Raw genomic sequence first — 72,089 nt, 5'->3', positions numbered from 1 at the left:
CGTGTCTGCAAACACGTTTTGTTCCCTGGGGATCTGGCAGATGGAGTGTTTCTTAAAAGATTGAAGTATCTCTCGCGTTTGTGTCACATAAGCTGCCATATTTTCCCCTTTTGTTTGGTATTCTCCTGAGATTTGTCTAACAACCAATTAGGAGTCGCTATAGATCTCCAGGCTTGCGGCCCCTACTTCCTGGGCTAAGTGTAGTCCGGCCAACATGGCCTCGTGCTCGGCCTCGTTGTTCGATGCCTTGAACTAGAATCGCAGGGCACTTTGTAACTGGTATCCGTGTGGTGACACTAGGATGATTCTGGCTCCTGCTCCATTTTCGTTCGAGGCTCCGTCTACGAAAACCTTTCACAAGGGTACCATGGGATTGATGGGATCGTTGGGATCGTCCTCTTCAGTGATCCCAGTGCATTCCACGATGAAGTCGGCCAGGGCCTGCCCCTTGATTGATATTCTGGGGACATACGCAATGTCAAACTGACTCAATTCCATGGCCCACTTCAAGAGCCTTCCCGATGATTCAGGTTTTTGCAACACTTGTCGTAAGGGATGGTTGGTCAGTACTCTTATGGCATGGGCTTGAAAGTAAGGCCTAAGCTTCTGGGATGCAATTAGTAGGCAAAATGTCAATTTTTTCGATCAGTGGGTATCGTGATTCCGCACCTAATAACCTTTTGCTTACGTAATAGACCAGGAGTTGTGCCTTCCTTTCTTCCCGTACTAGCGTAGCACTGATGGCGTGTTCAATCACGGCCAAATAGAGGTACAACGACTCTCCATCCACCGGCTTCGCTAATATTGGCAATTGGGCCAGATGCTCTTTTAATCTTTGGAAAGCCTCTTCGCATTCTGCCGACCATTCGAACCTTTGGCTTCCTCGAAGGACGTTGAAGAACGGTATGCACTTGTCTGTGGCCTTTGAGACAAAACGGCTCAAGGCGGCTATTCGCCCTGTTAGGCTCTGAACATCTTTGTGCTTCCGTAGTGAGGGCATGTCAATCAATGCTCTGATTTTGTCTGGGTTGGCCTCTATTCCTCGGTAGCTTACTATGAAGCCCAGGAACTTCCCGGATGCCATGCCAAAGGTGCACTTTTTGGGGTTCAACTTCATCCCATACTTTTGAATGATTGCGAAGGCTTCGGCCAGATCATCAGCGTGTCCTTCGAAGGTCTTGGAATTGACCAACATGTCGTCGATATAGACCTCCATGTTCCTTCCTAGCTGGGCTTCGAACATTCTGTTGACGAGCCGCTGATACGTGGCTCCAGTGTTTTTAAGTCTGAAAGGCATGATGATGTAGCAGTACACCCCTTTGTTGGTCAGGAAGCTAGTATGTTCCTAGTCCGCAACATGCATAGAGATCTGGTTGTAGCCTGATTAGGCATCCATGAAGCTCAAGATTTCGTAGCCAAATGTTGTGTCCACCATCTGGTCGATCCGGGGTAGCGGGAAACAATCTTTAGGGCAAGCTCTGTTGAGGTCCGTGAAATCGATGCAAGTTCTCCAAGTCCCATTTGGATTAGGCACCAGCACCGGATTGGCTAGCCATACGGGACATAAAGCTTCTCGGATGAAGTTGATCGAATATAACTTTTCAACTTCTAGTTTTAGGGCCTCTACCCTTTCCGTCCCCAGAGGTCTCCGTTTTTACCGGACCGAGGTCGCGCCCTTGTCGATATTCAAGGTGTGGCATATGATATTGTGGTCGATTCCGGCCATATCTGAATGAGACCAGGCCAGGACATCCTGGTTCTCTTTCACCCGGGCGACGATGACGGCCCGGACCTCCGCATTCAAGTTTTTCTTAACTTAGATTACCTTGGTCGGGTCGGAGTCGCTGATGCACACCTCTTCAATCTCTTCCACAGGCTCCAACGCACATTCTGCCCCTACCCACAGATCCAGTTCGTCTTCTTCTCAAACCCTCTGTCTTGCTGGGGGAAGAGTAGGGACTGGATCGACGTTTTCCTCAAGAGGTTCTTCGCGGACCATATAAATAGGTCGGGTAGATACGTGGTAACACTTCTGGGTGCTCTTCTGGTCTCCCTGGACTATTCCTACCCCTCCGTTGTCGCAGGGAAACTTCATGCACAGGTGGCAGATGGAAGTTATAGCACCTAAATCGACTAGTGCGGGCCGACCAAAGATGATGTTGTACGTAGTGGGGCAGTCCACCACTATGAATGTACAAAATTTGAACGAGCCTTGGATCTCGTTCCCCAACATTACAGGTAGCTGGATCTTTCCCATTCGAAGTATCGAATCTCCATTGAACCCGTAGATCTGGGTTGGGCATAAGGCCAGATCTGCCTCCATCAAGCCAATCGTGATGAAGGCTGGCTTGAACAAAATGTTGATGGAGCTTCTGTCGTCCACCAATACTCGGGACACCATCTTGTTAGCTATTTGGGCATCAATGACTAGAGGATCATCATGCGGGAAGTGGATGCTTCAGGCATCGTCTTCCATGAAGGTGATGGGGAGGTTCATCAACTTTGGGCGTCGGGCCGGTGCTTGGACCAAGGCGCATACCTCTTGGTCGTGGTCAAGCTCACTAAGGTAGCGCTTTAGATCATTCCAAGATGGTGCCCCCAGATGTGGCTCGCCCGAGATGGTGGCTACATGACCATCTACTCGCGGGGGCGCGGTTCCAGAAGGATAGGGCATCCCGAGTTTGGGTGCCTGCACAATTGGGGCCCCCTGAGGGACCTGTGCTCCCGAGCCCGTCGTGTAACCTCCCTGAGGAGGCTGGTACGCTCCAGGCGCACCCGGGATCGTGGACTATCTGGGAACTGCCCGCACGGGCATCCTGACCCATTGGTGGAGATGTCCCAGCTTGATCAAATTCTCGATTTCGTCCTTCAGCTGCCGACACTCTTCGGTCGTGTGGCCCACTTCCTTATGGTATGTGCACCTCTTGCTAGTGTCCCTCAAATTATTTCCCCCTTTGAACATGGGGGTGGGTTTCTGGTAATGAACCGTCCTCTTCGTGGCCAGGTATATATTTTCCCTGGTATCCACTAAATTGGTGTACTCTGAATACTGGGGCTCGTAGCCCCTCTTTCCCTTCTTAGAGGGCTCGGACCAGTTTTGTACCTTCCTCGGGAGGAGTTTACACTTGCCTCAGTCCCCCCCATCTGGGATGGCTGGGCCCTGCCAGGAGCAGCGCTGTATCCAACTGGTGCCATCCCATACCCGGACAATGAGGTGGGCTGGGCCGGGGCATACCCGAAAGACGCAGGGCCATAAACTATCGGGGCTGCTAAAGTCATTCCGGGAGCACCTGTCGATCCTGGCGCTATCGGGGGTGTTATATACCTAGGGATCGAATATTGTATTCCGTACCCCGAAAAGGTTTGGGCACTTGGCTGGGGAGCTATCTGCCATCTGAATGCCTGGATTCGGGCTTCCTCCCAGTTGATAAAGCCTTACGCCCTCCTTATTAATTCTTCGAGGGTGGCCGCCTTATTGCGCTGCATGTCATCCCAGAGGGGGGACCCAGCGCGGATCCCGGATTGTAGGGCCACCAAGCACTGTCCATCGTCCACCTTGGTTTTGGAGGCTTCCTCCGTGAAGCGCTAGATATAAGCCCTCAGAGTCTCCGTAGAGAGCTGTTTGATGTTAGCGAGGGCGCTGATTTGCATATCCATCCTCATGGTAGCCACAAACTGTTTGCGGAATGCCGACTGTAGTCCGGAATAGGACTAAATGGATCCCGGCTTGAGCCTCTTCCAACATTTCTCTGTGGATCCATCTAAAGTAATTGAAAAGCAGAGGCACTTGCCATTTTCGCAGACATGAGCTACGGTCATTAACTGATTGTAGCACGATAGATGGTCTCTGGGATCGATGTTCCCGGTATAGGCGGGCAAATTCGGCATCTTGAACCCTTTGGGGAGCACCACATCTAGGATGTGTTTGGCGTAGGGTTCCTTTTCCTCTCTTCGGAATCAGAACCTCCTCCCTGCTGCTTACGGACCAGGCGATCTGTGACCTTTTTTAAGGTGGTAGTTGTTCCATGAACTGTCTGGCCGTACTATCATCTAGGGAAACCCTCACACTCCTCCTGTCGTTGAGATTGTTTCTCAGATCACCCCCTCGGGGTAGATCTTTTCCTTGCGGGCCCTCTCCTTTCGAGCGTTCAGCCCGTCGCGCAGGTCTACCTGAGACGTGTCATCCCCTGAGCTAAGGGCGTTTGGCTCGTCGGCATGCTAGCGTCCTTGGGGATTTTTATTCACGGAGGCACTTGGGTGGAAAAGTTGTTCTCGTTCAATCTTCCTAGGGACAGCTCGGGGCTGGGTACCCTGTGGGTGCGTCCCTTGCGGATTGATCGGGTGATCCCATCCTGGGACGGGATGCACCTGCTCTCTCCTAGGGAGCAGCCGGGGGGTTGGCCCCTGTTTTCTGAACGGGAGGAGTTTTCCTCTGGGGGTTTGCTTTTCCCTCGGGGTCGGCCACTTTGGCCTTCCCTTTCTCTTGAGCTGGGTTAGGTGGGTCGTGTTCGGGTTCTTTTCCCGGAGGAGGGATCAGCCTCACATTTTCGGGCACGTTAGTCCTAGCCTGCGGGGCAGACGATCGTGTTCCTAGAGGTGGAACAACTGGAGGACTAACCGCCAACCCTTGGGCGGCAATGAAAGCTTGCAGGGCCAGGAGGGATTCTTGCATCTGGCGAGTGGCTTCTTTTTGTTCAACTATCCTGGCCTCTTGGTCCAGGACTTGTTGCCTTAGTTTTGTCACCTCTGGGTCCTCCTGGTTGGGGTCTACTTCTTCTGGGATCGTCGGATCCTCAGCTTCATGATCATGGTATTCCTCCTCATTTCCCTCCTTTTCCTCATAATCCTCCCCATCTTCATAATTTTGTGACTCGTCAGGCTGGGGCATCTGATAAGGTGTATCCTCAAGTTGATTCTGAGGAAGAGGTTGACTGGGCAGTGGCTCTCCATTGCCTTGTTCTTGGTGAGTAGGGTCGAAAGTGGTGTGCCTTGTGTTCACCATTGTTGTAGATATCCGATGTCTTTTTTTCAAAAAGCTTTTCTCAAACTCTCAATGAAAGCACCAAAATGTTTACCGAGTTTTTCGGAAACTAGAATTATAAAAGATAAGAGAGCTTAAAAAGTAAAGAATAAAGATTATCACACAAGAAATTTTTCGTGGTTGGGGCGTTAAAGAGCCTTAGTCCACGATTCAATTGTATTAGAGCTTTTAGGAGCTTAAGTAATGAATTCTCTATGAATTTGAGCAGAGCGTATGCTTATCAGAGAAAAATCCGATCCCTTTCCCAGAGCACCACTGTTCATATTTATAGGCAAGTGAGTGCACTGGGTTTGGGCCGGACTAATCCGGGCCCAATAAGAGTATAAACATTATTTGCTCTCTGATGGAGGCTTAATACAAAGGATTTTAATATATAAAATGCATTAATCAAGGCCCATTGGGCCAGCCCAAGCGTAACCACACTATAAGACTAACGACAGAATGCTGCGTCAATTTGGGTCACGAGGGCTTCGAGGGAGATTCGAGGGATAGGATATGTCAGGTTAGATATGGGGACACTGTAATGCCCTGGTTATTCTAGGACCGTTACTGTGAACTTTGAACCGTGCTTAACTCGCTAATCGAGTTATTTGGTTATAAACGTGCTTCTAGGTGTTATTAATAGGTTAAGGTGGAAAAACAATAAAAAGGAAATGATATATCTTATTTAAAACATAAAACTGTTAATGGGCCCATCAAAACATTTGCAAGTTATTTACAATCCAAAATGGTCATTACAGTTTAAATTTACAACCCGCCGGCCTAAGCGGCAAAATTAGGGTTAACCCCTAGTCCCTCTAAGAAACTTCTTGGTCGTGGTGGTCAAGCGGCCACATATGTACACATCACCACCTAAGCTCTCCACTCAAGGCTGGGTGAGCTTTTCTTTCCCTTTACCTGCACCACATAGCACCCATGAGCCAAAGCCCAGCAAGAAAACTTACTACTGCATATAAATATTATCAAATGATTATCATTATAATCATACAGAGCTTATAGCCATGAACAAATGAGTGAATATCACTTTGTGGTTACGTTAACCATGAAGGAGTGTATAGCTCTAATCAGTTGAGTGATTTAACACTTGAGGTTCTGGTAAACCATAATGAGTGACTGATGAGCAAGTCACTACGGGGCTCGGCACCCACAGCCATGTGACTAAACAGTCACTGGGGCTCTCTGGGCCTGGCTCTAAGTGACTAGCCTTTGGCAAGACAACCGCTTTTAGTTTTCATCAAACTTGAGGTCGGTCCGGCATTAATGCTCATTTGAGTCATTCAATGCAAATTTCAATTAGATCTAATCTTTATTGGCTTGCGTTAAACACGCTAAGACCATTCTTGACTCATTGGTCAATACCATGTGACCAGTGCTCAGTACTACTGTCAAACTTGACTAATGAGTCACAACTTCACAGTTAACACTGACACCATTGCCAATTCTGACTATTTAGTTAGTGCCATGCACAATTAAGCAAGATTTGCTAAGCATTCGATATGCAATCAATGTCCACATTTAAACACTCAACATGCCTCATGAATAACCATGCATGTCACATATGGGGTGCAGTTTTTCTTACCTCTGGTTCGAGCGAGAATTAGTAAAAGAACGACCCTTGAGAACGATCAGCCTTTTAGTTCCTTGGTGGTCACCTAGTCATAACCAATTATGGAATTCCATCAATAAAATGAGTAATAAAAGGTTCTAGGACCAAAACCTAGCCTCTGGGACATCGAATCCTACTAAACCAGGTAGTAGGAACCTTCCCGAGGCCTAAGGTTTGAGTTCCCATGATCAAAACACTACTTCGCCCACAAAAACCCTCAAGCGTCACGGCCCCATACCTCTGAGCCGCGGCCCCTAGCCTCAGGTACCTGCACCAAGCGCCGCGGCCCTCCTTCTCCAGCGTCGCAGCCGCCAGGCCCTTTAGCTCCACCACCCACCTGCACCAAGCTCGGGCCACGACCCCACCTGGAAACTCAGCCATAACCCCGATTTTCCACTTCTAAATCCTTCCAAAAACCTACCCAAACATCTCCAAATCAAAAAATCAAAGTTCTCAAACATCCCAATGATCCAAAATCATCAAATCTCGAGGTTCAAACAAACTAAAATCTAATCAACACACAAAATCCAAATCAGAGCTTAGAAACTCTAAAACTCAAAACTTAAAGCTTAGATTACCTTTGATCAAGTTTTTTCTCACTAAATCATTCGGTCAAGAAGCTTCTAATCTTTCCTAGGATCGCTATGCCTCGATCCTCGCTCGATTCCGACTTCTAAAACCCAAGTTTCCTTCAAAATTGCAACGAACGGTCAAAAGGATAACGGGGGCCAGAGAAAATGTGTTTTAAACATAGTTTTCCTTCTGACAGGTTACTTCAAGCTTAATTAGTCTCAAGTAAATCCTAATGCTCAAGGTCCCAAAAATTCCCCCGGGAATAAAATAGTCAAAACTCCCAGAATTTTCTCCTGATCTCACTAACTCCCAAGATATCATCAAATGATCATTCTTATTATCCAATATCCCAATAATTGACCCCGTTATGACAAAACTGCTAACTTGCATCCTAAGATCATCTCATGCCGAATAGCTCGAACATATCCACATAATAATGGGATCTTATCCATAAATCACAAACATGCACCAAAATATACAAATATGCCCTCAACGGGCCAAATTACCAAAATGCCCTTATGATAAAATGTGGACCCACATGCATGCATCTAACATCATATTATAATATAATTCACATAAACATGCATATAATCATTTAATGACGTAATAAATCAATTATGGCCCTCCCGGCCTACTAATCGAACCATTAAACCGCATTAGGGATTTCAGGGCATTACAGACACAACTTCACATTTCTTGGGGTGATGTCAGTATCAGGGACACCTTATCATGCCCAACCTGGTCACCCGGTCTAGGTTCGTTTACTAAGATCCCTCTTCATTTACCAGGGTCATGGTTTGTTTACCAGGATCCGGGTTCATCCATCGCCGTCCCAATCTAATTTTGGATTTGGGAGCCATGACCTCTTCATTGCATCCCAGGAAACACCTGAGGAAGGGTGTGGGAATATGCAACATGCCAACGTGATGGTCCTGGCTTCTATTCTGGGATGCCCTTTGGGTTGTACCGAACTTCAGGCCGCCAAAGCTCATTCTGTCTGCATCTATTGGGCCTGATCTAGGCCTTAAGTCCCTTTAGGGTGGCCCATGGATTCAGAATGTGGATCCGTACACTTGGGGAGAAACAGGGATAACAACATTATATTATAAAATAATATAACATTCCCTCACTAGATTAAATAGTTATCTATTGTAACACTTATTTAATCAATCAACATTATATTTTAAAATATAACATATCCCCCACTTGATTAAACTCTCTCTTATAGAAGCCATTGCATTGGTGCATAAAATAAAGTGTTTTTCAACTTGTACTTTACTATAGTGTAATTATCACAAAATTTGTTGAAAATTTGGTTGCACTAGGCATTGAACCATCATTTCATGATAACAAATCGGTGATAACACACACCTTTTCCATGTTCACTTAAGACCTCTATGTCTCACTTTGCACCGTTAATGGTCATGTGCATCTTCCATTCGTAGACGTTCTTGAGAATACTCCCAATTCTCATGAGAGGCGGCACCACCCCTAGGTCCATATAGGTAGAACTCTTACAGTATTTTGTTACTAGAAATACTTGTCTTCACAAGACTAAATTCTATTAAAAAAACCTCTCTGTTTTAAACCTTAATTTGGTAACTCGCAAGTACTCAACATCTCAGATGGGTCTTGTTTTGAGTACAACTAATATTCACTTAATTGACTTGTTATTACCTATTGAACCTAACACTAGTTAAATAACTAGTGTTAAGATAGGTTACCATCAATCGTGAATCTCTTTAGGGAGTTTAAGTCCCATCCCTCGAGATGATGTAGCCACTAAATCTCTCGTTAGTGGATTAGTCAAAGGATCGACCAGGTTTTCACTTGTTCTCACATAGGATATTGAGATGACTCCTCTTTGAATCAATTCTCTTACATATCCATGTCTTAGACTAATGTGTGTAGACTTCCCATTATACACTCTATTGTATGCTCTAGCCAATGTTGCTTGGCTATCACAATGTATCGATACAGTGAATACATTCTCTTTGATTAGGGGTATCTCTATCAATAGATCCCTTAACCATTTGGCCTCTTTGTCGGTAGCAGCTAGAGCTATAAACTCTGCTTCCATAGTGGAATGATATATACAGGTTTGTTTCTTGGAACCCCAAGAAATTTCACCTCCACCAAGTGTAAATACCCAACCAGTTGTGGACAATTTATCCCCAAGATTGGATATCCAGCTTGCATCAGTATATCCTTCTAAGATTGAAGGAAATTTGGAGTAGTGAAGACTTAGTCATTTGGTTTTCTTGAGATAACCTAGGACTCTCCCAATAGCCTTCCAGTGATCCACACTTGGATTACTTGTAAACCTACTAAGTTTACTTACCGCAAATGCTATACCAGGTCTAGTACATTGGGCAGCGTACATAAGACTCCCTATAGCACTAGCGTACTCCAATTGAGCCACTGCTTTTCCTTCATTCTTTTATAGTTTTACACCATGATCGAATGGAGTATTGGCATCTTTAACCTTGAGATAGTTAAAAATTTTCAATACTTTATCAACATAGTGGGCTTGCCCTAACGCAAAACCCCCACTATGTTTCTTCACTTTAATACCAAGTATGGTGTCGACTTCTCCAAGATCTTTCATCTTGAAGGTTGATGTTAGAAACCTCTTCGTTTCTTCTATCCATCTCATGCTATCACTTAGAATAAGCATGTCACCCACATATAAAAAAACAATGATCACATAACCCTTACAAGTTTTGGAATACAAACACTTATCTCCATTGTTATGCCTAAACCCATTAGAAATGATGGCTTGATCAAATTTCTCATGCCATTGCTTAGGAACTTGTTTCAATCCATATAAGGATTTTACAAGTCTACATAATTTATGTTCATATCTTGGTAGGACAAACCCTTCAGGTTGCTCCATATAGACCTTCTCATTGAGGTCACCATTAAGGAATGTCGTTTTGACATCCATTTGATGAACATACAAGTTGTGTACAGAAGCCAAAGCGAAAAAAATTCTTATAGAAGTTGTTCTTGCAACAGGCGCATAGGTATCGAAATAATTGATACCCTCTTTTTGCCTAAACTCTTTAGCTACTAATTTAGCTTTAAAGGTTTGGATAGTGTCATCGGTGTGGTATTTTCTCCTAAATAACCACTTACACCCAATTGGTTTAGACCCCGGTGGGAGGTCTACCAATTCCCAAGTGTTGTTGGAAAGAATGGAATCCATCTCATTATTGATGGCTTCTTTCCAAAACGCATTATCTCTTGATTGCATGGCTTCTCTATAAGTCTTAGGATCATCATCAACAAGAAGTACAATAGGAATTTTCCTAATGACTTCCTCTCTATTTCCTTCTACCATGTAGAAATAAATTCGTTGATAATCTATCTCATCCAATCATAGACTTTTCTCCTTTCTAACCATTTAACTTCTTCTAAGTTCAATGGGTTGCTCTACATTCCTTTGAGATTTCTCCACTTGAGAATCATTTTTGGATGTAGATGTTTGAGAATTGTTCTCATATAACAAATTCTCCTTTAAAGATGTTGAAGCTTGAGAATTGTTGTCACATAACATGTTCTCAAAGAATTCAACTTCTCTAGATTCAATCACATTAGATTCTAAGTCTAATAGCCTATAAGCTTTACTATTGTTGGCATAACCATCAAAAGCACACTTTATGGCTCTTGAACATAACTTTGTTCTATTAGATTCGTTTTTCTTGCAATATGCAAGACACCCCCACACTTTGAAGTGCCCTATGTTGGGTTTTCTTCCTTTCCATAACTCATATGGATATATCTTATTTTTCTTCATCGGTATTCGATTAAGAATGTGACAAGAGATTAATAACGCTTCACCCCATAAGTTGAAGTTCAACTTATAAAACACCAACATAGAATGTATCATCTCTAGATAAGTCCTATTTTTCCTTTCGGCAACACCATTGTGTTGTGGTGTATAAGGTGCGGTGCACTCATGAATTATACCATTTTCTTCACAAAATGTATTGAATTCATTAGAGAAGTACTCTCCTCCTCTATCACTTCTTAGCACCGTAATTTTTTTTATTGAGTTGATTTTCAACTTCTAATTTATATACTTTAAAAGCATCAGAAGTTTCATCTTTATGCTTTAAAAGAAACACATAAGCATATCTACTAAAATCATCTATAAAAGTAAGAAAATACATTTAACCACCTCTAGTTAAAACACCATTCAATTCACAAAGATCACTATGGATTAAATCTAGTAAATTAGATGATCTTTCTACACTAGGAAATAGTTTCTTAATCATTTTTTCCTTAACACATGTTTCACATTTACCAAAGTTTTAATAATCATACCACATTTTAATACTCTTTTCATGGTTGAAAAACCTTTGTGAGATAGTTTAAGATGCCATAAAAATAAAGAATCATACTTAACTATATAGGCGGAATTAACATGCATTTTGAATCTCATAACTATATTGTAAGTATATGACAAATATCATACAATAATTTACATATCCACACATTGATATATTCTACTGATTCACAAATCAATATATAGGCATGTGAAAAACTACCTAATTATCATGCATTATAAATTCTCAAAACATAATTTCATATCAATATATGTACTACTATTTCACATATAGCATACATAAGATTAACAATCCCTAGATTATGTAGAACTTGTCAAAAGTTCACTTCTATGGATTACACATTAACTTTCACAAATAGATGTGTCAACTATGTTACAATGTATCTCATATTGTATTAACATGTTAACATTTATACAATTATTCATATATCAACATTTGAAAACATGCTAATACATGAAATAAAATTTCATCACTATTATATAAAATAGTATATACATTTACACTTACCTTGTCTTACCACCTAGTTCAATTGGATCCATCAAACCTATCCAACCTCACTAGGTCTTGGTTCATGATTTTGATAGTCTCACCTTCCATTGAAACAAACAAGGGTTAAGCTTTTGAATGCTAGGAAAATATATGTTGTATCAATGGAAATGGTAAAAACTATTGCAACTCTAGACAAAATAATACAAATAAACAAAGATTGATTAAATAATGTTACAACTCTATGACTGAAAAATACAAATAAATAAGAGAAGAATTAGAAGAAGAGAATGGTGAAATACAACTCTAAACAAAAAGATACAAATAAGTAAAAGTATTTGAAACAAAAGACATAAAAGATTACAACTCTTAAACAAGAAATACAAGTAAATAAGACAAGAAGAATAAGAAGAAAAGCAATAGTAGAAAATGTAAGAACAAGAACAAAAAACTAGAAACTCTCACTCACACAACCAAAGTGAAGAGTATTGGGGATCACCAACTTGAACAAGGTTTGAAACCTTTGTCCAAAAGCTTATTTCCTCCTAACTCAAGCACTAAGAAAACTCTCACAATTTTTTGGAAATAGCTATCTGGAATTATCAAGTCTCCACATATTTTCCAGCCAAGTGATCTAATGGATAGAAAAATTGTGCCTTACAAGTGAGCAATAGGCTCCTATTTATAGAGTTTAGAGACACCTTTTGAATTTCAAATTCCACCAATCCCCACGGCTGTTACCAATGATTAATTGGATGTTTATGGAATTAAAAAGGAGATTTGTGAGTTATTTGTGTTTTTGGAGCAGTTAAAAAAAGTTGGAAAAAACTGAAAATTTGGTCAGCTAGATACTCTGGCCGCGGCCACTGGTCTATGTTCCCCAAGCCGCGGCCACCAACATTCATGGCCGTGACCACTGGCCAATTTCAGCACACAAAATTGTGCTATTTTTCCAACCGGTTCCAATCTACTCCCAATTGATTTTGTAACCCTCAAACACATTATTGGGGTTAAAATCATATCTCTGACAGTCATTTCACTTATAGCTTTAAGAAATTCAACTTAAAATTGTGTAACTACAAATCTACACAATAATGGGCAATATTTGGAAGTTACAAATTTGTACCTGAATTTGTAACACCAAATATGTTACATATCCAACATATTTGGATATTCACATATATCTAAATATTGTAACTCTCTTTTATAAGTTACAATATGTGACATTCTTTGTCACATTTATTTAATCTATAACATTATATTATAAAATAATATAACATTACTGTTGACCCTGATTTTAGCCAACTGACACGGAGTCAAATTTGCTTGATGTGGACAAACACGTTGGAAAGAGAGTGATGACGAAATAATAAAGAACACAAAAGTTTATAGTGGTTCGGCCCCAGAATCTGGTAATAACCTACGTCCACTTGAATTGTTATTGATATAGGATTCAAAGGAGTGATCAAAGAACTAGGGTTCAATGAGTTTCACCAACCTCTGAAGAACAAGACAGTATATCAAATAAGATAACTCTAATCTCTAGTGATCAAAAAGCAAAAAAGAAGAAGAACATCCTTTTCCTTTGAGCCCTCCTTCTCTATTTATAGGCTCAAGGAGGATTTACATTAATTTGTTACAGATATTATTTTCTAAACAATCGGATACTTAGGAAATCATAGGAGATAATTTCGGATACTATCTTAACTGCCTAGGATCTTTTCCGTGTATAGCATGCGTACGACCAGGCTGGTCGTATGAAGAGATCGAACGTCGTGACAGTAGATGTCTTCCTGGTCGATGGTCGAGCACAAGTTCTGTCAGATGTTAGTCACGTGTACTAAATATTTGCCATGTCATCCATGCTTATTTTTTGGATAACAATTACATTATATTATAAAAAATATATAACAATCTTGCCATTCACATTTCCATCTTCTTCCCTTTGAATTTTTGAAAATTCATCATATATTTCCCCTTTATATTTAAAAAATTCAGCTTGTAGTGTGAACATGAAATCCTCATTAATTTTGTACAATTTTATCCAATCTTTCATGCATTAATCCATACAAATCACTATGATTTCACCACACTTCTCTTTGACACACACCACATGCCCAAGTCTTCTCATGCTCACACATATAATAAATAAAATAAACACAACTAAATAAATAAACACAATAAATAATTAAATTAAAATGTGTGTCCGGATATTACAAAAACTTATGCTTCCCACATATCAAGATGATTACCTTGAAAAGTAAGTCGCAATGGTACCACTCTTGAGCCCAAACGACCAGCAGTGTGGCTGATTTTTTTTTTTTTTAAGTTTTAGAGAAGAAGGAGAAAAGACATCGTGAAGATAAGGGTGATAGAGGGAAATATAACAAATATAACTTTTTTTTTTAATCTGGTATATGCATTTTGGTATTTTTGTAAATAAAAAAAAATATTGTGATTTCTGTAACTAAAATGGAAAAAATGATGTGGAATGTAAATTTTCCAAATTATTTTGAATATATACATCACATGCAACTGGTTCGATTGTGGTGTCGTTTGTGTAATGGTATAGCTTATCATTTTCAGTACACCCTTAAATTATCTAAGCTTTATTTTAATTGTGTTTCTAGCGTATGAATTGATGTTTTCGAAACCTAAACTTTATGTAAACTTGTTATTTTAGAATATATAAGATTTTTGTCACCCGAACTATTACCATTTTAAAGTCATACCCCCGAATTTTTCGTATTGTTACAAATTCACCTCGAACTATTACCACTACTAAGAAAAAAGTGACGTGATATACTGAGGAATTGACACATAACTTTTTCACACAATCTAAAGTATATTGTAGAGTTGTGCCTCCAAACTATAACTACTATCAAAACATGCCCCCGAATTTTAGACATAGGGCGCAATTTAGTAATAGTAATAGTTTGATAAACAACTTCAAAATTTTTGGAGTGAATTGCAATTACCCATTTTTCATCACACATTTTTCTCACTAATGGATAAATGTTGAATTAATATTATTTAAGTGAATTGCAATTACATTAGAATAGAATGGGCTTTGAAACTTATAAAATGAATGCCAAATAATTAATGAATTGAATGGACGGTTCCATTCCTTTGTCCATTAAAGTGGACCAAACATAATAGCGTTAGGGAACAAGCACCAATTTTGCCGGAGAATTCGGCTTGAAATGACAGCTTCCCACATTCCTTGCTACCAAATAATTGGTAATTTTTTACTTTACAGTTGTTTTTTCTAACCCAAAATAAGAAAGCAAAGCGATTTGTTCAAAAAGAGTAATAAAATTAAAGTTGTTGGTGTATATAGCCACATAAATGATCCATTCAACTCAAATCCACGTCACGGGGCTGAGTGTTCATAACACAACAAATTAATAATTGTAATTCAGTACAAGACTATTACTTCTCTTCATATAATATATATATATATATATACACACACACACACACACACACACACACACACACACACACACACACACACACGCATGTGGCACGTGTTTAGCGCCAATGCAGACACGTTTCTAAATTCATCAAAAACGACAACACCCGTCTCACTCGAATAATTTGACATCCATATTTGAATATGATTTTTTTTTTGTTTTGAAATTTGACTTTTAACGCATTAAGTGGTACTCTATAACAAAATGATACCAAGTTAAAAAAAATATCACATTTTTATTATAGTATTCTCTGGATTCCCAAAAATACCCCTATCATAAATTTTCTTCTCTTTTTCTCTTATTGTCTTCTCCCTCTCTATCTCTCAAGCTGTCGTGCACAAAAAAAAATAAGGTATAATTTATACAAATTTTTTAGATTAGATTTCAGAGGTAAGTTGTGAATCATTTCAAGGCAAGAACTTTGCTTTGGATTTCGAATAAAAATCGTATGAGTAAGTATATATTTGTTATATGTAGTGAGGAAACTTGTTTATTAACATTGTTTTTACTATTTCGAACAGATATGTGTATGCCTTCATGTTTTATTGTAAATTTTCACTGTCGGAATGGATTTTCGTTCCCTTCTTAGTTTGTTTTATGGGTTTTTTGTTTGCCTCGATAGGACTCGATGGTCCTCGATGGACCTCGATAAAACCCTCATATGTTTATATTATTTGTCTAACTCGATATGCCCCGATGGTCCTCGATGGACCTCGATAAAACCCTTAAACATTAGGGAAAATGACTACCTCGATAAGACTCGATGGTCCTCGATGGACCTCGGGGGGGAAATGGCTACCTTGATGGTCCTCGAAGGACCTCGATAAAAACCTCAAACTTTAGGAACAATGGGTACCTCGATGAGACTCGATGGTCCTCGATGGACCTCGATAGAGGCATAGAACTTAATTTATGTAGTGTATGCCTCGATGGGACTCAATGTGACTTGATGGGCCTCAATGGGTTGACCTCGATAGTTTGATAGTTTGACCTCGATATGAATCGATTTTTTGCTGTTTGATGTTATAGTTTTAATTTTTGACCTGCTTTTTTTTTATACGGATTCGTTTGTTTTCATATTTGTTGCATTCAATGGTGTTTGGGAATTGGAAAATAAGAATTGGATTTTCAAGGATGCTGACAATCAAGTTCTACCTTTGGAGAATGGTGTGATGTATAAGAAATTGCTTGACATTCTTTACAATGAACTTGAAGTGGATAAATGTGTGCATGACTTGAAAATTGAGGTCACGTACACATACCTATCACAATCCCTCAAACCTACTGTTATAAAAAATGATAGGCATGTGCGTGCATTCATTGTGTTAGCATCAAAATCTGTAGAGAAGTTGATTCCTCTATGTGTGACAATGGTTAAGAAGGGAGGTATAAGAAATGCATCGGCTTCTCTCAGCGTTAATAAAGAAGTTCGATTTGAAGAGAACATTTCTCCCCCATGTCATGGTTTCAAAGGAGCTCAAAGTGGGGTTGGAACATTTGTTCCCGAGACAAATTCAGATGTTATAGTCCATGATGATATCCCTGTTAGAGATCTGCCATATTTGCATGACACAGCGGAGTACGATCCCTATGGCTATGATCTTTATGTCAACGACGATCCTGTTGCTGATGCAACAGATCTTGGTGGGCCAGATATTAGGGTAGATTTGCCAACACAGAGTTTAGATGTTATGCTAGCTAAGGAGCACAGAATAGAAGATCAGCAAACACCTGGGACTAGCAGTAGTCGTCCAGGTCCAAGTAGAACCGATGATAGTTTTAGATGGAGTTCTCTATTGGACTTAAGTGAAGATCGTAGAACATGGAGTGCTCCCATGTTCACCAAAGAGGATATGGAGGCCTTACATCAACATCATTCCTCAACTAGCAAAGCTTCAGGAGAATTGCACCTTGGCAAGTTCTTTCAGAACAAACTTGAATTGAAAACCAAAGCATCCATATTTGCGATGAAGAATAATTTTGAGTTTATGGTGAAGAAATCTGGGACTGATGTGTAGTACATTACCTGCAAGGATCCTGATTGTGGTTGAAGATTGAGGGGTAAGAAAAAAATGTGATCTAAAATGTTGAAGATTATTGTATACAACGAAGTACACGCTTGCTCACAAGAAATTCAAGATAAGGACCACCGTCAAGCATCACCATGGGTTGTTGGACACCTAATCAAGAGGAAATTTTCTACCGATGGTACTCGGTACATGGCAAACAACATAAGGGAGGACAGGAAACACCATTTTGGGGTCGAAATGAGCTATGAGAAGGCGTGGAGATGCAGAGAAAAGGCTCTTATGTATGTCAGAGGAACACTTGAGGAATCATACTCCAAGTTACCTGGATACCTGTGTTAGTTGGAGCATAAGAACCCAGGTACAATTACTAATTTTGTAGCAAAAGATAGTCGTTTCTTGTATTGTTTCTTTTCCCTCGGTGTTTCTAGGCGTGGTTTCCAATACTGTCGTCCTGTAATTTGAGTGGATGGCACATTCTTGAAGAATAAGTATGGTGGCCACATGCTCTGTGCTGTTGCGTTGGATGCAAACAACCAATTATTTCCAATTGCGTTTGCATTGGTGGATAGTAAGAACTATAACTCTTGGACTTATTTCATGAGAAAATTGAAGGAAGTCATAGGGGACGTTGAGAACCTTGATTTTGTATCGGACATGAATAAAAGCATTAACCATGCTTTGGAGCTTGTGTTCCCAGATGCCTATCACGGTGCATGTTACCATCACATCTGTATGAATGTGGTGGCAAAATTCAAAACTGACCATTGTCAAGACATCATGAGGTGTGCAGCGTACGCGTTTCGAAGAACGGAATTTCACAAGTTCTTTGACAAGATTAAAGTAATTGATCTGCCCATTGCTCAATATCTTGAGGGAATTGGTTTTGAAAGGTAGAGTGTCGCTTATTTTCCTGGTAACCGATACAATATCATGACGAGTAACTACGCAGAAAGCTTTAACAATAAAACCAAGGAGGCAAGGAGCTTTCTAGTCGCCACTTTTCTTGAATTCATAAGATGCACTCTTCAATCTTGGTTTGCAGATAGACATGAAAGAGCTGCAAAAGCAACAACTGTGTTATCACTTGAGATGGAAAAGGATTTGAAGCAAATAGGTGATAAAAAAAATTTCCTGGATGTCCAAGTCCTTGGTCATCATGGATTTCTTGTGGTCGATGGTAATGGTGATGGTGAGGTGAACTTGGCCACAAAATCATGCTCTTGTTGCATGTTTCAAACCATTGGGATACCCTGTGTACATGCTTTTATTGCAGCCAAAAAAAGAAGCATAAACATTTATTCATTGTGTTCCCCTTACTGTAGAATCGAGGCATTGAGGGACACTTATAAAGAAACTATTTACCCTGTTGGGAACGAGGATGAATGGGTAATCCCTGATCACATCAGAGATACAGTTGTCGACGTCCCCGTTGAGAAAACCCCTGTAGGAAGGCCCAGGAAGTAGAAAGTGGGTAGGCGAAAGACAAACCGCTATGCTTCACGCAGGGAAAAGATCGTCAAGCCACGTAAGTGTAGCAAATGTGGTGGTAGTGGGCACAATAGGAAGTCATGTAAGGCTAGGCTTTAAAAATTTGTGTTATGTAATTATTCAATTGATTTTGCTACATTTATTATATTCAGTACTTCTTCTAATACTTTGTTGGTTTTGATCTAAATATATACATTTATTATTATGACTCTATTGAGGCCTATCGAGGCAGATTTGGTTAGTATTATTTTTTAGCTAGTGAGGCTTATCGAGGTAGTTCGTTTGACCTATCGAGGCCTATCAAGGAAAATTTGGTTAGTATTATTATTATGACATTATTGAGGCCTATCGAGGCTTATTTTTGGTTATATTTAGTATTTTTTTATTTAATAACTTTTTCAAAAAATAATGTTTGATAAAAAACAATATACAAAACTAACTATATGCTATACTATACAAAATGTGTATCAAGAAAATGTAAAGAGCATCACAGGACAAATTCTGATAGAATAGGTCCACACACCACTTGGTCCTAAAATGCTGGATGTTCTCATCGATAATGGTATTGAGTGGTAGCCTGGAAACCAAATGCTCGATATGTTTGATGGCAAACATACCACAATCCCCACTGCATATAATCAATTTTGTGTCAATAGAAGATAAAAATAACTTTAATATTCAGATTTCAAAATACACTAATTAAATAGGGGAATACCTTGTCTTAGTCTGAGGACACTCCTCAGGAGGAATACGAAAATATGAAAAAGGCTTTGCGTTCTGCTCAGGATATCTATGGAGGTCGTCAAACAGGCTAGAACACCACAACAATGAAGGCAACAATAAGCACCAAGGCTTGATTACTTCCTCCAACAGATTCGGACTAAGCACTCTATGGTTGGAATCATAAATGTTGATGCACCATGTTGGAATGGAGACTTCAATGGCGATCCAATGTGCGGCTTTCTCGACGTGCAAGGAAAAATATACTTCACTCATATTTTGTCAGGATACGAGGAATTGATTATCATCGCCCTTCAACCTTTTCAGCACATCATCCTCCCATGTATACTTAGTATCGGTCTCTCTGAAATGATTCCAACGACCTAGGCACACTTGGGGGAAGGTGGTGTTCATGATCGCAGCATCCTACCGAAATGCAACATGATAAAAGTGGCATTGGCGGTGTAGCACGTGCAAAGCGGCATCAATATGCTGAAAAAAAATGAAAATTCGTTAGTACAATCAATATATTTTAAGATTGAATTGAAAACATAAATGTAATTTACATACCGAATCCAAAAGCCAAGTCTGGATTGTGTGCAACTGCAAGAACCATGCCACACCGTGCGTCCAAGTATGGACATTCCGATCTCTCTTGTTGTCGATCTTCCCGATGATCCACTTATGGAAGCTCTTCTCCTGCTGCGGGGCACACTTCCTCAAAGGTTCAGCAACTAGCCCCTGTTTATCTACTCTCATCCTCTTCGTTGGGTCGGTGAAGTCATCAAAACACTTGGGCCTGCATTTCTTCCTAACAACTTCAAGGCTAGCTGCCTCTTCAAGTTGCAGTACTCGTACACTGGGACTGTCGGCATCACTAGCAACTACAGATGTCTGGGCCTGTGGAGTGGAGGGTGGATCACTGGGCTCGTAGTCCTCAGGCAAGATATTAGACTCTGTATCTGATTTTACGTGGGTGGACCTAAGACCATTGAAAGCAGCTACGCCAACTGAGCCATGATCGTAGTCTGATTCTGAAGTAAGGTTGCCTAGCCTTCCTCAACCCTCTTGAGCCTCTGCATCAATTGCTCATAATCAGGCTGAGCAACCTGACTAGAGGAAGGTGCACAGGCCTGTGAAGTTCCCTTCTCAACCCTCGGGACATCCTCGTAAAAAATGGAGGCTTCCTTTGCAACCTCTGCCAGCTTGTCTGCCTCTTTCTCAGGCACTACTTCCTCTGCTGCAGTCCTAGCCTCCCCCACAGTTGATTCCAACTCAGGGAATAACCTGGAATCAACTTCTGGGAGGCTATTGTAGTAGACTACCTCACCGGGACGTGGCTTCAGCATGGAAAATACCACTAACTGCATGGTTGAATAACATGTGTTAGAAAAACTTTAATAAAATAAATCGTTAATAAATTAATTTGTGACATTTAACAAGATAAAATGGAACTTACTCAATGGTTTGCGAATATAGGAACCAACTGAGCTGTCGAAATAGTGATATCGGTCTTCGTAGCCCAGCTAAGCATCCTCGGAATCTGGTTCCCACTGTTCTCACCAAACTTACTCACGAGAGCTGGCATGACCTCAAAAGCCCAGTAAAGAAGTGTAGGTGCATAGCCATTGAAACTATACTTTGCCCCCTTCTATTTTTTGCTCAAATCCTCTTTCTTCTTTGCCTCGTAATGCTTCAATTGCTTTTGTATGTCCTTGTGAACTCCTCTAATAACCTTCTTGAAGGACAACTTCCCCCACGGATACTTGAAAAAGTAGTCAATAACCTCAACCATCTTCAGGGAATCACCCCATATCGTCATTGTCTTCTCTGGGGCATTCAGTACCCCCTCTATCAAATAGCACAAACCTAGCTTAAATGCATCTTCTGGGTTTGTCGAGGCCTTCAAAGCATCTTCCAACTGGCCGAAACTAACCTTCGAATCACCATTAAAGTATTCATGGATGATCCGATCACTTGAAAGATGCTCTCTCAACTCGTCCGGGGATGGGGTGTTCCCAAAATTCAGCCCGGTGACTAGGGCAAACTCTGCAATCCCAAATTTGCAAAGAATGTTGCCCAAGTAGAAGTGGCCCTCTTCAACCTTCTTGCTTTCCACCTTCTGCAACATAAGTTGATGTAACCCCAGAAAACTAAACGACTTAGCCTTGAAGAACTGTCCCAACGGGCATGCCTATGCCCGTTCAATTAGCCCGTGCCTCTTAAATTGCTCTATAAGGGTTTCCAAGTAAGCACTACCCCTATAGGTGACACGACCAGGAAAATGATTCTCCAATGGCACAATCAATTCAGGCATCTGAAAAAAAAAATGTTAAAGAATGTTAAAAATGTAAAACAATTTGGTAACTATCGAGTCCTATCGAGGCCTTTCGAGACAGGTGCTAAAATCATTCATATGCCTAATATCATCGAGTCTCATCGAGGCCTATCGAGGCATGTGCTAAAATCAAGCCATATGCCTAATATCATCTGGTTACTATCGAGTCCTATCGAGGCATATCGAGACAGGTGCTAAAATCAGCCATATGCCTAATATCATCGAGTCCTATCGAGGCTAAATCAGCCATATGCCACTATCATCAAGTCCTATCGAGGTAGATGCTAAAATTAACCATAAGTCTAATATTATCGAGTCTTATCGAGGTATATGCTAAAAATCATCTATATGCCTAAAATATGATCGAGTTCTATTGAGTCCCATTGAGGCCTATCGAGGCACAATCAAATCCAGAGCCTAACATATACTATCGAGTCCTATCGATTTCTATTGAGGTGCATAAAAAATCTAAAAAAAAACAAAGATTTTTTCATTCCCTAGTCTCGATCTATCCTATGAACAAAAAATTAACAAATAAAGTAGACACAGACAATTTATTGCATAATGAACAAGTAAATCTCTCACATTTTTCTATTTTGGGGTTGTTTCGTTGATCTCTTGGGTTTTCTCGCCTACCCACCTACTCCGGTCGAGATTTCTTGCCACTGATGTGCGGTCGTGGTCGTGGAAGACAATGCCCATAGATTCGACAGTGAATGCGAAAGGAGAGTGAGAGATTTTGAGGATTTTGATTTTGGGACCGAGAGAGTGAGGGAGAGAATAGAGAGCGTCCGAGAGAGTATAGAGAGAAGGGTATTTTTGGAACTAAGGAAAATACTATGATCAAATGGACATGTATATAGTGGAATTGTATTTTTATTATGATACCCTATTTAATGCATTAAAAATCAAATTTCCTTTCTTTTTTTTAATAAATCTTTGAATATGACTTTAAATAGTCTTTTAATTGTTATTTTTTCCCGTTGTTTCATGTCGGAACTTATTATTTCACTACTTGGATGTTTTGTGAGAGTTCCATTGCTATGGTGCATCTTAAGCTCTCCAATACTCTTATTAGTTATGACATATCATTATATTTAGTATCGAATTTTATATAATTTAATTTAAAAAAAACATCAAATTTAAAAATTTTAAGTTACAATCATTAAGTCTCAAAAGAGTCAAGGACAACAACTAAAAAAAAACACAACATCAAGACATTCAATTTAATAAAATATCTTGTACTCAGCCAATAATAATATATTAAAATTATTATAAATATTCTTTAACATCTCTTCTGCATAAAAAATGTATTAATAACGAATTTTTTTTGTTTTGACAGTTTGTTTTGTTAATTTTAACGAAATATTCTAAATATTTAACGGAATATACTTTTAAAACTAATTAAAAATAGATATTTATTAATTATATTAATATAAATTCAAATATTATAAAATATCATCATTATATTAACATTTAATATAAGATTATATATAATAATTATATTAATATAAATTCAAATTCAAATATTATAAAATAGATATTTAATAATTATATTAATATAAATTTAAATGTTATAAAATATTATTATGATAATAATATATAATCTTAATTTTTTACTAATTATATTAATATGAATTCAAATATTATAAAATATTATTATTATAAGCCATATTGGTGGCGATAATATCCAAAAAATTTTAAAAGTTACACTTTAATAGCAAAATCTTTTTTTTTTGCGGTAATAATACATAAATCTACAATTTTGGTGTAACAGTTAGTACTCATCGTTAACTGTCCGTTAAGTATCCACATGACACATTTTTATACTCTTGAATTTAGGTATTCTAGTGTAACTTTATACATGATTTGAGTATTATCGCCGCCAATATCCCTAAATTCTTTAAATACTATAAAAACCATTTAAAATTAAAAAAAAAAGATTATTAGAAACTAATTAATAAAACTAAAATTTGCAAATTCGAAACAACACAAATTAAAATTGAAACTCAAAATCATCTCAAAATCTATATCATTAAGGGTTTATATATTTTTAGACCCTGTGTTTTGCTTCATTACCTGTTTGGACCCTGTGTTTTGACAAATTATTTTTTGGACTCTGTGTTTTGTAAAATAGTTCAAATAGGCCCCTAAATCTGATTTTGATGAACAAAAAATTGAGTATAACAACACAGTTCTTAGGCAGAATGACTGTATTTTTATTCTGAATTGTTAGTTTGATGAATTATTTGTGATTTTAGTTTAAAAAACTTTGATGAAAATCGGCTTTAGGGGTCTATTTGAACTATTTTAGAAAACACAGGGTCCAAAAAGTAATTTATCAAAACACAGGGTCCACACAGGTAATGAGACAAAACACATGGTCTAAAAAGGTATAAACCCTATCATTAATTAGTATTTAAAAATCTTATAGATTTTTTAAAATGTAAAATGATTTTTATAATATTTAAAGAATTTTAAATAATTTAGTCTAAAATCATCCCAAAATCCATATATTTCACGTGGATACTTAACAGGCAGTTAACGGTTGTTATCCCCAAAATTTGAAAACGATGACGTGGCAATAAAAGTGACAAGTGGCAAGAAATGGTCGGATCAAAGGTTTTAGATTAATCTGGTGATATTACTGACATGGAAATTGTTTATTTGGTTTGGAAATGATTTGTTTGACCTGATAGAATTTCTGTCCGACCGGTAAAGATTTTTGGCCGACCAGTTGAGTGTTTGGCCGACCAGTGAAGAGTTTGGCCGATCGGTGGAGTGCATGGCCGACCAGTCTTTCTTCAAGGAGTGAAGTTGACCGACTAAACAGATCATCGTTATGCAAATGAAATTCTAGTAACGACTTCGGCTAGAATTAGTCGTACCTACGCGGGAATATCTCAGATTATCCCAAAGAAGTCGCATATTGTTGTATTTTAACTTTTGTTATTAATTAAATATTGTGAGAATAGCAGAAATATCTCGATTATGAGGGATTTCGGTTTGTACGATCCTGGGCCTATAAATACAGAGCTCATGGCATCATTGAGGGATTCGAATTCTGATTTTCCTAAGAGAGTATTTGTATTCTGAGAGAAATATTGTATTCTTTTCATTTATACTGAAGAAACTCAATTGACACAGATTCATCTGATATTGAGTGTAGATCCATAAATCATAACTCTAAGTGGATTAGGCTATTACCAACATATTGTGGCTGAACCACTATAAAAATCATCAAGGTCGTTTTTTTCTCTTGAAGGTTTATTGTAGTTTTGACGTCTACTCGTCATTGGCCAAAATCGTGGTCAACAACGGTGAATACTAACGGTTGCACCAAAATTGTAGATTTATGTATTATAGCCAAAAAAATTGGGTATTAAATTGTAACTTTTGAAAATATTTTGGTATTATCGCAACCAATTATACTAATAAATATATTCTATGTCGATACTTAATGGGCATTTAACGGTGAGTACTAACGGTTGCACAAAAATTATAGATTTATATGTATTATTACCGCAAAAAAAAATTAGCATCAAAGTGTAACTTTTGAAATTTTTTTAGCATTATCGCTGTCAATATATCTTATTATAATAATATTTAATACAAGACATTAAAAAAAATTATATGATTAAAAATGTTATCATATGTATATATAAAATCATAAACAATATTTTTTGTTTAATTTTTCATTTAATATGTTTATGTCATTCTTGTATATATAATATTGTTTATTTATTTAAAATTTATATGATAATGATAATGATAAAAAAATTAATAAATATAATTAATTGATTCTATAAATCAAACTAAGCAAATGTAGACCTGCATTGCACGATGTTTGTATCTAGTATATATGTATATATATGTAATTGAATTGAATTAGTTGTTAAATTAAATTTTACAATATAATCTCTGTTATTGGATCCAATCTAATTGTGATTGAATATCTATTTTTTTTTTTTGTAATTAGATTGATTTAATTTGGTTGGGTGTAATTAGATTAGTTTGGATATTTTTCACTACTAATTTTAATGATGTATTTTGAAGAATATAGTTGAAAAATGATTACTGGTGTGCTTTTATGATATGCATTACTAAGATAGGCCAAATCAAAAGTAACTTTCAAAAAAGAAAAAAAAAAAAAAGAGAAAGAAATACTTTCAGATTTTTCATTAAATTTTTGCTCTGTACATGAACTTCATTTTGGATTTTGCATATTTTACCGTTGTTTATTGGATAATATAGATTTTTTTAGAATAGAGTGTGTTTCTATTTTTTAAATGAAACTATTATTATTATTATTATTATTATTATTATAGAGTTTCAGATGTTACTGGACAAATGAAAGGGTAAAATTATTGTGAAATTGTGTTTATAAACAGAAAAATGATAAAGAAAAGAAAAAAAAAAAGTTTATACCATTTTGAGGCTATGTATTTTACGTTATTACATGACCTTTTGTTTTAAAAAAATAAATAAATTTAGATTTTGTATTTTGTAAAATGTTTAAAAATAATTATCTGAAGTAGTTAATATATTTTGAAATATAATCTTATAAATACTGATATTTGATACATGTACTCACACTCTGTAAATTGATGAGTCCGTAAATAAAGGGTGAGTGCAAAAATATTGTGACAAAATTTAAATTCAATAAACCATTTTTAATTATTTTACAAAACACAAACTAAGGCCTAGGTTTCTTCACATAATGAAAAGTTAAAGATTGACTTTCTGTTTTTTTTTTAATTTAATAATGCATTGGCATCATGCTCGTATGAATGTTGACAGAAAAATGGTTTAGTTGGCCGCCGAATATTCCAATCTGATACTCCAAATTTTTCTTAATTTGATAGTTATTTTTTTATTGTATTAAATCAACGTATATATTCAAACATGTATCACATGTTTATGTTTTTTCGAAACTCTATTTTTTTTTAAAAATAAATGTTATGCATTTAATTTTTGTCCAAAAAAAAAATTGTACATTTAATATTCAAAAAGTGAACTAATTATTTCAGTTATGATTATTTTGTTTTCTGTCAATCTCTATTGTTCCTTTATTCATTTTCTCTTTCGTCTTCTTATTCTTCAAGATAGTGTTAAAAAAGACTGTTGGATAGCAACTTGAGCTTCATCTTTGTGCAGTTTGTGGATGAGTTAGTCTTCTTATTTTGTATTATTTTTTCTTATTAGATTTTTTTATTATTCGTTTTCCTCTTTTAGTTGATTTTTGTTTTCTCTATTGAAGAAATTTGAGTTTGCATTTTTGTTGATTTCATATAATTTCTCATTTGTTTCCCTACTTTTTTTTTCCTTTTTGTCTGGTTTGCTTGCTAAAATATTTAAGAAGAGTAATGATATGTGCATTCAAAATATACACTAAAATATTATATATAGTGATGTGTTACTGTTTTTTAAAACAGTAGGTTCCAATTTTAATAAATGTGATTGGCTAGGTTAAACTGTCACATTATTATGTGTAAAATAAAGCTCTTATGATTCTAAAATATAGTAAATATCAAGTATATACTTATTTTAAAAGTTGAAAAAAAATTGAATTTGGATTTTTTTTAATGAGATTATTTTGTAGAAGAGAAATGCTAAGTAATACTCTTTTTCTATTTCTCTTTCATACTTTATTATGCTACTAATTGACAAATGATATTATTTAAATATTTTATACATTAAATTTTTTAATAAACAATCAAATAAAAAAGATTATTTTATTCAAAAGTTTCCTTAGCATTTCTATTTCTCTTGAATAAAAATGCTAATAAAACTCTCTTTCTTCACTCTTACACTTTGCCATAAATAAAATTGTTCAAATATTTTATACCTTAAAATAATAAATGTAAATAACAAATTTAAAATGTTTAAAATTATAAATTTAAAATAATTAGTTTTAAATGAAAATATTAATTTACCCGTGTGTGTTTTTATTATTGCCAAAAGAACATTCCTAATTCATCCCAAGTGGAGTTGTTTCACAATCCACATGGTTATTTATTATTGGTTTTAGAGTCTATACAAGTAAAAAAAATATTAAATTTACTGAACAATTTAAAAAAAAAAAAATACCAATCATTGTGCTACTGTGCTACTTAGCAGTTTTTTTAAGAGCAACTTTAATAGTGGCTACCCTAATGGTGGCTTAACATGTCCAAATCATTCCAAACTATAATTTTTTATTTTCTCTCTCATTCACATCACTTTTGGCAACTTTTTTCATAAAAATGCTCCAATGCTAAGCCACTCAAAAAGTTGTCAACTATGGCCCCACATATTATTATTTTGTAATTATAAATATTATCACACAAATTTTTTAAATCCATATATTAATATAAATAAATATTATATCAAATTTAAATTAGAAGAAATTTAAAGGAGCTTATAAAATGACATAATCATAATTAATCAATCTAACATAATTAAAAAAATGCTAATTAAAATGATTTCCAAATTTTGACCATATGTGCTCTACCAAGTCCGCTGAAGATTGCGATGAATGTTTCTATCACGAATTTCAGCATTTCTTTGAAGCATTGTCGGGAAGTCAGAAATAGGTCCATGCAATACTTCAACCATTAGGGTGTCGGCGGGGCCGTCATCATAATTAAAATCAAACAAATTCTCATATGCATCTCTTTCATCCTCGACAATAATGTTGTGCAATATGATGCATGCATACATAATATCTTTGAGAACATCTCTTTGCCAAAAACGTGTTGGTCCTCGTACAATAGCAAAACGAGATTGAAGTACTCCGAATGCTCGCTCAACATCTTTGCGTACCGCTTCTTGGCATCGGGCAAATAATTTTCTTTTCTCTCCTTGAGGCAGTGGGATAGTTTTAACAAATGTACCCCACTCTGGATAGATACCATCTGCTAGATAATACCCCTTGTTGTATTGTGTGCCATTTATCGTAAACTCAACTCTCACAGCTTGCCCTTGTAAGATATCAGTGAATATTGGGGATTGATTTAACACGTTGAGATCATTATTGGATCCTGGAACACCAAAAAATGCATGCCATATCAAAAGATCTTGTGATGCAACTGCTTCGAGCATGATTGTTGGTCTGCCGTGATCACCTCGCGTGAATTGACATTTCCATGCAACTGGGCAATTTTTCCATTCCCAGTGCATACAATCAATGCTTCCCAACATGCCTGGAAAACCACGCACCTCCCCCATTTGAAGTAAGCGACGAATGTCCCCAGCATTGGGCCGTCTTAAATATTCGATCCCAAAAATATCATTCACTCCTCGAACGAAATTGACTAGACATTCAATAGCGGTAGTTTCACCAATTCAAACATACTCATCAACATAATCGGCAGGCGCTCCATATGCCAACATTCACATAGCAGCGGTGCACTTCTGTAATGGCGAAAGCCCCCTTCTACCGACTGCATCAAACCTCGTATGGAAATACTCTGAATGATTTTCTAGAGCTTGCACTATGCGTAGGAATACATGTCTACGCATTCTAAATCTTCTTCGAAATTGATATTCTGTATACACCGGTTCATCAGAAAAGTAGTCATCGAACAAACGTTGGTGTCCTTCTACATGACCTCTATCAATGTGGGCTCTCTTTCTTCCTTGTCTTGTTGAGCTACCCCCATCCATGAGTGCTTTGAAATATTGATCATCCTGATCGTCAGTACACTCTACAATTATGATATCCTCTAGACTCATATTGTCGTATGGATTCGGAGAGTTTGGCGAATCCATTGTTGAACTTAGAGTATATGATATTTGGGAATGAAAGATGAATGAAAGAGTAAAATGAAGGATTGAATGGAGAGTTGAGTAAAAGGAATATTGAAATTTGGTATTTATAGACATGGTAGCCGTTGAAATATAGCGGTTAAAATGTAGCCGTTAAAATATAGCCGTTAAAATGTAGCCGTTAAAATATAGCCGTTGATTAAAATACAGCCGTTAAAATATAGCTGTTGAAATGTAGCCGTTAAAATATAGCCGTTGAAATATAGCCGTTAAAATATAGCTGTTGAAATATAGCCGTTAAAATATAGTCGTTGAAATGTAGCCGTTGAAATATAACCGTTAAAATATAGCCGTTATCATAAAGGATAATTTATTTAAATAAAATAAAATACATAATAATGCGGTTGATAAAAATACATAATAATTACAACTTCAGGATATTATTCTTAATATAAGTACACAAGTTTTCATGATCTTTCTTTTGTTCATGAGTCATATGTGACGTGTCCATGATGAGATAATCCATGTATTTTTCCATCCTATTATCTTCTGCCTCTTCCTCCTTTATCGTCCCCTCTTTCTCCTTTATCGCCACCAATTTCTCCAATGCAGATGCTTTCTGTTCACTAATCTCTATAAATCTAGCATGTGTGTCTTTTTTTTCCTTCCCTTTTCTCTTTGCTGCCTTTTGGCCAGTAGGGCGCACTTCACGTACTTCATCATCACTGATGTCTGCATTGGAAGAAGAAGTAAATGCCCCTGTATCTGACACCTTTGTTCTCTTACCACCTTTTGGTTGGTACATTGTATTCCATTTCGGCTCATCCTTTAGCAATCTCCAACAGTCCACAAGCAGAAAATTTGAGTTGTTATTTTCAGATTTGTACAATTGATGTGCATTCTCAAGAATTTTCTCATCAGACCAACCACTGTGATGTGCTTGTTGTACTCGTTTATAACACCCATTGAAACGCGCAACCTTTTGATTCATCTTGTTCCAATGATCTTTGCATTGCCTTCCAGTTCTTGCTTGCTCGCTTTTTTGGTTGGTGTTGTAGTATTCTGCAATCCGAGCCCAGAAATGTGTAGAAGTTTGGTCATTCCCCACAATGGCATCCTTAGATGTATGAAGCCATCCACTTATCAGAAGTATAATGGCTTCCTTGCTCCATTTGACTTTACATTTATGCCTTGATTCATCTTCATTGTGTAGAACTACATTTTCCAACCCTTCAACACTATGTTCAGGTTGGGTTTCAGAGACAGATGTCGATGATGTTCCACGATTCAAATCAATACTAGATTTTTCCATACTTGGCCTATAATTTCTTGAAACCATTTCGGGTTGGTGTAGGGAAGGCATATGAAATGCATATGGTAGTAAATTTGTTGGTGTGAAGAATGGAGCTTGTTGGGGTGTCTCAATAGAGCCAAAATTTTGGTAAGGGTAAGAGGACATGGGATAATTTTGAGAATTTGGAAAACTTTGGTTAAATTGATAATATTGAAAATTTGGATTTTGAGGATTAGTAGAAGGAGTATTTTGAAAATTTTGATTGAAATGAGAATATTGAAAATTTGGATTTTGGGGATTGGTATGTGGAGAAAATGATGAATTTTGAAAATTTAGATTTTGAGAGTTGGTATTTGGAGAATTTGGAAAATTTTGAGAATTTTGGGAATCCATTGGTAAAAAAATAAATTTTGAGATATTGATAATTTGGAAGAAAAATGTATGAAATGGTGTGAAAATTGAATGAAATAGATGAGTATTTATAGAAGAATTTTTTTTAATATATTACCATTTTTTACACCAACGGTAATATTTTCCTATATATAATATATATATGTATAATTAAAAAAAATAAAATAAAAATAAAGATAGCACCGTTGCCTCTGTGAGGCAACGACTTCTTCAAAATTGATAAGCCACTTTCCACTCCAATGGTAAGCCATCAACATATTTAGTAGCCTGTCAGAGAACTATTTAGGAGACCACGAGCATTGGAGATGGTCTAATTGACCAAATTTAAAGGCCACGTACTCTGGGGATAGAAATTCTATTGTGCCACTCAGCATTTTTCTTAATTGAACTTTTAATTGAGAATAAATTTTAATAGGACAGATGTTAATGTTATGTTAAATTAAAATTAAAATTTTTAATTGAGTCTATTATTATTCTTGAGGAGAGATTGTTGATATTAATTGGGGAGAGAGAATGAGAAGGTTGCCTTGGGGACAACACATTAGCTCGGTTGATAAATTTAGTGACAGAGGCACTAAAACCAATGTGAGGCTGAAGCCCACCTCAAATTTTTAGTTATTAAAATTTTTAATTAAATATTTTAATATAATCAAAGAAAATAACATAAAGGTCCTTACTAAATCTCTAAATTTATTCAAAGCTACACTTCTTATCAAATTCTAACTCCGACACGAATACATTGGATGCTTGTACTAGTTAAATTTAGAAAAAATGCACACTATTTTAGGGCTCAAATTATGGCCACCATGTTGCTAATAGACTGGACACCATAGCGTGGACCAATTTTTAACATTTACTTAGGATGGATTATTATTCCCATTCTCATCTCTTTTCTTTTCTAAATAGTCAATAATGACACGAGAGAGTGCAAACAAAAGTATAGAGTGGGATTTCCATATCACTTTTCTTTTTTGACTCGAATGGACTATTCTAGATCTACGCTGTTGTTTTTTTCTTATTAGAGAAATCTAGTGCTATTAGTTGACACTATTAATTCAACTGTTGCAATTATATATATACATATAAAAATTGGGCTATATATAGATTCCTGAATAATTAGTTGGCATATAAAACAAATATAATGTTGACAATTAAGTGCTACAAATATGGTAATAGTACGTGGCTGGTAGGTGGCTAGCTCTGGCCACCCCAAAGTATAGGCCCCTCGTACTCCTAGAAGTAAATTTTGTTAGGTACATAATTATTATTTTGTAGCATTCACATGGCTACACATAAGGTGCATAATTGTGTGCACAATTGAGTCTTTTCTCTTATGAAACCATATAAATAAACAAGTCTCTCTCTGTCTATTTTCATCTGTAATAAAAAGATGGCTGAGAATAGAGAAGTGCTGCTGAAGCAGGATGAGAGGGTTTACTATGATGAGAAGTGCCCAGGTTGCAAGATTGATAAACTCAAACAATCCAATCCAAATATTCCTTTCAAGCATTTGTTCTATGTTTTCATTGTTGCCCTTGTTGCAGGTACTACTACTACTACTACTATGCTACCTTTACTTATTTGTCTGTACATAGAAGTGAGTTTTTTGGTTTCTCTTATATATTAAAGTTGAAGAGCCAATCATTGAAGCAAAAAAGGTGATGTTGGATCAGTTTTCACATTATTCAATTCATTAACACTAAGTTTGATAAGTGTGTCTTTCTTTTGATTATCTACACTTGTGTAACTGAGTAGGCTGGTTATAATAAAATTTTGTATCTTTGATTCTTTTTTCTTTTCTTGGTTAAATTTTGCAGACTTGCCGATTGCAACTCTTTTCCCTTTCATGTATTTCATGGTGAGTATGTGTTTTGGTAAATCCAATAAATTATACAAGTGCTTAATTCTTATTTTTTAACCATATAACTCATGCTTCATCTGACTCATACGGTTTATATTAAAAACTTTCTGCAGGTAAGGGATTTTCATATTGCAAAAAGGGAAGAGGATATCGGTTACTATGCTGGTGCTATTGGTGAGCTTGTGTTATGACTATTGTGACTTTATTTATTTTTAAAAAACTATCCAAGATTATACTTCTTATGGTTATTTTTTTCTTACTTTATTAAAAAACGATCCAAGATTATAGTTCTTATGGTATCTTTCATCTCTTGTAGGAGCTTCATTTATGTGTGGAAGATTTTTGACTTCTTTATTTTGGGGAGTTATAGCTGATCGATATGGTCGTAAACCTGTGATTATCTTTGGCACAATTGCTGTGTTAGTACTAATTCTCATTTATCAAGTTTGTACATATATATTCAAGATATAGTTTCTCACTTTGTGCTCTTATATTTATTTATGTCAATGATGATTATCTCAGGTTAATCTTCAACACACTTTTTGGACTTAGTACAAGCTTCTGGATGGCAGTTTCTATGAGATTTCTCCAAGGATGTTTGTGTGGTAATCTTGGTGCTGTGAAGGTATAAAACCCATCTAACTTTGCATAAAACATATTCTTTGATGACATTGATGGATCATTTTTGCACAAATGCACTTAGATAGGCTACTTATGTTAAATTTCTTTTCTTTTCATTTCTAGGCATATGCTTCAGAAATTTGCCGGAAAGAATATCAAGCTTTGGGAATGTCAATAGTAAGAACCTTTGTTCTCTTGTTTTTAAATTTCTCCCTCACCACATTTGGTATGGGATATAAAAAGAAGAGTAAATTTCTCAGATTAGCACAGCTTGGGGAATTGCACTAGTCATTGGTCCAGCTCTTGGAGGTTTCCTTGCACAGGTATACTTGTTGTCACACTTATGTAACATATCATGTGATTATTATTATTTTTAACGAGTTTGTTTGTACAAATATGTAGCCAGCAGAGAAGTTCCCAGATGTGTTTTCTAAGGAATCTCTGTTTGGGAGGTAATTATAATAATTTCTGAATTTTGATCTGATTTTATTACTTTTGTTCATGTATCTAATTTGTAGCTTAAAAAAATGATTTGATAGGTTCCCCTACTTCTTACCCTGCTTGTTCATATCAATTATTGCACTGGTGATAACTATTCTGTGCTTCTGGCTTCCGGTATGTTCATGTGTCTACTTTACTATCTTTATCATTAATTATTCCACTTCAGACATCTTATAAATACTGGTATGAAATTTAAGGGGCAATATAAACAGAAGACTCAGTTCAATTTTTCAATGATCTTATTCTTGGTTCAAGGCTAAAAGAATCACAAAGAAACTTTAAAGATCAGAAAATCCATAACTGTAGCTAATTAAGAATAATTTTCTTCTTATATTTCAACATTTGTAGTTATGAAACATATCCTTACATTTGTGACGATTTCGTAGAAATATTCAATAGCACACTGCAAACAGAAAAGTGAATTTGTTTGGATTATTTTGGTAAAGAACCCATATCATAATCGTAATTACAATGAAAGGGTCTAAAGATTACTTGTTGAATGTCATATTGGATCTTTTAGCTCCAAATATAAGTGCATTAGGTGTTGTTTAATCTGTATAGTAAAAAAACTAAGTACAGCACAGAAAAAGGAATCTTCCTAGAGGAATGTCGATAAGGCAAAAATTAGGAGTAATGAGTTGGAGAATTCTCCTAATCTTTGTCATAGATGGAGTTTCTCAAGTTTTAAGCTGCTTTGGTAACTCTGACTTGTACAATTGGACTTGTGATTTTTTTTTCTACAGTGAAAGTTACAATACTATTCTTAACATGATATCTTTCGTGTTTACCATGTTCAAACTTTATTGACAGACATAAAGGCTAACAACTTGCATGTGGTTTCAGGAAACACTTCACTTTCATAGTAAAAACGATGAAGAGGAGAATGAGAAACTTTGTGACCGATTAGAGGCGAGCAAGTATGGATCCGATCCAAATTCAAATTCGCAAGAGTGTGAACAAGACTGCCAAACTCCTCAGCAAAGTCTTTACAAGAACTGGCCCCTAATGTCATCTATTATTGTATATTGTGTTTTCCAACTTCATGACATGGCTTATGCAGAGGTAAAAGAAAATTTTCTTCCTTCACTTCAATGAACATTTTATTTCTACTTTGTTTTGGAGCATTTCTATGAACTTTCTTTATTGGTTATAGATTTTTCCATTATGGGCTGTTAGTCCTAAGAAGCTTGGGGGATTAAGCTACTCAAGTTCTGAAGTTGGTGAAGCTCTTTCAATTTCAGGTACATGACTAGAAAATATATACACTCAACACTTACATAACTGTTGTTAGTATGCTTATCTGATTTTCTTTCATCATGTTCTAGGCATGGGTATGCTTCTATTTCAGTTATTTGTGTACCCTCCATTGGAGAGAAGGATTGGCTTATTACAGCTGACTCGAATCGGAGCGGTATGTCTTTAGCATTTTTCATCTCTTTTAACAATTAACATATCAAACACACTTGTGTTTAGTTATGAAATTTATTTTAATGTCTTAAGCATCACTTAGAATCTTTCTGCTTGAAACTTATTTTTTTGTTTGATTTCTTGTGAAGGTTGTTACAATAGCATTGCTATCAACTTACCCTTTTATGGCCAACCTATCTGGTCTCACTCTCACTCTATTGATTGATTATGCATCTGTGATGAAGAACATAGTGTCTGTAAGTGTACATATCCATGGCTACAAATATGAATGGGATGAGATCTTTAAGGTCTTAGTTTCGAATTTGAGACATTTTAGTCATTTGTAAAAGATATAGAGACTTACAATAATATCATACTTTTGTTCTATATAAACCTAAACCACTTACAATAATTATTAATTGTTTAATACTGTACAATATCAGGTATCCATTGCTACTGGATTGTTTCTACTACAGAACAGAGCTGTGGTAATTCTTTTGCCTTATTTGCTATGTTTGAAAAATGTTTGATTCAACCAATATGACCATTGTCAGTAACTCTTTTTTTGGTCAATTTCTATTTGACATGGATGAAATGAAGAGCCAAAAGCAAAGAGGAGCTGCAAATGGAATATCTATGGCAGGCATGTCACTATTCAAAGGAGCTGGTCCAGCTGGTGGAGGCTCATTGTAAGTCTTTTCTCTAAATAAAATTTGTTAGTTTTCTTAATTTTCTTAATTTTCTTCTTGTATGAGAATTCTAAGCTGTTTGTGCTATTAATTATTTATATCGTTAATTTAGATATGTAAGATAGATCATGCTTGTACAAAATCTGAAAAAATGGATGCAAAATATTTGAGAAGTAGGAAATTATTAAATATCAAAATTTTGAAGTTGGGGACTAAAAAAAGATGAAGTTGGTGATTTTTGTGGGGAAAAAAAAGAAACATAAATAGATTAGGCTTGTACATGAACCTAAAGTGAAAAACTCTTATATGTTTATGGCTTTTTTTGCAGATTTTCTTGGGCAATGAGTCGTCAACATGCATCCTTTCTCCCTGGTATACAATCCAAATATCTTTTATTATTATTATTATTATTATTATTTGAGAAAGACCAATTTAGACTTTATCATATTTATACCACTTAGCATATGTATATGTATATATAAGAATGATCAATATGTATATGTGTGTGCTTGTAAAATTAGTTTTTGTTTCTATGTGCTATTTTTATATATATAAGAATTATTGTAGTATTTAGACACATTTTGGGAATACAAGTAATATAAGAGCACTTCCAATAGATAAGATGAAATATATGATTCCCTAAAATATAAAGAAAAAGTAGTGAAAGTGAGCTTCCATGAGCTAAAAACTTAATTTATATCATAATTCTAGTTTGAATTTAGATCTATCTAACCAGTAACTACTCAAATCCCACTCTTAATAACATTCAACCAGTTCAGTGCACATGCAATTTAAACATAAATTTTAGTTGGAATTTAGATTATCTAACCACTACAATACATGGAGAAGCAAATTAGTAACCACTACAATAAATTTTTCCCAAATCGCACAAAATTTTATAATTGTATATTTTTCTACAAGTCTTGTTGATTTTGTTGTCTTATAGGTTTTTTCATTGAATATATGCAGGTGTCCATATGGTTTTCTTCATTTTAAATGTGATTGAGTTCATTGCATTAATGATGACTTTCAAACCTTTTCTAGACGTCCCAAAATGACATCTTATCACATGTAATTAGTTGTGGACGATGGCCAGCTTATATAATAAGTTCACTTCGATATGAGGTACATCTATATAATCAGTATTAATTTTTCATTTCTTTTAGTCTCTTTAAAAGAAAAAATAAAATAAAATAAAATAATTGATGATATCTTATACTTATTGGCTAGAACTACTCTGTAAGCTTTGTTTGGAGATCCTACACCAATATATACACTGCACACACAAATAATAATAATTTGTTTTTTTGGAGTTATCTTCATAATATGCTTCATCACTGTATCATCTTTTATTTTAAATATCACACTAATCATTTTCATTGTCTTTTAATTTGTGTCTTTTGTTAGTAATAATATAGTCTCAAAATATTTACTCAAATATTATATACAGTAATGTGATAGTTTAGCTTAGCCAATCACATTTATTAAAATTATGACCCACTATTTTAAAAAACAGTAATACGTTATATACTGTTTAGATACATATTTTTAGTGTTCGTATAATTACTTATATGTATTTATTATTGGTGAGAATTGAATCCCTTAATTACAAATTTACAATAATAAATTATTTTATAATGTACGTGTGGTTGTCTCTTTTACTTGATCAGAGATGAAACTAGCTAATAATATTAATAGTTAATTAACAGGCCTAAAAGCCAATAATTATTTATATATATACATATTATATTTACATTGATGTTGGATCATGAAAATGAATACAGTTACTAGACATTATTGGGCTCACTTTATTCCCTTGTTTTGCAGATATATATTTACCTACAAATGCACTTGATAGGGGCAATTTTGGCAAGAAGAACATAGTGTAAAATTAGGGGGAATGTGACACTTTTCTTCGAGCTTTTTATATAAATATAAATATATATATATAAATACTAAATACAGTCAAAATCCATCTTTGTTTGATTATATTTATAAAATTTATTAATTATTGTTATTAAATTTATATTATTGTTATATAAATTTGAAATAAATAAATAATATTATATATAAAAAATAACATAAATATATCAAATGAAAAATTAAATTAAAATATTACTTGTAATTTTAAATATATATATATATAATATGAGTAATGATTATTTTTTTTAATAAAAATGAAAATTATATATTATATATTATTATCATAATAATATTTTATAACATTTAAATTTATATTAATTTAATTATTAAATGTCTCGCTACAAAAAAATCATTAAATATTTGTAGTATATATTAATATAATAATAATATTTTATATTATTTAAATTTATATTAATATAATTAATAAATATCTAGTTTTAATTAATTTTAAATGTATATTTCATTAAATATTTAGAATAATTAATAAATATCTATTTTTAATTAATTTTTTTCTTTTTTTCTCAAACTCTCTTTTTTAAAACAAATACCCGATTAATATTTTAAATTTCTTTTCTCATATATATTTTTTAAAAAGTAAGTATTTAAAAAAAAATCCACTTCTGTAAATTATTATTTAAGAAATTAAAGTATTCTTGAACATTCTCAAATAAAAATAATAATTTTTATCAAAATAAAAAATCTTAATTACTATTTTTAACTCAAAATTAGAATGAAATATAAATATAAATAATTTAAAATTAATTTGTTTTATCTTAGTCGAATAAAAATTATTAGTAAAATCACAATATTCAATTTTTCATACTTGTAGAAGATTTTTTAAATGATAAATTAATGGTAAATCTAAACAAAAAAAAGATAAGTATATTTTTTTAGGGGAATTACCATATATACAATAATTCTAAATTTTTTTTCATTTTTACGGTTTTTTTATTTGTATTCCAATTTTATATGTTTTTTTTTCCATTTTATATTACAATAGAATTTTAATATTCATTTATAGGATAAGTACCCCTAGCTCTCTCTTTTCTTTCAGTTGAACTATCTCTTCACCCAAATCGGCAACCACCAACTCGATCCTGCGGCTATTGAGAACCCCAAAGCCTTCGTTACTCAATTCCTGAGAACTGCCCAAAAAGTGTGCCTCAATCTATTAAGCAGATTGTTGTTTATACGATATGTTGATTTTGTTGCTACTTTTGGGCAAAGTAGAGAGAAAAAATTGCTTTGAGTGATTGAACTCAAAAAGAACCCAATAAAAAAGTTTTTATTTTTAATTATGTACCTCAGGGCAAAGTAGTACCATACCAAAACTAAGAAAAATATACATCCAAGCCTAAAAAAAATAGGAGGTGTAATTGAAGTGGAGAAAGAAGAGATATTGAAATAAAATGATAATGTTCTCCAATATGAGTTCAAGATATCTTCTATTAATAGGTGCAAGTATTAGTGTATTGATTTATATACCTGAGAGTGTTACTTTTGTATAAACCCTAGATCTCAATTCACAATAATGATGGCCAAACATTAATATGAGAAAATTAAATCAAGAAGATATGAACAAACGAGAAGAACTTCATAAAAATAATAATAAAAACCACAATTCAATAATCAAAATAGATCCATCTTATACTCTAGCACAAAAAGAGTTTAGTTCTTCATTACAAACATAAACATAATAGCAATGTAGTTGTTCATAATTAAAAACTCAAAATAAAAGGAAGAAGAAAGAAACTAGATATAATGGTGATGATCTTGATGAAGTCTAGCCTCCTTTTCCTTTCTAAGCATGTAATCCCAAGTCTAATCTCCTCCAAAACGTACTTAGAACCCTAATTAAACTTTTCTCCTTTATATTCCCTCCAAAAAGACCTCTTTTGCCCTTCAAAAATCGCAATTTAAACTTTCCGTACGGATCCAGGCGTTGCAGCCCCTTAAACAGGCGCTGCTGCGCTACAAAAATGCCAAAAACAAGCTCTCTGTTTCAGTCAGGCGCTACAGCCCTAATTCAGGCCAGAAATTGCGATGCAGTCCCTGAATATGGCGCTGCAGCCCTATTTCACGAATTTTTTATTTTTCTTCGTTTCACTTCCGTTTTGTACAAATTTCGCGCCACTTTTCCTTGGACCCTACACAAACACAACACAAGCATAAAACCAAACAAAACACCCTAAACACCTACAAATTAGATATAAAATGACACTAATAAGTGAATCTAAAATTCACTTATCACCAATGCAACTAAAAGCAACCCAATGAAACCTAAAGCAACTTTAGAAAACTCATTTTAATTTCATCTTTACGCAACTCATGCAACCTACTGCAATCTTAAATGCAAGCCTAATGCAACTCCATGCAACCTAAAGCACCCTTATGCAACCTAAATTAACCCAATGCAACCCATGGCAACTTAAAAATTTATATGCTAATTTTATTCTCATGAAACTCACTGCCACCTCAAATGCAACCTATTGCAACCTAAAGCAACTTTAAGAAAACTCATTTGCAAATTTCATATTTATGCAACTCATGCAATTCTCTGTAACCTCAAATGCAAGTCCAATGCAAGCCCATGTAACTCAATCAAACCCTAAGAAACTCACTGCAACCTCAAATTCAAGCTCAATGCAACCCTATGCAGCCAAAAGTAACCCAATACAACCTCAAATGCATGCTTAATGTAAGTTCAAACAATCTCAAATGCATGCCCATGCAACCCATAGAAACTTAAAATCTCAAATGTTAATTTCATCCTTATGAAACTCATACAGCCGATTGCAACCTCAAATGTAAGCCCAATGCAACCTAAAGTAATTTTGAAAACCTCATTTGCAAATTCCATGCTTATGCAACTCCTGCAATCCACTGCAACCTCAAATGCAAGCCTATGCAACCTAAAAACTTATTCAAACCTAGATTGTATCAAATTCAATACCCATATTTGACTAAGAAACCAACTTAGGATGAACAATATCCAACTTAAATTCAATAAAATGAAACTAATACTCAATACCCATATTGGATAAATCTTATTCAAATCAAGATAGCATTTATTCAAACCCAAAAATGTTCAAGAGTAAAATGAAAATGTTTTAGACCTAGATTCACAAAAACTGGATACATAGATTCACATGCTTTTCTTCTTCTTCTTTGCAACGAAGCTTAGGGATAGTGACAACAAGCTTCCACGACAATGAGAACCCCAGCTCCGAACCCACAAAGAAGTCAACCGTGATTCAGTCCTTTGAGATTGAAATTAGGGATTTGGTTCTAAAATGGAGAAAGGAAGAAGGAGAAAGAAAGTAGATATAGAAAGAAGGAAAGAGAAGGAAAATGATTTTCAAGGAGAAACCAAAATGGAGAAAGGAAGAAGGAGAAAGAAAGAAATAGAAGGAAAATAATTTTTAAGGAGAAACCGTATTTTTGAAAGAAAAAGATACCAAGAAAACATAAATGAAAGGATATTGAATGTACAGTATAAATGAAATAAACTTTAGTAATATATTTATTTTTGGAAAAATCTTTTTTTTTTTAAATAATAAATTAATTAATATATAAAGAGAAAATATATCAGTTTGACCCTTATATTTTTCCAGAATACGCGAATAAACCTTGTATTTTGTTATATGACATTTCAGGCCTTTTGTTTTGCAAAATATATCAAAATGGTACTGTTGACTAAATTCTGGTCAAAATATTTTTCAATATGACCAAAATACCCTTATGTTTTTTAATTAATGAATTAAATTATATAAAATAAAATATTATTAAATTCAAATTAATAAAAAAAATAAAAAAATTAATATAAAATTAAAAATTACTAATTAACTAATTAAAACCAATAAAAAATCACTAATAAAACAAAATTAACCAAAATTAAATCTATCCTACACTAAAAATTATAAACAAAACTCAAACTTTCTTCTTCTTTTTCAGCCACGCATTTGCCAATTCCAACTGCCCATCCATCATCATCATTGTAAAGGTTGAAATCTACAATCATATAACTCGATTGTCGCGAGCATTGATAAACTGTAGAACAAAGACAAATGAGTAAACGAGAAACCTTGGGACACCGGGGTGGTGTCGTCCGAAGGCACTCTAGCACTCAAGTCAGTAAAATTGTAAATAAAAATAGCAGAAAGAAAGAAATAACAAGTAAATAAAGAGTGTAGAAAGAAAGTATGGGATTTGAGAGATTAGTAAGGGTTTGGGAATTATAGTGTGACTCTGAGTATTGAGTGTAGCAGTCGTCTCATATAAAGATTTTGTTCCAATTAGTCTATAGTCACAATCGGTTAAAAAATGATCCTTCGATCCTCGTCCAAGAGAAGACCTTTTATAAGCCTCTCATGAGAGTCGCTACTCTCCTAGTCATGGCTTCCATGGAGAAGTGATCTCTCCACTGAAAAACTTCACCATGTACGGTACACAATGTCATAGCTCCTAATTAGAGAGATCTTATCATGTATATATATATATTTATAAATGTACGATTCCCACATGGTTTTGGTATTGTGTGGTATGACTATGTGCATCATTCCAATTTTATTTCACATTAGCCTCAAAATTTTAATTTTACTTTATACAAACATCATTTTATTGTAATTTAGGATAGCTTGAATATTATTTTCATACAATTAGCTAATAAAATATTAAAAACATAAAACTATGAAATAATAAACATTATGTTAGGAACAATTCCTAGTGCGCAATGGAAATTGCGGTAATGATAGTATTGTATACAACAATTTTTTTTTCATATAAACAACTTTATATGAGGATCATTTAATATACAATATGTTAATCAACAAGATATGTATATGTAAAAATAATACGACATGATTTTCCTCTTGTAGCCTATCAAGAATCATTGAATCTTTTCGTATATATTTTGATCATCCTATTATTGCTAGAGTAATCACACCAAGATCTTCCAAGACGTTCTCTACACCTCAAGATGTGGGTGGGCACATAGAGAATAAGAATCAATATTTGTGAATCAAAAGTAATTTCAACACATGAGACTCGTGATTATAGACTAGAGAGAAAGGTATATCTTATGTGAGAAAAAGATGATCAATTTTTTTCTTCTGTGAAAAAGTTCTTTTCCTATTTTCTATCATATAGAATATATAGACATTATTATCATCATCATCATAATAATAAAATTTATCACCTTTAATAATAATAAAATAAATGATAATTAAAGACAAAGTCTTACATTCCATTTTAAAACTCTTTTCAAAATGTTTTATTAGTCAATTAAATAAAATAAAAAATTAATAACTGATCACCATCAGTAGTGGTACACGCATATGGTAGTCTAAGAAGTCCTATGCGTGTAGCACTTCCCTAAAAAAATGGAATATGATTTTTCATGCATTTTTATTTTAATTAATTAATAATTTGAAATTCAAATAAGGTGTCATCTTTTTAAGAAAAGATAACATCTTTAATTTCAAAATCCAAAACGAATTATCCAACTCACAAAACTTATTGACATACACTGTCAATACTTTATCATTCCAAACCAAGCTCATAAACTTATTAGCCTCCGCAGCTCAGACTATGTCTTTATAATTTCTTTTATCAAATCACTATCTGAGTTCTTCCCAACCCATCATACAACCATCTAGGTTTGAGTATCATTTCCAGGCATCCTTCTACCACAATTACTTAGCGCAACCCCTCAGTCACGACCTCTCATCCTCATAATATCAAGGATGAAGTTAGCTATGCCCATCCACTAACCAATTCCTAGGCAAATTCGAACTTTCCTCAAAACCAGAGGATAATGCCTTTTAAGCCTTCCATATAGTACTCTTATCTGTCTATATCCTCATATTAAACCACAATGGTAACCCCACTGTCAAAATATACAAAGTAGCTCTTTCCCCAGAAAAGTCTGCTATTCACCCATCTTGTCTCTGCTATTAGACCCCACAACTTTCTCACACACTAGCAAACATTCGCTGCGACCTTCAGGGGATTCCAACCTCAATAATCATCTGCAACCCTCACTAAAACAATACCAAGTCTACTTAACCATTTTGGACGCAAACAATTTGAGTTCATCCACCATTGCTGACTAAACCTCTCAGCCCTGATGTTCATAATTCGAACCATCCTATGGTCAGGTCCAAACAACCACAATAATCATGCACACATACAGCATAATAAACACCAATCTTCAATACTATGCATTTAGTTACCAAATTTTATTGCTACCAGGAACATTCACACTTTACCATGCTTTCTATATACTAATAACCAAGTATAACATATAAATTCAATTTAAACAATATACCACATACAATCAGTATACAAACCATTATTCAAATATTCATTCACATGCAATAGCAATGCTGATCAGCACGCCTCAATTTCATCACACAATAGTCAAGGGTCAGGCCCTATCAGTATCTCATGCTCCCTATTAATCACACAACTTAATACATTCATGTTTCACTCAAGCACTTAAGCATATAATCTCATATATTCAATTACAAAACCCTGAGTCGAGCTTGTCTTTAACGGCGAGTGTACATGTCCAGCCAATCCTCAGGAACCCTTAAACCTAGACCGCTCTGATACAAAGTTGTAATGCCCTGGATAACCAAGATCGTTACACTATGTGTTTAAAATAGTGCAAGACTTGCTAACAAAGTCATTTAAATAAAAATGTGAATCTAAGTCATAAACAGGTTAGGTTTAAAAGATTTTCGTCATAAACAAATAATTTTCATTAAAATAAATGTTTGGTACATGGGATCCCAAATCAGGGTTAAATGACATGTTTACAAGATTTCCAAAAGTTATAAATAATCAAGGCCACTCTAATGGAAAAATACACATTTTACATTTTCTTCCTTGTACAATCCCTCGACCGTGGCGGTCGAGCAGCTGACAATGTACACCTCGCCCCCAGAGCTCTCCAACCCATGGTTGATTCATCTTACCCTTGCCTTTACCTACACCACGAAGCACCCGTGAGCCAAGGTCCAGCAAGAAAACTATAACATCATAGAACAATCAATATCGATAACCAAATAATTCACAAAGCATAACCAAATGATTTACAAGACATTAATCAATTATCCAACAAGCCATAACATTAACCTAATCAGTGATAACAGTCGATAAATCAACAATCTAACATCTAGATATTCAGCATATCATATTCATCAAGTTAGCATCAGTACACATATCATATATGACTAGGGTCAATGCCCTTAGGTCGTACCCTCTGTTTAATCCACTGTCTTTGGCTCACTTAGGCCAAGCCCAGTGTTCAACCCACTGACTACAGTCAACTTAAACCGAGCTTAGTGATTATTAAGCTGTCCTCAGCTACCAGTGGTCAAGCCGCGTCCTGTGCGCCAATATTAATTCCGGCACTCTAAGGCCATTTATTTCATGTTCACATGGCATAATACCATTATACAATATTACACGAAAATATAGGGAACCCTTAGTCCCAACATAGTCACACAACCGGGTGCAGTTTTCTTACCTTTAATTCCGAGTGCTTTGATTAAGAAAGATGACCCTCAAGCACGATCCTGTCTCGAGCCCTAGCATACACCTAGTCACAGCCATGATAAAGGATTCCATCAATAATAAGTTATCAAAGGTTTCCAGACCAAGTTCTAACCTTTGAGACATCAAATTCCACCAAGCACGATAGTAGAATCGATCTCGAGCACCCTAGGTTAAGTTCCCGCACCTTAAACCTCCTCAAGGCCAAAAATGCCTTTAAGAGTTGCGGCCCTAGGCCCTCCATGTCGCGGCCTGCCTCCTACCAGAGGCCCAGCCTCCCCAAACAGCACATACGGGTCGCGGCCCTAAGCGTCCCATGCCGCGACCTGCCCTCCTTCCTGGCACAAATTTGTTCTAGAGGGCCGCGACACACAAAGAACAGAGCCATGACCCGACCCCTTCGAACCCAGAAAAATCCCCATTTTAAACAACCTAACCTCACTCAATTCAACCCAAAACCATCCTAATAACATATTTTAATTATCACAGTAGTTCTAATATACTCCCAACAGCAAAACCCATAGGAAAACTAGCCTAAAGACTCATCAAAATTACACTTCAATCCTTGAAACCCAAAATCTCATAAACCTCCTAAAACAACCAGCAATTCATAGAATTCAAGTGCTAAACCATAATTAAAAGCTTACCTTTACTGAAGAATAAATCCACCTAGTAGTTGCTGAGCTAATCCCCAAGTCCTTAGCTCAATTCAAGTGATTCCTAGCCCAAGATTTCACCTTAGCTTCAAAGGTTAGCTTGAAAGAGAGTGTTTCTAGAGGAAGCAAGAGTGAGAGAGAGAATATTCAGTTTTGGCCAAATTCTATCGGTTTCTTGGTTTTGTTTTATTTAACTTAAGTTACTTAAGTTAATCCCAAAGCTCGGGGTACCAAAAACGTCCCCGAGGGCAGAATGGTAAATTTCCCCAATATTTCCTCCTAAACTCTCTAACTTCAAATATATCTCCAATTATTTATTTTCATAACCCAATAACCCAAATGAATGTCTATTACCCAAAATACCCCTTGACTCGCCCTGAGTCGGGTATCGGATCCTGTTGTGACTTTCATGCTAACTTGCTCCCTAGGATCGCCTCATGCCGTATTCTGCAAATATATCCACATAATAATTTGGTCTCAACAGCTTATCACAAATAATTACATTTATGCCCTTAACGGGCCAAAATTACAATTATGCCCTTACAAGCTCAAAAGGGGGCCACATGCTTATCTAATACTCATAAACATGAATTTCACATATCCATATAGTCATAGGATCATGCATATCACATAATCATGCATCTTATCAGTAATTCACATAACTACCAATTATGCCCTCCCGGCACACTAATCAAGACCCTGTCTCATGTCCTCCTCTTCCTGAGGTGTTTGTTGACATTTTTCTTTAGAAAATTTAACTCCTGACCAGGTAGGTGTAGTTCCTTTCTTGGAGTTTTTCATGCCAAAGCGTTCTAGCACTTTATCAATATAAGTTGCTTGAGACAGTGCTAAAAATTTGTTCTTTTAATTTCTACAGATTTGAATTCCCAGAACATATTTAGCTTCTCCCAAATCCTTCATTTGGAATTGCTCAACTAACCATTTTTTTTACTTTTGATAATGTTTCTATGTCATTCCCAATGAGTAGAATATCATCAACAAAAAGAATAAGGAATACCACGATCTTTTCTTTGATTTGTTTGTAAACACAAGGTTCATCAACATTTTGTTCAAAATCAAACGTTTTGATTGTTTCATCAAATCTATGATTCCAAGATCTCGAAGCTTGTTTAAGTCCATAAATAGACTTAAGAAGCTTGCAAACCTTTTGCTCCTGACCTTTAACTTTGAATCCTTCTGGTTGAGACATGTAAATGGTTTCTTCAAGATAGCCATTCAGAAAAGCTGTTTTAACATCCATTTGCCAAATCTCATAATCCATGCAAGAAGCTATGGATAAGAGTATGCCGATAGATTTAAGCATGGCCATAGGTGAAAAAGTTTCTTCATAATCAACTTATTCTTTCAGTGTGTAGCCTTTTGCCAATGGCCTTGCTTTTAAAGTCTCTACTTTCCCATATGCTCCTCTCTTCTTCTTGAATATCCATTTGCAACCAATAGGTTTAACATTTTCAGGTGGATCTTCAAGAGTCCAGAAAAAATTGGAATACATCGATTCCATTTCAAGGTCCATGGTGTTTAGCCATTTTTCTTTGTCAGAATCTTCCATTACGTCTATATGTGTCAATGGATCATCTTTGTTTGTGTCAGACACAAGCATCTGAACTTCAAGTTCATAGCGAACTGGTGGTTTACCAACCCTCCCACTATAACGAAGCTCTCCATTATTCTAACTAGAACTAGCGACATCCTCTGGATATTTTTGATTTGCCACTACTGGTGATTGGTCTTGTTTATTTGAGACCATTTCCTCAAGTACGACTTTACCTTGAGGTTTGTGGTTATTTACATAGTCATGATCCAGAAAAGTAGCATTTGTAGATACAAACGTTTTGTAATCTTTAGGAATATAAAATTTACCACCTTTTGTTTCTTTGGAATAACCTATAAACATGCACACTTCAGTGTGTGATTCCAACTTCCAGGTCTTTCCTTTTAAGCACGTGTGCAGGACAACCCCATATACAAAAATGGCGTAAACTAGGTTTAGTGCCATACCATAATTCTAATGGTATTTTCTGAATGGACTTAGATGGAACAACATTGAGTATGTATAGAGCACATTTTATTGCATAACCCCAGAATGTCAAAGGAAATGATGAGAAACTAATCATCGATCAAACCATATCCAATAAGGTTTTGTTCTGTCTTTTTGAAACACCATTTTGTTGTGGTATTCCAGGTGTAGTGAGTTGGGATTGAATTCCACGCTCACACAAATAGTCCTCAAATTCATAATCTAAGTACTCTCCACCTAGATCTAATCGAAGTACATTTAGTGATTTACCTAATTGCTTTTCAGCTTCTGCTCGAAATTCTTTAAACTTACCAAAAGTTTCGGATTTCCTTTGCATTAAGTATATGTAACCATATCTTGAATAATCTTCAATGAAAGTGACGAAATATTCATAACCTCCTCTAGCTTGGACATTTAGTGGACCAAAAACGTCCGTATGTACAAGTTGAAGTGGTTTTGTGGCTCTTGAACCTTTAGCAGAGAAAGGTCTTTTGGTCATTTTGCCTTCTAGGAAGGATTCATAGACTAGGAGAGAACCAATAGATAGTTATCTTAAAAGACCATCCTTTGTTAGTCTGTTAATTATGTCTAGACCAATATGTCTTAATCTCAAATGCCACAAATATGTTTCACTATCGTAATCTATCTTTTGTCTTTTAATAGATCCGGGATTTGCAGTTTTAAAATAATTCAGAATTATAAACATGCTCAACATTGGACTCTAACTTGTAAATTCCACCTTCAGACTTTGTAGAATAAATGTCAAAACCATATTTTGAAATAACAATTGAATTATTATTAAAAGAAATATTAAAACCTTGTTCATGCAATTTTGATAAGGAAATAAAATTTCTAGAAAATCCAGAAATAAAATAAACATTTTCCAACATAATAAATTTATTATTATCAAAACCTAGGCAAGCTTTTTCAACTTCAGCTATCATGATCTCCTATCCACTTCCAACTCTCATGGTCACTTTCCATGAGCCAGCTTCCTCGAAGTACTAAGACTTTGCGAAGAAAAACAAACATGATTAATGGCTCTGGAATCAACTATCCAAGATGAAAAATCGCCTTACACTAAACAAGATTCTAAAACAAGAAAATCACATTAACCCTTCTTTTTGTCTTTCAGTTCAGCCAGGAACTTAGGAAAATTCCTTTTCCAATGACCATCAATTCCACAATGAAAGAATGATCTTTTTGGTGCCTTCCTTTCGGAGTTCTTTGCATAGTTATTCTTCTTGGAAGACTTGTTGGTCTTCTCTGATTGTTTGTCCTTTTTCTTGTCCTTTCCTTGGCCACCATTCCTTTTCTTCGAATTACCATTTGAAGTGGAAGGCTTGGTTTCAGCAACATTTTCCTCCTCAACCTTAGTGGAACTTTTGTTTAGAGACTCAAAAGTTTGCAACTTATTCAGCAGTTGGGTCATGCTGTACTCCAGCTTGTTCATAACATAGTTGGTAGTGAATGCCGCAAAAGCTGGTGTGAGAGTAACAAGTATCACACTTACTTGAGTTCTCTCATCAATGGTCACACCATGGATTTTTGCATCGTACAATATGTTGATCATGTCTAGTCATGTTCTCTGACAAAAACATTTTTTTTTATTTTCATATTCATGAAACTTTTAGTAGCATCATGTCTGCACTTATTAGATTGCTAGCCAAACATGTCTTGTAGAGATTCCCAAATCTCATAAGCTGTTTCAACAGTTTCAAACTTCTTTCTGAGCACATCATTCGTACTAGCAAGCATATAACATTTGGTCTTATTGTTAGATAAGATCCAATTGTCATACTTTTCTCTAGCAGTTTTGGCAGTAGTGAGAGCAAGAACCTCAAGACATTCCTCATTTAGGGAAAGCATATGGTTTTCACATATCAAAAAAATGTTCATGTTTGATTTCCATTTCTTGTAGTTATCACCAGTCAATTTTTCATTAGCAAGTAAAGCAGTTACAGGGTTTGGATTGGACATATTGCTGAAAAATAAATAAATAAAATATAATGAATTTTTGAATATAATAAATATCACTTTATATTTGGAATAGAAAACATGATGCATGAATGCAACACATAAAATACACACATAAAAAATTAGTTACTAGTCCACGATAGATTAATTTAAAATTAATGGACCGCCTTAGGGTAGGTCAGACTAATCACAAATTAATCTTGAGACAAGATCTCAACTCCATAAGTGAAAACTTAAAAACTCATTTCTCTCTTTTGACTTATGAATTATCGTTAGTTTGGTCAATATGTTCTAGTCGTGCTCGAAAGCCTAGATACATCTTCACAGTGTAACCCATTATTTTTCGATTAATGACTTAACTCAAGAGTGTGCCTTAGGGTCAGTCAAACTTGAAATACATCACTGATCTTATTCTCTTATGAGAATTCAACATTGAGATAAAATAAGCATATTCGGAAGCCTTTCCTTAGGGAGGCCACAAACGGAGGCAACACAATGTTGGGGTTTAATGCCCTAATTAAAATCTAAATTCTTTGTAATCTCATTTTATTATCAATAAAAGAATAGAAACCATTTTTTTTGACTTGGTTAATCACTTTCCTCACATGTTTTATTTTCATGATTATTTGTTTAATATAAACTTCTATTAAATCCCGAGCATATAGCTAATCTTATTTATAGTGACGTAATCACAGTGGAATATAAATATGATTATATGTTCAAAATAAGTTAGTCCTAAGATTAGTCAGTGCACCAGATTTACATTGACTTGCCAATCTACGACATGATCTACTTACACATTACAATGTTATGTTCTTTCTAGAACATTAGCAAAGTAGATAAGGTCAGATGTATTTGTTACATCGGACTGGACCGATATTGACAGTTGATAAGATAAGTAAACATACCGTTATTATCTATTCTAGTCATATCATATAGTTGACCATAGGTCAATTCAATCTCAATTCTGAGTGGTTAGTATTCTAACTGATTGTATTATTTGAGTTCTTTGACTTGTTCGTTACTAGCTTACCCTACGGACTAGCCCATACTTACATTTTGGGAACTCGGTAGTATAATTGAGTGGGAGTGTTAATCATAGATATAAACATCTATAGCTTCTGATGAAGAAGTGAAACAATGGTTTCCTTTTAATTTGGTTCAAGGTGTTAAATGATAGAGATCTCATTTCAGTAATTAAATTAGTTTACTGAAATATCATTTATAAGGAACTAAGTGTTTTAAGGATAAAATACAATGAGGGGTAAAACGGTATTTTAGTCCTATCTCATTGTAGACCGTCTATAGAGGATTGAGTGACAATTATGGTTGTAACAATGGATAATTAATAGCGTATCTATATTTGTTATAGAGCGTTCTATGAATTCAAGAGTGCAATTCCGAGTCTATAATGGAGTCATGAGGGATTAATAAGTTAGTAAATTTATTTGTTATATTTATGATAACTTATTGGAGCTTGATTTCATAGGCCCATGGTCCCCATTGTACCTTGGATAAAATCATCTAGATAGTCTCAATTAATTGATTTAATCATTAATTAGAATTATCAAAGTTGACCAGGTCAATTTTTGATAGTTTCACAGAGTTGTGTAATTTTGAGAAGAAAAGATAAATTATGACAGATTTATTAATTAAGATAAATTGCTATCTAAATTAATAAATAAGTTTGAATCAAGGTTCAAATTATAAATAATTAATTTGATAAAGGATTTAAATAATTATTTAATTAATTAAATCAATAGAAAATAATACAGGCCTTGATTTTAAGTCTAATGGGCTTATAATCAAATGGGAAATTTCACAGACCTATAGCCCATGGTAATTTCGACCTAGGGCTTCAAAATGACTATTATTTTATTGATTTTTTAATTAAATTAAATGGCCTAATTGAGTCTATAAAAGGAGTGCTTAGAGAGAAGTCAAAACATAAGTTAAGTCACAAGTCAGATTTTCTGATAGTTTTAGATTCACTCTAAACACAAGTCCTTTTCTAAACCTCTTTGTTATTTTCTCTTCTTCTCTCTATATCCATCTCATGTGTTGAGAATTGCCTACACTAGTCTAGGTGGTTCTAAGGATATATTGGAAGATTGTGAAGAAAATAGAAGATCGATTCAATTTCTTGATAATACTCTGCGACAGAGAGGATACAAGAGTTAGAGAAACTAAGAAAGGACTCTTTAATTCCGCTGCGTATACTGTAAGTATTCTATTCTTTGTTTCTCTTTGAATTCAATTTTAGAAACATGTTTTAGGCTATCTCGTATTAATTTGTTTAATATTAGATATACATGAAAATAAATAAAGATCCTGTATAAACAATTTAATCATGTTCAAGCAAATAAATATATTAATGCGGGTTTGATGTTTTGGGTATTTCTAGAAAATTACAACACTTGCAAAAAAATACACAAAAATAATTAAACTAACTAAGGCCTAATGAAGAGATCTTGGACCTTCTCTTTTAGTCTTTGGGTCATTACTATTTTAATCATCCATTATGAATTAAATAACATTTTAATTATTTTAAACAACTTTAAAATAATAAAAATTTTAGTTTTAATACCCAACAAGTTATTGAGGCCCAATTAGAATTTGGACTTACCACAAGTAATTCAAAAATTATTATTAAAACACTTTTAATTATATTGGGCTAAAAATTGCCCAAATGGAAAATCACACATCCATTAAGGTTTGCATGACACAAACCCTAATGGGTGTGTCAATGGTGGGCGGCGGCTAGCAGGGGCACGCATGGAGGCTGGCATGCATGGCTGGGCGTAGGGGCATGAGCTCGGCATGAGGCGTGCAGGAGGCACGGCACAGGCGTGCACGATGTGAAGGGAACAACATGAGCGGCTAGAGCGCTAGCTTGTGCCTCGGGGTTCGAGCTCGGGGCTGGGGCAATAACAGAATTTTATCCATAATTTAAAAAAAAAATACAAAATTCCTATGCCCCAAAATGGCTTACAATTTTTGTATATCTAGAATTAAACGGGTGACAAAATTTAATATGTTCGGATATTGGAAGGTAAAATGGTATAGTGGTGGATCATAGGAATGGACCACATTAGACTATAATTAAAGTGATTGGACATGGAAGGTTGTAACTCAGCAGATTGAGTTAGTATAATTTGGTTCATGTGAACTGGTAATGAGGCAGGGTAACTGATAATGCTGAGTTGAAACCCTTTGGTTTTTCCAAGTTTTGGAAAGAAATTAGAGAATGAAGAGAATAGGGTTGGAACCTGGAATTATTGGTTGGTTACAGAAAGAATGGCAATCTGAAGACTTAACGGTTATTCTAAAGGATTATGCATTGAATGTGCAGATGTTTGAGATATTAAGGAAAGTATAACTCTTTGATGGAATAGTAACTGTGATGAATGCTGGATTACAGCTAAGGTGACACGGCATAAGACATGGTAAGATAGAAAGCAAGAATTACTGTTCTAAGTAAAGAAATGAAAGGAAATGGGTTCTACGGTTTAGTATTGGTTCGGAGGAAAAAAACCAATGAGGTTGTTGGAATTCTTAAAACGGGAGTATCTGCCTATTTGAAAGGACATAAGGGTTCATAAGTTGTAAACTTTGGGATACAAAGCTCCAGAAGAAGAGATTTGGATTTCTCCGAGTAGTGCAGACAAGGAAGAGTATGCTATTCTGGGAAAGAAATGGGAGTTCTGACTCCCGATTCAATAAGAATTCTGAGATTGTACCAAGGTTTAGGCCGGAGGCCTATAAGCTAATCTCACGCGGGTAGGGGTGATGACTTATGAGTATATCTGGTATCAATGATAAGACAAGAAAATCGACCGCTGATGAAATAAGAAGACCCTGGGGTTTCACCAGATTTGATGTGCAAGAAAGAGTTAACGAAATTATAGTTATAAGACAAGATGTTGTGGAACAAAATTGTTACTCTAGTAAGGGTGTTATTAAAGGGTAAAAGGTAAAGAAATTGAACCTTGGCATTATAGTCAGAGGTGTGAGATTCATTATCAAATGTGCTCAAATAAATTTCGAGGACGAAATTTTTATAAGGAGGGGATAGTTGTAACGACCCAAAATTACTAGTAAGGCTTAAGGGTCTTAATTAGTGTGTCGGGAGGGCATAATTGGTAGTTATGTGAATTACTGATAAGATGCATGATTATGTGATATGCATGATCCTATGACTATATGGATTTGTGAAATGCATGTTTATGAGTATAAGATAAGCATGTGGGCATTGTTTAGCTTGTAAGGGCATAATTGTAATTTTGGCCCGTTAAGGGCATAAATGTAATTATTTGTGATAAATTGTTAAGACCACATTATTATGTGGATATATTTGCAGCATATGGCACGAGGCGATCCTAAGGAGCAAGTTAGCGAGAAAGTCACAACGGGATTCGATACTCGACTCAGGGCGAGTCAAGGGGTATTTTGGGTAATAGACATTTATTTGGGTTATTGGGTTATGAAAATAAATAATCGGAGATATATTTGAAGTTAGAGAGTTTAGGAGGAAATATTGGGAAAATTTACCATTCTACCCTCGGGGATGTTTTTGGTACCCCCAAGCTTTGGGATTAACTTAAGTAACTTAAGTTAGTTAAAACAAAACCAAGAACACAGTAGAATTTGGCCAGAACCAACTATTCTCTCTCTCACTCTTGCTTCCTCTAGAAACACTCTCTCTCAAGCAAACCTTTGAAGTTAAGGTGGGATCTTGGGCTAGGAATCACTTGAATTGAGGCTAAGGACTTGGGGATTAGCTCCGCAACTACTAGGTGGATTTATTCTTTAGTAAAGGTAAGCTTTTAATTATGGTTTAACACTTGAATTCTATGAATTCCTGGTTGTTTTAGGAGGTTTATGAGCTTTTGGGTTTCAAGGATTGAAGTGTAATTTTGATGAGTCTTTAGGCTAGTTTTCCTATGGGTTTTGTTGTTGGGAATGTATAAAAACAACTGCGATAATTAAAATATGTTATTGGGATGGTTTTGGGTTGAATTGAGTGGGGTTAGGTTGTTTCAAATGGGGATTTTTCTGGGTTCGAAGGGGTCGGGTTGCGGCTCTGTTCTTTGTGTGCCGCGACCCTCTAGAACAAATTTATGCCAGGAAGGAGGGCGGGCCGCAACATGGGAAGCTTAGGGCCAAGGCCCGTGTGTACTGTTTGGGAAGGTTGGGCCTCTAGTAGGTGGCGGACCGCGACATGGAGGGCCTATGGCCGCAGCTCTTAAAGGAATTTTTGGCCTTGAGGAGGTTTAAGGTGCGAGAACTTAACCTAGGGTGCTCGGGATCGATTCCACTACCGTGCTTGGTGGGATTTGATGTCTCGAAGGCTAGAACTTGGTTCGGAAACCTTTGATCACTTATTATTGATGGAATCCTTTATCATGGTTATGACTAGATGTACGCTAAGGCTCGGGACAAGATCGTGCTTCAGGGTCATCTTTCTTAATCAAAGCACTCAGAATTAAAGGTAAGAAAACTACACCCGGTTGTGTGACTATGTTGGAACTAAGGGTTCCCTATATTTGTATGTAATATTGTATGATGGTATTATTCCATGTGAACATGAAATAAACGACCTAAGAGTGCTGAAATTAATATTGGCGCACAGGACGTGGTTCAGTCACTGGTAGCTGAGGACAGTTTAATAATCACTGAGCTCAGTTTAAGTGGACTGGAGTCAGTGGGTTGAACATTGGGCTTGGCCTAAGTGAGCCAAAGACAGTGGATTAAACAGAGGGTACGACCTAAGGGCGTTGACCCTAGTCATATGCGATATGTGTACTAATGCTAACTTGATGAATATGATATGCTTAATATCTGGATGTTAGATTGTTGATTTATCGACGGTTATCACTGATTAGGTGAATGCTATGGCTTGCTGGATAATTGATTAATGTCTTGTAAATCATTTGGTTATGCTTTGTGAATTATTTGGTTATCGATATTGATTGTTCTATGATGTTATAGTTTTCTTGCTGGGCCTTGGCTCACGGGTGCTTCGTGGTACAGGTAAAGGCAAGGGTAAGATGAATCAACCATGGGTTGGAGAGCTCTGGAGGCGAGGTGTACATTGTTAGCTGCACGGCCGCCACGGTCGAGGGATTTTACATGGACGGAAACCTAAAATGTGTATTTTTCCATTAGAGTGTCCTTGATTATTTATAACTTTTGGAAATCTTGTAAACATGTCATTTTAACCCTGATTTGGGATCCCATGTACCAAACATTTATTTTAATAAAAATTATTTGTTTATGACGAAAAACTTTTAAATCTAACCTGTTTATGACTTAGATTCACATTTTTATTTAAATGACTTGGTTAGCAAGTCTTGCACTATTTTAAACACACAGTGTAACAGTCTTGGTTATCCAGGGCATTACAGTATCCCTATGCCTCTGCAGTAGGCAGTCTAATGTATGAAATGTTATGCACTAGACCTAACATTTGTTATGCAATAGAGATAGTCAGCCGTTATCAATCCAATCCTTGATTGAGTCATTGGACAACAGTAAAGAATATTCTCAAGTATCTTAGACATACTAGAGAATGCATGCTTGAGTATTCAGGTGGAGACCTAAACCCCACTGATATACTGATTCTGATTTTCAATTAGACAAAGATAGTCGAAAGTCGACATCTGGATCAGTTTTCACACTTGGAGGAGGTGTTGTAGTTTGGAGAAGTATTAATCAATCAAGTATTGCAAACTCCACGATGGAAGTCGAATATATAGAAGCTTGTGAAGTAACTAAAGAGACTGTGTGGCTCAGGAAGTTCTATATTGATCTGGAAGTTGTTCCAGGCATGGATCAACCACTTGTATAGTATTGTGATAATAGTGGGGCTGTAGTTAATTCAATGGAACCCGGAAGTCAAAAGAGGGGAAAGCACATCAAGAGGAAATATCACTTGATGCGAGAGATAGTCAACCGAGGAGATGTTACTTTCTTGAAGATTGCCTCTGAAGATAATTTTGCAGATTCGTTCACAAAGACTTTATCTATTAAATCTTTTCAGGGCCATGTAAAAAGCATGGGGTTAAGGGAAATGCCTCATTTGCTTTAGGGCAAGTGAGAGATTTTTGGGAATTGTGCCCTTAAAGCAATTGTAGTTGACAATGGTTTTAATGAAATAAATGAATGAATTGAACTATTGTATATATGCAGCTTATGTACTATATTATTGTAAATAATATTAAGTAAATATCAGTAAATTCCCAAGTTCATCTATGTGGTCTCAATCTCATATTGGTATGAGAGGATAGAGATTGAGATAATGGACTTAAATAGTTCACAGTAAAATAAAGTTATGGAATCTTTAGATTAACTACTACTAGTATGGTCCACTAATATTATGAATACACGTGACCTAGATTCTGGTTACTAGTATAGTAGGACACTTTAGTGGAGGTACTTTGCATGTATGTAGAACTGGACCAGGTGGCATTTACTATTACTTGTTTGAATATTGTTTCGTAGTATTATAAAACACATCAGCTGATGATCATATACAAACTAATCTTAATCCTGAAGTTACAATGAACTCCTATATATGTTATTTCAGCCTTTGATTCATGCGTTACGGTTTTTCAGAATGATCAGGCTAAGAACTATTATTTTGGGGACTCAATGATGTATATGGCTGGGAACATAGCTTACCAGATATAAAATCTATACCTTCTTATAGACTCAATGATGATTCCCTATTGGATTGGCTTTTGGATCTGAAAAGGTTATTGACGTCAAATTCATAATCAGATTATGAATTAACATTCACTAGTAAAGTTAATGGTACACTAGGAATCAAGATATAATTAAAAGGGTAACGGTAATTTTATTCCCAATTAATTATGAATCATCAATAGAGGATTAATTTGTATGTAATGATTGTATCAATGGACACTTTATGGTTACGATAAAGTAATCAGTAAATATATGTCTTTAATTCTCAAGAGTTCAGTCTCATATTTATAGTGGAGTAATCATGAGATTAATAAATATGATTATTGAATCAAAGAGTTTTGGTTAATAATCTTTTATTTATTGGAGCTTGGAATTATTAGTCCATAGGTCCTCGGGGCAAATCTCTCAATACTATTCAAGGTAAGAGTTGATACAATGATCAAACTATGAATGTGCTATTTGAGATAATATTTATTCTTCGGGATATATATGCAATTATGTGATAATTGAAGCTGTACAATTTATTATTGCATTAGTGCAATTTTCGAAATTGTGTAGAAATAAAAGAAGTTGATTTTAATCAATTATTTTATTAAAGTGTGAAAGGATAAATATGGATAGTCAAAATTGGTTTTGATTATTATATTTGTTTAATTAATAATAAGATAATAATGGAAATTCTAAGAACTTTACCTAACCCAAAAACACCATGAAAACCAACCCTTAAGAACATAAACAATTCATACATAAACATCCATCCATTCATATATTACACATAATATAAAAAATACATATGATACCCTCACAGTAATTAACATACGCAGAGATTAAAGATGGCTCTGGTACCAATAGTTAGAAACATTTCCTAGTGCGCAACGGAAATTTCGGTAATGGTAGTATTGTATACAAAGATTTTTTTTCATATAAACAACTTTATATGAGGATCTTTTAATATGAAATATGTTAATCAACAAGATATGTATGTGTAAAAATAATATGAAATGATTTACCTCTTGTAGCCTATCAAGAATCCTCGAATCTTTTCGTATATATTTCGATATTCCTATCCTCGCTAGAGTACTCACACCAAGATCTTCCAAGACGTTCTCTACACCTCAAGATGTGGGTGGGCACATAGAGAACAAGAATCAATATTTGTGAATCAAATGTATTCTCAACACATGAGACTCTTGGTTATAGGCTAGAGAGAAAGGTATATCTTTTGAGAGAAAAAGATGATTAGTTTTTTTCTTCTGTAAAAAAGTTCTTTTCCTATTTTCTATCATATAGAATAATAATAATAAAATTGATCATCTTTAATAATAATAAAATAAATGATAATTAAAGACAAAGTCTTACATTCCATTTTCAAACCATTTTCAAAATGTTTAATTAATTAATTAATTAAATAAAATAAAAAATCAATAATTGATCACCATCAGTAGTGGTACACGCATATGGCAGTCTAAGAAGCCCTATGCGTGTAGCACTTCCCTGAAAAAATGGGATTTGATTTTTCATGCATTTTTATTTTAATTAATTAATAATTATAAATTCAAATAAGATATCATCTTTTTAAGGGAAAGATAACAACTTTAATTTCAAAATTAAAAATTTTGAATTTCCATTATCATCTTATTATTAATTAAATAAATATGATAATCAAAACCAATTTTGACTATCCATATTTATCATTTCACACTTAAATAAAATAATTGATTAAAATCAACTTCTTTTATTTAGACACAATTTCAAAAATTGCACTAATGCAATAATAAATTGTGCAACTTCAATTATCACATAATTGCATATTTATCTTGAAGAATAAATATTCTCTCAAATAGCACATTCATAGTTTGACTCTTGTATCAACTGTTACCTTTAATAGTGTTGATAGAGCTGCCCCGGGGACCTATGGACCAATAATTCCAAGCTCCAATAAATAAAATATTATTAACCAAATCTCTTTGATTCAATAATCATATTTATTAATCTCATGATTACTCCACTATAAATATGAGATTGCACTCTTGAGAATTAAAGACATATATTTACTAAGTACTTTATTGTAGCCATAATGTTTCCATTGATATAATTATTACATACAAATTAATCCTCTATTGATGATTCATAATTAAGTGGGAATAAAATTGTCGTTTTACCCTTTTAATTATATCTTAATTCCTAGTGTACCATTGACTTTACTAGTGAAGGTTAATTCATAATCTGATTATGAATTTGAATTCAATAATCTTTTCAGTTCCAAAAGCTAACCCAATAGGGAATCATCATTGAGTCTATAAGAAGGTATAGATTCCATATCTGTTAAGCTATGTCCCCAGCCATATACATCATTGAGTCCCCAAAACAATAGTTCTTAGCCTAATCATTCTGACAAACTGTAACACATGAATCAAATGATTAAATGACATATATAGGAGTTCATAGTAACTTTAGGATTAAGATCAGTTTGTATAGGATCATCAATTAATGTGTTTTACAAAACTATAAAACGGTATTCAAGCAAGTATTATTAAATCACATCTAGTCCAATTCTACATACTCTCAGTATTTAAAGTACCTCCACTAAAGTGTCCTACTACACTAGTAACCCAGATCTAGGTCACATGTATTCATAATACTCGTGGATCGTACTTGCAGTAATTAATCTAAAGATTCCATAACTTTATTTTATTGTGAGCTATATTTAAGTCCATTATCTCAATCTCGATCCTCTCATACCAATATGAGATTGAGACCACATAGATGAACTTGGGAATTTTATGATATTTACTTAATATTATTTACAATAATATAGTACATAAGCTACATATATACAATAATTCAATTCATTCATTTATTTCATTAAAATCATTGTCAACTACAATTTCTTTAAGGGCACAATTCCCAACAAATTAAACTAACAAAATTGAAAGTATAAAAGTTAAGATGCAAATGGGAGCTAATTGTATCATGGGGTGTCGAGCTAATTGCTTTTTCAAATTGACTTAGTTTCTTTAATATGTTAATTAGGTTATTTAACATGTTGGTTTAGGTTGCATGGGGTTGTGTAAGGATGATTAATTTGTATAATGAAGTTGCTATAGTTGCTTAACATGCTAGAATTTACAAATTAGTTTTTAGATGTTGTTTTAAATTGCATGGTAAGTTGCTTAACATGTTGTAATTTGCATTTGAGGGTATAGTGGATTGCATGAGTTGTATAAGAATGAAATTAACAAATGACTTTTTAAGTCGTCATGGGTTGCATGAGTTCCATAAGGATGAAATTAACATATATGAAATTTTAAGTTGCCATGAGTTGCATGAGCTTGCATTTGAGGTTGCATGAGTTTCTTAAGGATGGAATTAACATGTGATTTTTTAAGTTGTCATGGGTTGCATGAGAACATCTTTGGTAACCTCTGTTGCAATATCTACAACCTCTATTGCAACATTTGCAACTTGAGGTGAAACATCCTTTGTAACCTAAGGTGCAACCTCATTAGCATCATCTGCAACATTTGTAACTTAAAGTGCAACCTCTGTTGCACAATATTTTCAAACTCTATTTTTGAAACCTGAGGTACAACCTCATTGGCAACATTTGCAACATTTGTGGCTAGAGGAGCAACCTTTGCAAACTCTATTGCAATCTTTGAAACCTGAGGCACAACCTCATTGGCGTAGCACCTCAGAATTTTTCTTAGTTAGATAGTAGTATCTTATGCTGTATTATTTTAGTTTTTGTGGATATTGGTTTAAGCCAAGAATTATTTGGAATTTCTTAGAGGTGTGGATTTTATAAGTTTAGCCTGTAGTTTAGAAATATTAATTTTATCATAAGGTTTAATTATTGAATATTTTCCTAGAAATATTATTTAGTATAACCTACGGTTTAGATAGAATAATTAAGAATGTGACAATTGTCACGTGTATGTTTATTAAGGATTTTAGAAGAATAAAATAATTAAGGATAAACGTAGGAAGTTTAGAACCTTCCTCCAGATGTTAGGATCTTGTATTACTTAGTCAAAGTGATTTAAACAACTTTAAGTGTGCTTAAAATGTACAAAAACGTGATTTAATATATCAGAGTAAGCCGATATATCGCAGCTATATGGACCGATAAATCGCCTATGTTGATACGACAAACACGTCGACTTCGCATGAACGAACCACGGAGCCTCGGGAAAATGGGGCAGGAAATATATCGCCTATAGGGGGTGATATATCGACTCCATCAGGCCATTTTGGAACTCTGTGGAATTCGAAGCTAGAAACAGCCATCAACAACTTTGACTTGCTTTTGAATGATTTTGACCAAGTTATGGACTTCTGTTGAGCACAAAATTCCATTTTTATTTATATATTTATTTTAAAGGGAGTTAGTTTCACTCCTTGAACTCTATAAATAGGACCCTTCACTCAGCCATTTGCATCATCTTTCAAACACTTCTCAATGCCTCCAAGCTGCCAATTTCGTTCTAGAGAGAAACACTAGGGTTTTGGGGTTAAAAGCTTTCAAATCTAAGCTTTTCTAAACACTTGGGAAGTAAGCTATAGTGTGATTTCAGTATTGAGGTATAGATCGAAGGTCTAAGCTATCTAAGGTATTCTTAATCTTAAAATCTAGTCTATTTCTATTCTTCTTATTCCTTTCTTTTAGTTCAATCCTAACTCGTTATATTGGCTTTTGGTTAGGTGCTTGATTTCTTTGAAACTTAAGGTTTTCAGTAAGTTCTTATCTTGATGGTTTAGATCTTCTTTTCATTAGGAAACTTATGGTTTTACTGTTTGGTTTTAGGAGTTTCCAATCCCATACTTGTCTCCAATACCCTAGTTTTTGGTAAGGAAAATAAGTTAGATTTATGTGCTATGTGCTATACTTTGTGTATGTATGTTTTTTTTTTTTATGTCTTTTAGTCTCTTGGGAAATATGGTTGCTTAGATAGCAAATCCCGAGACTTTTATCATTATCGTAGACTATAGTTGTGTCTAAACCTACCTCTAAACAGTAGTAAGAGGACTATAGCGATTTCTATCACATACTATGGTAATGAGTTTTTCAATACTATGGTAATGACCATTAATATTGTAGTCCATTTTTATGTTTTATGTTATGATTTAGTAGTTTTTCCTTACTGGGCATTAGACTCATTCCTTTTTATTTAGATTGTGCAGGTAAATGAACATGGAAGACATGATGTATCCTAGGTGGCTTTGGCATGTGTATTGGGTGAGGACTAAAGGAATGGACCGATTGGATCGATCGAGGATGAAATTGACATTTGAGTCTTTTTATTATGTATTTATGATTTCCACATTTAGTATTTGAACATTTAAAATAAATGTTTAATTTTATATATGATTTTATGTATAAACAATGGGATCCCGTATTTTTGAATTTTATATAATAAAGTTTTCATTATTTTATGTATGTATCCAAAAGAAAGTAGCTATGGTCTTAGTAGTTTTAAAGGTCCGAGGTCTTTAAGTTATTTGGGTCTATATAGTTGGCAACATCTGCAAACTCTATTACAACTTTTGAAACCTAAGGTGCAACATCATTGGCAATATTCGCAACCATTGCAATGAAACCTAGAATGCACTCTTGCAGGCAACATCTATAACCTTTATTGCATCCTTTAAAACCTGAGGTACAACCTCATTTGCAACATCTGCAATCTATATTGCAACCTGTTGACCCAAGATTTGGCCAACTGACACGGAGTCAGAATATGCTTGATGTGAATGAATATGATGAGAAGAACGTAATGACAAAAGTAAATAAGACACAATATTTTATAGTGGTTCGGCCCCAAGATCTGGTAATGACCTACGTCCACTTAGACTGATATTGATCTAAGGGTCACAGGAGTGATCAAAGAACAAGGGTTCAATGAGTTTCACTTACCTCTGAAGAACAATACAATGTTGCTAGGAGAATTGCTATAGTCTCAAATAATTCAAAAGCCAAAAGATCCTTCCTTGAGCTATCTTTTGCTATTTATAGGCTCAAGGGGGGTTTACAAAAGATTGTACAGATATTCTCTCCTAAATAATCGGATATCCAGGAGATGGTGTGAGATAAATTCGGGATTCACAAAGATCTTCCCATAAATGTTGTTTTGTACGCGGAACTATCGACCAGACTGGTCGCAGGTAATACTGGGCCGCACTGCTTCTAATGTGTCTTCTGGTCGATACTCTAGCAGAACGTCTCCAGGTGTCAGCCACGTGTCCAGGGATCACTTGCCACGTCATAAATGCTAATTTTTTGGATAACATTTTCCCCCAAGTTTATTTATCATGAGCAGTAAAATAAACTTTTGGACGAATGACTCTTCGGTAACCCCGTCTTACGTGTCAGAACCCTTCGTGTGTTCTTGGAAAAAGTAACCCACTTCTGTCTAATCACGTCCTTTCGGTTCCCCAGAAATGATTTCGACGGCCATCCCGCTTCCCCATGCTTTGAAAAAGGGAAACTAATGATTACACTTTTTAATGCCAGAGACAAACTTATATAAGATCTTCGAAGTCTTTATTTTCTTTTTACGTACACCATCGTCTTCACAAGAAAACCTAAAAACCAGAGCTTTTACCATTCCTAAAGACCGTTTCCTCTGTATTTTCAAGACTCAGACCGAGAGTTTCTTGATCTCCGAAGTCCTTTCTTCCATCTCCATGATCATTTTCTTGGTAAGTTTCCAAATTCTCATGCTTCAGATTTTCGTGGTGCATGCCTCTAAATGTGGACTTGTTTGAGTTTATCCGTTTCTGTTTTAAGATGCTTATAGGCAGAATAGAGTTACGAGTTAGTTTAAAATTCAGGATCATGCTTTCCAGGACGTAAAATCGAAGTAAAATTTCGATCTTTAGGCTAGTTGGAAAATAGGTTTTTCCCGTCCTAAGGGGACTTGAAAAAGCTTTCTCAGAAAAAACTTTTGTTTTCACCCTTTGATCCGTTTTTCAAACTGTTTGTGTAGAAAAATTTAGCTTTTTGTTAGAATGTTGTTGTATAAAAGCTTAACTTTTATACTCGACCAGCGTTATTCTAAAAAGCTTTTGAAAATTCTCTATCCTCATCTCCCCATTCTTCTGTTTGCAGACATTGATGCCAGATTTGTGGGGAGGTGAGCGACCCATTGACGACGACCTTCTCGCCCAGCTGCTCATGGGAGAAGAACAACCGGCCGAACGTGTCGACGAGATTCCTTTCTCGCGATCCTCTTCCAGACCCCACCTTTCTACTCCAATGGCCCGCTCTAAATCTTTAGGCAAGAAAAGGCCTGAGTCCGAAAACAGCCCAAATTCTCCTGCCCAGCCTGATTCGCAGGCTAGGGCTCCCTCGACCAGTGGTCGAGAAAATCTTGTTCTTGACCCTAATATCCAAACTAGGGCCCGCCCTCGCCATCAAAATCTGCCTGATGTCGAGTGGTACACTTCCCCTGCCAGCTCAGTGACCATGCGAATGGTTGCTAACTACTTCAGGAAATACCCTCTCACAGGGGTTTCCATTATACGTCCTACCGCAGACCAGAGGGCTAACCTCCCCGGAGGTGCAAACAGCGCCTGGTCTCGGTATCACATTGAGGCGGGAGCTTACCTCCCTCTTCATCCTTTTTATGAGGGGGTGGCCAACTATTTCGGTGTCGCCCCCTTCCAAATAACTCCAAACGGATATAGAATGCTGGCCGCACTCTATATCCTGTATAAACTTAAGAAATGGCCAGAACCTTCGCCTCATGAGGTCAACTATCTTTTCGACCTCAAGTCCAACCCGTAACAGCATGGAACGGGTTTCTTCCACTTCTGTCACCAGGAGACCAACCGAACATTCCTGAGTGACACTACGCACATGTCGAATGTGGGGCAGTACAGTAAGGAATACTTCCTTACCCCGGATATAACCAGCAACAACCTGGCCTTCGCTCGAGGAGGTAAGTGCTTGTCTTCGACTGGTCAATACTTTTCATCGAGGTGTTCCCTTTTATTTTTCTCAAACTGTAATCTGTTTTTCAGGCCCATGGTTACGTCCGACCCCAACACTAGACATGGTGTTGAGGTCCAACACTTTGGCTAGGATGACCGACGCAGCAAAAAGCGTCAAGATCCTGGTCACAGATGAAAACCTGAGGCGGTCTGGCCTCCTGGCTCCTCGCCATGAAACAAGAGGGTCCGTGGTAGACGATGCCACTGCCGAGGGGGTTCCCGAGCAGCAACCTCCTGCGTCTCCTCCTCGGAGGAGGCCAACGGGGGTTACTATCAGGGAGCCCACGGGCAATCCTTCCGCAGAAAGGCCTTCTGCTGACCAAGGCAAGGGGAAACGAAAGGCCAAAGAGCCAGTTGTGGACTTGGGGGAGTCTTCTGATGAGAACGGTAACACCATTTTACTTTTGAACAGTTTGCCAATTCCTTGTCACTTGTTTGACGGGGAAGGAAACTTTACATATACTCCTAAATTAGGGCCAGACTTCTTCATGCCAGATAGTGAGTGTATGACTAATAGAGTCAATAGTATAGTGACCAGTAGTTGTAGCTCGGGTATTCACTTTGTTACCTATTTTCTGTTGTATAAAGAATTTTCATTTGCGTCTTGTCTTATCATTTTCCTGTGTTTACTCGCCTGCAGACATGGCTACTCCCAACATTTTTGACATGTATCAGGCTGAGGAGGAAGAGGAAGTTCCCCAACTCTAGCGGAGGTCTAAGAAGAGAACTGGTGAATCCAGCCGAGGTCCTCCAGCCAAGAAGGGTCGAACAGAAGACCTTCCTCAGGACCCGCCAACTGGGAAAACTCCTGTCCATCCTCCAGCTCCTTCTGAGCCGTAGACCCCTCCTGCCTCACCGAATCCTCCTGCCGTACTGGCCAGAGAGCAAATTACTCGTGAAGAAGCTCTCGGGGCCAAACTCATGAGCCGCGCTCTTCGATCAGCTAAGTATCGCCTTGTACACATTGGTAAGAATGACCGTGTTAAGGATGCCATGGTTGAGGCTGAAAACATGTCGGTTGACCTGATCCTGAACAAGACCCTGAACGAAATTTCCAGCGTAAGTACTTCTTTGTCTCTCAAGCCTTGGACTTTTATTTTTCACGGCAGGCTCTAACTTTTTCTTTTATTCGCAGGCCTTGCTGTCTGCTACCACTGCTTGCACCTGTGCCCAAGCCTCTATCGACCAGGCTCGGGCAAAGGCTATTGAGGGGTATCAGGTGAAGGCAGCCGAGGAGCTTTCGGCTGCAGAGGCTAGGCACGCCAAGGAGTTGAAGGCGATGGTCCAACAGAGGGATGCTACGGTGACAAAGCTGTCAGAGGCTGAAGCTGCGAAGGAGGCCGTAATATAGTCGAGGCAGCAGTATCGAGATTCCAGCGTAACCCATCTTCGTGAAATCAAAAGGTTGGAAGGGCTGCTAAAGTCTAAGGACGAGGCCACTGCCACTCTTGAAGGCAAAGTGAAGCAGTTGGAGCTTGACAACTCCAAAAATCTGGAAAGGTACAAGAGGACAACGCTCCGATGTTTCTACAACTTCTGGAAACACAATCAGGGTGCCGACTTCAGCTATCTTTCGGAAGACGTCAGGACTGCCGAGTTGGCTCGCTGCACTGCCCAACTGGCAGAAGAGGAGGCAAGAGCGAGGGTTCCTGCTTCCCCAAGCCTGGCTGGTGCTGAAGAAGAAGTTGTTGCTGAGGATGCTGTCACCCAGAATGCTGCTAAGGACCCTCCGGCCCCAAATGCTTCTTAAACTTTTCCATTATTTTTTCTTTCTTTCTGGCTACACGACCCACGGGTCGTGATGTAAAGAAAATATCTTCTTTTTTGAATTTACTGCACGGGCAGTAAATCATTTCTTTTTCTTGAACAGTTACATCCAAGCAGTGATGCTTGGGGTGTAAAAGATTGCATGATGCTATAATATTTTTATTTATTATAACATTTGTCTGTATGACCGAACTTAGCATAGTACTTTGGCATGATTTAACAAAACATAAATTTTGAAAAATACTCTAAGTACTCTAGCATGCTTTCACTCATTTTGTTCATGTGTTTACATACCTTGCGTGTATGCTTTCTATCGATGCTCCTTATATGCCCCCCAAGTGATCGAGGAGCTTTAGGTCCTTGGTCACTTGCCTTGACCATGACCTGTTCGAACATTTCTTTTCGTGTGAAAAGATGATACTTGTAACACAGCAAAACAACACACGTAATGAACAAATACTTGTAAATATAAATTCACAAAGGTTGGCAAGAATGACTGGCTGCGCACAGTCCCTTATAATCTCGTATTAAAAATGGACTAAACATGTCTTTACGAGTGATTCTGAAATAGAATCTTACATATACGAGCGATTAGCCACATAGCGCAGCTAACCCTCTTTGCTAAACTTGTAAAAATAAAAAATTATTACAAGCCAGTCCTTTAGAAAGGGCTGTTTATTGATAATACTTGCGCAGGTGTTCTCCATTCCAATAACGTGGAACGAGATCTCCGTTTAAGCGTGCAAGTTTGTAGGTGCCTGGATGAAGGACTTCTTCTATCTAGTAAAGTCCTTCCCAATTAGGTCCGAGCACTCCAGCAGTAGGGTCGTGGGTATTTAAGAAAACTCGTCGTAGCACCAAGTCACCGACGTTGAATTTTCTTTCTTTAACTTTGGAGTTAAAGTACCGGGCGACTTTTTGTTGGTATGCAGCAACTCGGAGTTGAGATTTCTCTCGTATCTCATCGATTGAGTCTAGGGACTCCATCATTAGCTGGCTGTTCTGGTCCTGGTCGTAAGTCAAACGTCGATGTGAGGGGGGATCTAACTCGACTAGTAACATAGCCTCATATCCATAGGCTAAGGAAAATGGGGTATGTCCTGTCGCTGTTTGGTGGGACGTTCTATACGACCAGAGGACTTCAGGTAGCTGCTCCGGCCATGCTCCTTTAGCTTCCTCAAGCCTTTTCTTCAGGGTGTCTTTAAGAGTTTTATTCACGGCTTCGACCTGCCCATTCGCCTGGGGGTGTGCGACTGAAGAAAAGCTTTTGATGACTCCATGTCTTTCGCAGAAATCGGTGAATAAGTCGCTGTCAAACTGAGTCCCATTGTCTGAAACTATCTTTCTAGGCAAGCCATATCGACAGACGATGTTCTTGATAACAAAGTCGAGAACTTTTTTGGTCATGATGGTAGCGAGCGGTTCAGCTTCGGCCCATTTGGTGAAGTAATCAACTGCCACAACTGCGTATTTTACACCGCCTTTCCCTGTAGGTAGGGACCCAATGAAGTCTATTCCCCATACTGCAAAAGGCCATGGACTTTGCATTTGTTTCAATTCGTTTGGAGCTGCTCGTGGAATCTTGGAGAACCTTTGACATTTATCGCATCTTCGTACAAACTCCATGGAATCCTCATTCATCGTTGGCCAGAAGTAGCCCTGCCTTAGGATCTTTTTTGCCAAACTTTGCCCCCCAGCGTGGTCTCCGCAGAAGCCTTCATGCACCTCTTTCATGAGTTCCTTAGCTTTTTCTAGTGTGACGCATCTGAGTAGTGGCATTGAATATCCTCTTCGGTACATAATGACATCGACCAGTATGTATCTAGCAGTTCGTCTTTGTAGAGTTCTGGCTTTGTTTCTATCTGTTGGCAGCGTACCTTCTGTCAGATACTCCAAGTAAGGCGTCATCCACGTATCCTCCACTCGAATCTCCATACTGGACTCAGCTGCTCGTATGCTCGGCTTACTCAGTCTTTCTACTGGCACAATGTTCAAAGTGTCAGCATCTTTCGCGCTTGCGAGTTTGGCTAAGGCGTCTGCATTTGAATTCTGATCCCGCAGGATTTGCTGGAGAGTGTACCTCGTGAACTGAGCTAGCAGGTCCCTTGTTTTATTTAAGTAGGCCAACATTTTCAAACCTCGCGCTTGATATTCTCCTAGGACCTGATTCACCACCAGCTGTGAATCACTGTAGATATCAAGCGTCTTTATACTCATATCAATAGCCATTCTCAATCCAGCGAGGAGTGCCTCATATTCCGCTTCATTATTTGACGCGGTGAAGTCGAACCTGATGGCGCAGTGAAATCGATGCCCTTCCGGCGTTATCAATATCACTCCCGCTCCAGCGTGGGATTCGTTGGATGAACCATCCTTGAATAGCTTCCACGAAGGAGTTTTGTCTTGAGGCACGGGCGCTTCAGGCTGTTCGCACTGCTCGCTGTCTGGAAGTTCGGTGAACTCCACAATAAGGTCGGCCAAAACTTGTCCCTTGACTGCTGCTCGCGGTGAATAAGTTATGTCGAACTGTCCTAGTTCGACTGCCCACTTTAATAATCGTCCAGCCGCTTCCGGTTTTTGGAGGACTTGCCGAAGGGGTTGGTCAATTATAACTGTAATAGGATGGGCTTAAAAGTAGGGGCGTAGCTTTCTAGAGGCAAGGATCAAGCAATATGCTAACCTCTCGATTGGCGGATATCTCAATTCTACCCTGATCAGTTTCTTGCTGACATAGTAGACTGCTTTTTGTACACCTTCATCCTCTCGCACTAGCACCGCGCTGGCAGCAACTTCAGTAATCGCCAGATAAATAAAGAAAGTTTCTCCTTCGATCGGCTTTGATAAGATGGGAGGCTGTGCCATATGAGCCTTCAAGGCTTGGAATGCTTTCTCGCAATCTTCTGTCCATTCAAACTTCTTGTTTCCTCTAAGTAGATTGAAAAAAGGAACACACTTGTCTGTTGATTTCGAAATGAATCTACTTAGGGCTGCGATCCTCCTGGTTAAACTTTGTACATCTTTGATCCTTTCTGGCGACTTCATGTCGATCAGGGCTTTTATCTTGTCGGGGTTAGCCTCGATTCCTCTTGAATTTACGATAAACCCCAAAAACTTCCCTGATCCGACTCCAAAGGAACACTTGAGGGGATTTAACTTCATCTGGTACTTGTTTAACACATCAAAGCATTCTCGTAAATCCCTCACATGTCCTTCTGCCTTCTTAGACTTTACCAGCATGTCATCCACATACACCTCCTTGTTTACACCGATTTTCTCTTTAAACATGTGGTTGACTAGCCGTTGGTAAGTCGCACCTGCGTTTTTCAGTCCGAAAGGCATTACTTTGTAACAGTATAGGCCCGTATCAGTTCGAAAGCTGGTGTGATCCTCATCAGGGGGATGCATGCTAATCTGGTTGTAGCCTGAATATGCATCCATGAATGAGAGGATCTCATGTCCTGCTGTTGCATCGACCAGCTGGTCGATCCTCGGGAGTGGGAAGCAGTCTTTTGGGCAGGCTTTATTGAGGTCTGTAAAATCCACACAGGTCCGCCATTTGCCGTTAGGCTTGGGAACCAACACTGGATTGGAGACCCACGATGGATAAAATGCCACCCGGATGAACCCATTCTCTTTTAGCCTCTCGACTTCTTCTTTTAAGGCTCTCGACCTATCCTTATTGAGCAGCCTTCTCTTTTGTTGCACGGGTGGAAAGGTCTTGTCTATATTAAGGACATGGCTGATTACTACAGGATCTATCCCAACCATGTCTTTATGCGACCAGGCGAAAACCTCCTGGTTTTTTCGCAAGAATTCTACCAGT

General features: G+C 36.1%; 2 protein-coding genes and 1 pseudogene across 3 annotated transcripts; 1 reads left to right on the top strand and 2 right to left on the bottom strand.

The window, feature by feature from the left end:
- Positions 1–28,599: 28,599 nt before the first annotated feature.
- Positions 28,600–29,862, bottom strand: LOC133784929 (uncharacterized; annotated as a pseudogene).
- Positions 29,863–30,072: 210 nt separating this feature from the next.
- On the bottom strand, positions 30,073–31,198 carry LOC133784928 (glutathione S-transferase T3-like). The gene is made up of 2 exons (XM_062224194.1): positions 30,319–31,198; positions 30,073–30,083 (listed from the first exon to the last, which is right to left on the bottom strand). The coding sequence occupies exons 1-2, from the start codon at positions 31,196–31,198 to the stop codon at positions 30,073–30,075; spliced, it is 891 nt and encodes a 296-aa protein (XP_062080178.1).
- Positions 31,199–32,884: 1,686 nt separating this feature from the next.
- LOC133782007 (protein ZINC INDUCED FACILITATOR 1-like) lies at positions 32,885–38,616 on the top strand. 2 transcript variants are annotated; one of them, XM_062221146.1, is made up of 18 exons: positions 32,886–33,108; positions 33,382–33,422; positions 33,539–33,599; positions 33,742–33,844; positions 33,948–34,050; positions 34,170–34,223; positions 34,307–34,369; positions 34,449–34,498; positions 34,586–34,661; positions 35,391–35,609; positions 35,701–35,788; positions 35,873–35,958; positions 36,104–36,211; positions 36,398–36,442; positions 36,555–36,643; positions 36,972–37,015; positions 37,613–37,768; positions 38,471–38,616. In XM_062221146.1, exons 1-17 carry the CDS (start codon positions 32,955–32,957, stop codon positions 37,699–37,701), a joined length of 1,473 nt encoding a protein of 490 aa, XP_062077130.1. In that variant the 5' UTR covers positions 32,886–32,954; the 3' UTR covers positions 37,702–37,768; positions 38,471–38,616. The 2 variants fall into 2 exon arrangements, with proteins under 2 accessions (XP_062077131.1, XP_062077130.1); XM_062221147.1 differs by lacking the exon at positions 34,307–34,369 and having other exon boundaries at positions 32,885–33,108.
- The last annotated feature ends 33,473 nt before the right edge of the window (positions 38,617–72,089 follow it).

The sequence above is a fragment of the Humulus lupulus genome, chromosome 6, assembly GCF_963169125.1.
Source record: "Humulus lupulus chromosome 6, drHumLupu1.1, whole genome shotgun sequence".
Taxonomy (NCBI): Eukaryota; Viridiplantae; Streptophyta; class Magnoliopsida; order Rosales; family Cannabaceae; genus Humulus; species Humulus lupulus.
The sequence above is the reverse complement of the archived record's forward strand: the minus strand, read 5'-3'. Positions and strand labels throughout refer to the sequence as shown.

What these genes read in the sequence shown, in the direction of transcription:
- LOC133784928 (XM_062224194.1), bottom strand. Translation starts at nt 31,198, where the DNA reads ATGGTTTCAAGAAATTATAGGCCAAGTATGGAAAAATCTAGTATTGAT.
- LOC133782007 (XM_062221146.1), top strand. Translation starts at nt 32,955, where the DNA reads ATGGCTGAGAATAGAGAAGTGCTGCTGAAGCAGGATGAGAGGGTTTAC. An exon ending in TGATGAAGAACATAGTGTCT is followed by an intron (nt 36,212 to 36,397) that starts GTAAGTGTACAT and finishes GTACAATATCAG; the next exon opens with GTATCCATTGCTACTGGATT. An exon ending in CCAGCTGGTGGAGGCTCATT is followed by an intron (nt 36,644 to 36,971) that starts GTAAGTCTTTTC and finishes CTTTTTTTGCAG; the next exon opens with ATTTTCTTGGGCAATGAGTC.